Here is a 53,100-nt window from a genome sequence, read left to right on the forward strand (position 1 = left end):
GGTTAGGCGTGCGAAGGAATACCTACGGGCTCCGACCAACAGCGCTTCTCTGCTGTGAAGTATTAGGAGATCAGAACTTGAGAGGAGGTAGTAATAAAAACTTGCCGGTGCCGTTGCGCGTCGTGGAAGTAGAGCGCGCCAAAACACACGGTTGCCTGGCCGTATGTATCCGGCGTTCATAACACGTGTAGAAGTAGGCTTATATTCGTTACCTCCTGGCTGTTTATTACCGCCTAATACTTTTCAGAGCGAGACGTCCTAGAGAGCTGGTCTGTCCGTCGTAACGGGACATTTTTTCGTGCGTACATGGCTGATGAACGTAACGGGACACTTTTTCGTGCGTACATGGCTGATGAACATAACGGGACACTTTTTCGTGTGTGCATGGTCGAAGGAAGTGACATAATCCCCGAATCCCCCACCACCCACCGGTGCCCCCATATGAACCAAATACACCTACTGCTTATGTTTAGTATCGTGACAGTCCATAAAAGAATAAATTTTAATAGTATCAACTCTAAGAGTTGTAGAGTGTTGGTTCAAGGTCACAATTAAAGAGTAATTCAGTTTTAGATAAGCGCATGTACGAGTAAGGCTTTTTTTTTCTCACTTGCAGCGCCACCTGCGCAAGATGGCGACTCCTGAGCGTAAAGCGTTTTGTGTTCTGCAATTTGCTAAGAGTGAATCATTAGTTTCATTCCAACATGCGTTTTGTTTAAAGTTTAATTGTGATCCCCCGTGTGACAAAACATGCGCCGATGGAATAAACAATTCAAGACGACAGAAATCTTTTTCGCTGGCCTCCACGTTCAACTGACACAACGACATGCAATTTTTTTTTCCTTTGGGGCTTTACTAAAGATCTTGCGTGCTTTACTAAATAACGTGTCTACGTTCCGCCGCTACCCAATGATTTTCCAGAGTTTTGAGACACATAATCCAAAAGGCTACTGCTTCCATTTCTCCGGACTTGTTAACCAAAGTGTGAGAAGAATTCGACTTTACGTTGGATGTGTGCCGTATAACTAAAGGTTCACATATTGAACATTTGTAAGAAAAAAAATATGTTAGTTTACCTTCAGTTTGATATTTTATTTGTTGTAAATATCCTAAATTAAACTTTTATAATATACCATTGAAACTAGGACATTCCTGTATGGACAGTCTGTATCACCAAGTTCAGTTTTGGAACAGATGATATAAAAGTTGATGCGAAGACTAGGATGCACAGAGTGAAACAGGAATGACTTTGGGGTTGGGAACAGCAGGAAGGTGTGATCACTAATCGTCTGTCAGACCAAACAGGGCATAATGATATGACTGTTAGCGGTCCGGGTGCAGTTAAGTAAAACTTAACTGATTCAATTATTGGCAAAAAATATTTATCTTAGGCACTCAAGATTATACCTACTAAAAGATTGTCAAAAATTAAAAGCAAATTTAGTTGTTCAAGATATTGGAATTTTTTGACATTTTATTTTGTGGTATGACAGTTGGACAATGCGAGAATCTGTGTCAAAATATAAAAGCACCTTAAATTAACTAATGCTTAATATCAGCTATAGCCCGGGTTGAAGAAAAAATCTTTACTAAACCATTTTTAAAATACTACAGCTACTCAAAAATTCAAATGTAGATAGCATATTTAAAACTGTTTTCAGCAAGTCATCTCTCACAATGGTTTCCTTTTTATGTTTTTGGTGCTCAGACTTGAAATATGTATTACATACCACATAGGCTATTAACAAAAATTATAATGTCGATGAATGTCTACTAAAATTAAGTTACGAATTTTATAAAACCATACTGATTCATCAAAGCCATACATGCCAGTGGCAATATTAAGTTTAACTACATACCAAGATTCAAAGCAACCAAGCCATTGTATAAATATTGGAATTTAGCTGAGGGGTTTATATGGAGTTTAAAGATTACTTAAGCATTTTTCATGATTCGTGTTAGTCGAATACCAAACACATTTTCACAAGAAAATACCAGGCGAAATAGTATATATATATGTATATGTGTGCGCGTGTGTGTGCGTATATATATGTATATATATAGTAATGATGCTTTAAATTACACCGATGACATATTTGTTGTAGCAACAACTTAACCACCCTTCTTGTTAACAGTTATATGAAATTATGCTGGAATAAAATCGGGGTTATCATTCACAGTAATTACAAAAATAAAATAAAGCCTATAAAATAATTTATTTATTGATTTCGAGCATGGTTGAACATTTAAAACAAAAGCCTCTGATTTGCAATATATGCTCCACGTGAAATTTATTTTAAATAAAATAGATATAATAAAATCTTAATCGTGGAACATATCTCAAGTCTTCAAAAATGCAAAGCTATGTGGAATGAACTATAGGAATGTAGGTTGCGATGCTGTATGGTCCGTCCACGTCACACTGAGTTCTTCCCGCGCTGACTGCGGACGCACGCATGTGTGTTCTCCGCTCGCAGCGATGCGACGTGTGCTGCCGGAGCGCCGAGCCGTGGCCCGGGCGGGAGGCCACGCCCCCTCACTTGCCATTGGACAGCTGCGCCACCTGGGCCTGGCACTGCAGGAACCTGTTCTGGTAGTTGTAGTCGAGCGCGCCGCTGCAGCCGTAGCCGCCCAGGCGGTGGATCGCGGCGAAGTCGAAGCACGACACCGCGCCGTCGCCGTTGCAGTCCTGCCAGCATCGCAAGACACAATTTTTATTTTATTTTTTTCCTAACCTAACTAAAAACTAGGGGACCGGAAAAATTCGCGGGTTCAATGACCGCTGGGATGAACTCCACAGCTCAATGTGTACTTAGGGAAAATGTCACCCACTCATTGGCTGCTGTCGTGTGAGACGTCCCAACGTAGTAGCCTGTGATTCGTTACAGATTTGGTCACGTGTTTATTACTGGCCCAGAGTCCTGAAGATGAGTTGTGAGTAGTCAATGGTAGAAGCAGCATTGGTGTATAACTATTTCAATTTTAGGATACCGCGAATTGAATCCGCGATTTTTTTCGGGTCTCTACTAAAAACTAAGTGTGTTTGGGAGGGGTCCGGGTCAGGGAAAGACTCTAAGTGCGTCTCAGGCCGAAGCCTATAACGCTCTAATCATGCAGGGTGTTAGTCATGCAGGAGGGGTAGCATGCATCATGCAAGGGCGTCGCCAGACGATGGCCTAGGGTGGGGGGGGGGGGGCATGTTGTGGGAAAAGTATGTATTTCTTTGCATTTGGCTACACATTTTTGGATCTCTAGGGCTCTAGGGGGGGGGGGGGTAACTTCCCCCCCTACCCCCCTTCCTGGCGACGCCCTTGGCATAATGTGCTAGGAGGGGGATTGGCCAGCCATGGCAACGTTTTAGCCACGACTAACTCCCCCTCACCGACTATTCTAGACTAAAACTAGATAAGTTGGGCAACAGGTAAAACCTGCATAGACACAGGGAACACACATAACACCCCTGAAGGGACCCGTTTAGCCAGGTGTGTGTGTGACGTGACTTGCTGGTGCTTCTGGCGCGGTGTCGCCTCTAAGCGACGAAATCATTTTCTAGGTCAAACAAAAACTTTTATCTACTCCAAAATACTTGTTTAAATCTACGAATGCAAACATATATATTTAATGAAAACAAACCTTTCTCTCCATTCAGGGCATTTATAACATGCACATGCATTCACTGTCCTAGGTATAATAAGTTTGATATCGAACGTACACTTATAGTAAAGAAATAAAAGTTCTACTTACAAGTACTAATTCGATTATGTAAATTATTTTTAACTAAGTAGATTCTAACTATAGTTAGTGACAATAATACTATGTTTCTGAAGTATGATTAGTAAAAATATTGTAAATAAACGAATTGTAGAATGCTGCCAGAACTAGGAACTAAATATCTTCCTGGCGACATTGTCGCTGGTCACAAAATCAGTATTTGTAGAGAATATAATAGATATAATATAAAGATAGCAGGCTTTCGCGGCCATTGTCTGCATTTTCTTGGCATCTAGGTGTAGGCCGTGTCAGGTAATCGTCATGCGACGTTTCGGCAGTCATCGCTGCTGCCGTCATCAGGTGGACTTAAGTCTGACTGACAGTCAGACTTAGTCTCAGTCGCCCAGAAGCCAAGAAAATGAATATGTAATATGTTAAACACGGTAGCTAAAACACGTTCGTTTTCAGACCCTGGGCTGTTGCACAGGTGATCTAGAACACTGGGAATGCGACTGTACCTTAGCGAACTTGGCCATGTAGCCTCGCACGGCCGTCGCAGCGCAGAAGGGGTCGGTCACACACCGCACGTAAGCTGAAAAAGAAAAAGTTCATTAACGGTTGTGATCCTACGCTTGTAAAAGTAGTTACACATCTTATAAAAATAATGTCATGTATCAAAAAAAAAACTATTTTTTATAAATAGGCTTCTTTAAATTCACAGTTCGTTAAGTATTGTCCGACATCAGCTGATTCAGTCTTGTTTTCTGTGAATTTTTTTATCTTCATATTTTTTATATTTATTTTTTGATTTTCGGACATTTTTCCATGACAAAAGTGCAAAACTACAATGGCGAATGTCCGGAAAAAAAAAACTGCACTAAATTAAAATTCCCAATCGCATGAATCATTTTTAAAAACTCGTGTACCTACTTAATGTGCAAGCGTTAGAAGTTGTATTTACTTGGCGTAATAAAAAAATAACTAACTATAAATACACTTGAAAAAGTTTAAGGACATAATTGCAATCACTAAACTTCACAATAAATAAATAAATTCACTATAAATCACTAAAAGTATAAAATGTAAAAGCACATAATAATTTTTTTATTGTATGTGACGTTTTTTCATCATGTGGAATATTTGTTGCTGGGTGCGCGTGCATAGGTAAAATTCATTCTCGTATGTTCCCATATCGCGCCTATAGTAGTATAGGGTCTCCATAAAAGAATGTCGCAGTATCACTAGTATATTATAACAGTTTAATTTAGACTCTTTACAACAAATCATACATCAAATTCAAGGTAAGATAAGCTAGTTTTTTCTTGTTCAATGGTAACGGTGGAAGTAGACTCAATGTTTTATGAAGCCCCGAAGGAAAAAAAAATCCCATGGCGTTATGTCAGGTGAACGTGGAGGCCAGCGAAAAAAGAGTTCTGTCGTCTAGGCCATTACGACCAATCCAACTGTCAGGGCCCTTGACGTTCAACCACTCTCGTACAATGGGGAGGGGCTCCATCCTGTTGCCAAATAAGGTTTATTGGTTCAACCTCTGCTAATTGGGTAAATTACGCTCAGGAGTCGCCATTTTACGTAGGTGGCGCTGCGAGCGTGAAAACAACAAAAGCAGTACTTACTACGCGAATGCGCTTATCTGATACTGTTTTGAGTTACTCTTTGGTTGTGAACTTGAACCAAAACTATAAAAACGCATACAGTTTGTACTATATAAAAAAGGATTGTTTGTAAAGTCTGTTTATGGACGATAATTTTACTTGATAACGTCATAAGATAACACTGATGAAAAATTACATACTTTTTAATTTTCAAATATTATTTACAGTTTTTGCAAATTTAATATAAATATATTGTTTAAATATAATCACGAACAATTAGTTATAGAAATAAACTGATAATCAAATCAATGTCAATAAATTGTTAATTTGAAATGACGAAATTGGACAAATAAATCATTTTTTTTTTAAAAATACTGCTTTTAAAAAGCCCGCCTTAACCTGTTTAATATTATAATATATTTTTTCGCACGGTGGTTGGCAGGTTCTTGCACGCTTGGCTCAGGCGGAACGTGACAATGAGTCAAACCTTTTTCGTGCGTGCAGCAGGCGTTCATCGATTTATAAGACGTTATCACGTAAAAAATCCATGCACAAACTGGGACATTGTTGGACAGTCGTCGCGGACTCACCGTCGGGGCTGTCCGGGTGGTCGTTGGCCAGCACGGGCTTGCCCGAGTCGGCCCAGTAGGCCCACGTGATGCGGAACAGGCCGCACACGTCTCCCGTGCACGTGACGGTGCGGTTGCAGTTGGACACCGCCTCGCAGATGCAGCCCAGGCACAGGTCGTCCACCACAACCGGCTGCTGGCCTGCAACAATGGGAGTCGCCGCGTCTGCGTCATCGCGTCCTCACCGGCTGAAGTCTTTTTTCAGGTGAAACTTCCTTAGGCGCGATGATAGTAACATTTGAAAGCCGAATTTTAACGGTTTTTTTTCCTAACCTAATTATAACTAAGTGTATTTGGGAGGGGTCCGGGTTAGGGGAGGGACCTAGGTGGAAAAAATATTTCGTACCAACTTAGACGAGAAAAAAGTACTAGTTTAAAAAAAAAGTACTAAATTATAATTTTTATATGGTTTTAAAAATTTAGGAAGTTATTATGGCATTGCAATGCTTGAACTTAAATATCACACCACACACACACATAAATTCCATAGTTTTTAAAAGTAATTACGCTTAATAATAAAACATATTGGAGTTACTGTAATATTATTATATTAAAGAAAAAACGTACTAGATCTGAGCGTAAATGTACTAGACCACTAAAAAACTTAAAAAAGTACTAGATCTAGTACGAAAGTACTAACTGTGGACACCCTGCCTAGGTGCGTCTCAGCCTATACGCCTAGTCATGCTGGGATCAACCATGCAGGGAGAGGGTCGCATGCATCATGTGCTAGGAGGGGATTGGCCAGCCATGGCAGAAATTGGCGCCATGACTAACTCCCCTCACTCTTAAATCTAAACTATAACTAGAGATAGGCTGGGGCCCAGGTGAAATCATGCACAGACACAGGGAAAAACCCTGGGCGCTGTCATGCGGGGTGCAAATTTGCATGCATTAAGTGTAGGAGAATACAGGAGACAGAGGATGGTCTGGATGAAGAGTTGGACAGAGTAGATAAGAGTCTACCATTCCGGGGGAGGGGGGGGGGGCACTTGGACTCGTGGTCTGCTTTGCTTTTTATCCAGGACTGGATTTAGTGACCAGGGACGCGAGCGCTCCTGGTGGTGAGTGGCTACACTGACCACTCACTCCGCTGCCAGTCAGCACTTCCTAACCTAACTAAAACTAAGTGTATTTTGTTTGGGAAGGGTTTAGGTTAGGGAAGGATGACTACCAATCCTAACCTAACTGTGAAACGATTTCTGACGCTAAACTGTTGCGGACGGTGCAGAGAACTCGGCGGGCCGAGAGCTCCACGTGGCGGCGTACGGCTCAGGTTTCAACCTGCCATGCTGCAGGGATAGACGGGTCGCGCCAGTTGGAACACGCCTGCGCCTGACGCCACACCGACTTGGGCAGAGGGCAACACAGTGGGGTTTGAGGTTATTGTTGTGCACCGCGCCACACGGGCCATCTCCGCAAGAAATTGGTGTTCTTTCAAGTACGTACTACTTTAATTACTTGTGTAAATCAGTATTGTTAAACAGTGTTACATGAGCATTGTTTTAGCTGTGTAACTAAATATTTTTTCTCGTATAATGCTTTCCACGCTTTAGTTAGACAGGGTAATTATTTGAATATTTTATTTGATTAACTATATCACACACCGTGTTATAATTATGATCCCACTAGTTAAAAAAAATTTAAACAAATCCCGTGCGTAGAATATTAATTGTTTTTATTTTCACTTTGTGGAAATATGGTTACCGTGTGGAAGGTCCGAGCCGTTTAGATTTCGCGTCGCGTTACTCATTGTTCATTCATTCGACTGCAGAACATTATTAATGCCTATGAATACATTGCAGTAGGTCTATGTAGTCTAATGGCAAAATCTGTTGCACTGTAACTCAATGATGAGGTGGTATTTGCAGAACTACAAAATCAGTCTAGAAAAATGCTCGATCACGTCTAATCTATACATAATATAAAATTAAATTAAAAACTAATTTATTATAGTCAATCCTAGCTTTGATATTTAATAAAAAAATTTAAGTTTTTAGTTTTTCAACAGTGTTTGTTTGTTTGTTTGTTTATCGTCTTTATTGGTGGCGAAGTTAAGGCGGTACGGTACGCCTTCTCTTGATAAATTGATAAATAATTATAGACAGGTATCCTGACCTGTTATTTTAAAGTGAGTAATAATTTTGATAATTCATGTTTTATTTATTTATGTCTGTTTGAAACAAATTAATAATAAATACAAAATGGTGAGGATTCTTAAATACTTGAAAAAGAAACGAAAGCAAAAATTCCCGCGATGTGTATTCTTGTTATTAAATTGTGTAAATAGTTTTTCTGAGTAATACTAAGCAATAGTATAAATGTGGTTGAGAATAAAATATATTTAAATTGATTTACTTTCGAAAATGTTTTAAATTGTAGTTAGAATTGTTTTCATGCTATAGTTGGGGGTCCTAAAAATCTTAATATAACATTTTATGGTGTGATTATTTCAACAGTGAATAATATTTATTGTTAATTAATCATTACTGATTAATCAATAATTATTAATATTCTGAGCAATTTTTTTTGATGAGTAATAATTTGGTTAGTTCATGTTTATTTAGATAAATGGTCTTTCTCTCTTTTGCTCTCGCTGCCGTTTTACCCCTTACGATATAGTTTCGAGTCGAGGTTTGAATTGCCAAAGAAGTTTTACTTTCATCACATGTACTGAGTTACGCGCACTCTTTATTTTTCAAGCGAACCTTCTTTGGGTGCGATTGGAGTAAAACTTCAAGGCCAAATTTTAATGCAACGTTTTCGTGGAACATTGTTGTGAAACGTGTCTGACGTGAAAAGGGCGGAGAAACAGGTAGCGGACGGTGAAGAGAACTCGTTCCCTTGAGCGGGTTGTACGTGGCGGCGTGTGAATCAGGTAGTTTCAAATTATTTTTTTTAGCATTGTCATGTTCACCATGTTTTCAAAAATTTGGGCCGGTCGTTCCAAGCCGCAGCTCAGGCTGTACTAACAGACTGGGTAATTAGGGTAATTAGGGTTTAATGAGTTGTTTTTGCTCGTGTGTGAAGGTTACGATCCACAACATGTTAATTTTTAATTTTGTTTTTAAGGTTAGTTCAAGGTCTTGTCGAAGACAAGACGTCCTTAGAGTCGGCAAAACAGTGACACCAGCAAAGAGTAGGTACTGGAGAAAGAACACTCCCGCCATGTTCTGCAGCAAAGAAAGGTTCTAGGAAATTCTAGTAACACCAAGAAGTAAATATGGATTTATTTATTTATTTATTTATTTTATGTAATTATTTTATGCGGAGAAGTTAAAGCGTGCCTCTTTGTCTTGCACCTAACTACATAAACATTTCAAAGTAGGTACATGTAAAGTGATAACAATAAAAATATATACATAATTAAAACTTTTAAAAAAATATTTGGCCTAGTAATTGAAAAATCTTAAAAATACAATACAACGCAAAAAAATAATTAGAAAGTATAAAATATCAAACATATCCGGTACTAAACATGATTTAACGTAAAAGATATTAACCAATTTTCCAATCGAATTTAAAATTTTAATTAAACACGTTTCTCTCAAAACGTACCGATTAAAAAAAAAATGAAACCTGCAAGTTTGGTGACTGTTGTATGTTTGTTCCGTGTATGATGTCAAGAAACATGTTATATCTGATCGCCTGATTTTGTTTGTCGCGTGGGTGAGAACATGCTCACAACACGATATTTTTCTGTCGCATCGCGTGCTTCGCGTCGCGCTATTGTGATCCCAGCATACCACAAGCAGCAGTCAATGGACGGTTTGTCATCCGTCGCGTATTAGTAGAACTGTGGAGTCTATCCTGGCGGTGAAATATACCGCGAGATGAAAAGATCAAATGCAAAAACCAAAACTAATTTTATACTGACTATGTAGGTAGATTTTGCATGGAGAAAAGTCAAAAATATATTGACAAGATTATCATTTTACACAGACGGTGTAAGAGTAAGATTTGGTGTTAAAACACCAAATCAGAAGCTAATTTTACAATGTCAGAGTTGGTGCTATACAAAGAATGTGATTAATATCAAAACGAAAGCTTATTTTACACAGACAATGTATGTGTAATTTTACATTAAGAAAATTTACAAAAAAAAACATTAAAGCTGAATTTGCAACAACAGGATTCCTGTAAATTTACACTACGACAGTGCTGTTTTACAACGGTTGTGGTAAAAAACGCATACACATGTGGATTCGGGGTGGGGGGGGGGGGGAAATCAGGAAATTCCTGCTGACACCAACAGTCGTGTAAAATTATACAATTTTTTTACAGTATATAAGTAATGGCCAGTTGCACCATTCTACTTCTAGATCTGCAATCCAATGTCGTAGCTCAAGAAAGATCTTGAGATCATTCCTCTAAATGTTACGCTAACACATACTAATCTACCCTCATGTAAATCTACGCGACCGGTGGCAGTATTATCGAAGAAATGTTATGTGCATATCTATTGTTAGGCTGAAACGATATGAAGTCGCTACAATCGATTGTGACGCGGTTAGCAAATGGTTGATGCGGTCGCCACAAGATAGCAGCTCGTGCGACGTTACGTCATGTCTGTTGCTTTTTATAACGATTGAAAACACATGCTGGTATTAGAAAGTTATTAAAAAACGAAGCAGTTTAAAATATGAGTATTTTCTTTGATAAATAAATAAAACATTATTTTAGCACTGAACTAAAGTATTGAGTGAATCAAAACTAGAAAAAACAGCGTTTTTCATAAAGGTGTCTATCCTCTACTCCCGAGCGTTTTGTTCAATAAAATGTGCAGAAAAGTTTAGATGGCTGAGACTCAGATTTTGAAAAAAAAATTTATAATGATGTAATATTTTGTCAATCCTATATATATCGTTTGAAATTTTGTAAATAATGCTCTAATATTTGTGTGTGATTACAATACCCTCATAGAGTTCGTAAAAATTCCGTACATGTCTGTTCGCGCAGTGTTGATTTGAGATCAGCGCTGAAAACAGGTGCAGCAGAAATCACTCGTAGTTTCCGCGCCAACCGCTAGAATTCGCTGCCGGAGCAGCTACGACCACTATCGAATCATTCCAATTACAACCGATATTTTAAAGTATAGACAATGAAAAGGCTTCGATAAAAACGAATTTTACTTGGGAAAAATACTAAACCATGGCTTTTAAACTGATTTTCGACGAGAAATTTTTTATTAAAATACTGCCCATCTTGTTCAAACCAAGGCCAATTTCTAAATTTCTTCTTCTTTTTTGACGTGATAACGTCTTATAAATCGATGAACGCCGGATGCACGCACGAAACATTGTCACGTTCCGCTTGAGCAGAGCGTGCAAGAACCGGCCAACCACCGTGCGAGAAAAATCTTCTATAAAATCAAACAGGTTAAGGCGGGCTTTTTAAAAGCAGCAATTTAAAAAATTGTCCTATTTCGTCATTTCAAATTAACAATTTATTGACATTGATTTGATCATCAGTTTATTCTATAACTAATTGTTCGTGATTATATTTAAACAAATTATTTAAATTAAATTTGCATAAACTGTAAATAATATTTGAAAATTAAAAAGTATGCAATTTTTCATCAATGTTTTCTTATGACGTTATCACGTAAAATTATCGTCCGTAAACCGACTTCACAGACAACCACCCCCCCCTTTTTTTTTTGCAATTGCGTTTGAATTGTAACCCCCCCGCCTCCGCAAAATTTTCCGGGAGCCGCCATTTTGTTGTTGCTGCGCAAGTCGCTCGGGCAGTCTACATCCGTAAAGGCTGCACGGCTGACTCACGAGGGCTGCACATCCTGTTGGCGGGCCTGGCCGGGCGACCTTGGGGGCGCCGCGGTGCCGACAACCAGGGCAGGGCAAAGGTCGAGGGGTCGCGTCTCGGCTTTATCCCCCCCCCCCCTACTTAACAAGGCACTGCACCAGTGTCGCCAACTGGGCGGGTTCTCCGGTCTCCGCACACTATCCTCCGGAGGATACGTAGGTGCGACGCTCGCTGGTGCTTCTAGCGGGGGAAGCCTTCTTTTCACAGACGAGAGAGCCAAAACCCGAAGTTCCCCGAAGTTCATGCTTTTTTCCCCGTATCTTTTATGAAGCTATCCTAACCAAATCAACCGTCCACGATGTTTTAAAGTATTTATAATGTAGCTAACCTAACCTAATTGACCATTAGTATCATTTTATCAATACCGCCATATTTATTTACAATGAACAAAAAAAAAAACCGAAGATGCAGGCGTTTGGCTCTCTCGTCTGTGAAAAGAAGGATTCCCATGCGGTAACGCCTATGAGCCGGCGCTAGGTCTTCGCGTCGTGCGTAAGGAAACTTGTGACCAATAACGTTATATGGCGGAGAAATGAAGAATACGCATCGACTTTTTTTTTTTTTTTTCATTTTTTAACGGGTGTGAGGATGTTTCGCACGTAACATCGTCGACCTGCCATTATTATTATTATTTTTATTATAAAATATATTAATCGGATCAAATCCTACTTAGAGGAAAACTACAACACTTTATTTGTCTATTTATTTATCTGAGCGCAATCGAGCGTCAACACTTATAATGAAATAATAAATGAAATATTTTGACATATTTAAATGTATGAATTAAATATTAAAGTATGATGAAGAATTATTCAATATTAATGTTTGTTAAATGTGTTTTGTTTTTTCGGTAATGTATTAACACCTGATCGCTTCTATAATAACTGAAGAAAATGAGATTAGCAGGTATAATATAGTTCATTAGGTAAAGAAGAATTCTTAAATTGTATAGAGCATCCTGGTAATAAAAAAGTCTTGAGGGGATTATTATTAATATTATTTATACTCTACTATGCGGAACTGATAGTTATCTAGTGCCTCCGTTCGAGCCCAAAAAAAACATTGACAATGGATTTTTTCAATACTTTCTACCGCACTCACTTTCCATCACGTTACTTCATTTGCAGATTCATAGATGGTTGTGTAGTCGGCGATTGTATGCGGGGTACAGAAAAACAATAAGTTTCCAGTCTTTCAGATACATGGTCGTTGCTTGCAGCCACATATGCACTGTGCATCTTAAATGTGCATTTTGGAGAAGAAAAAATTACATTGATGTTAAAGATTAACGTATGAAATTATTTTCTCGAAACTTCAGTTGTTTCGAACCCGTAATTTTGTCGTGTAGAAATAATACACAAAAAAAATTGGTTGTCTGTAAAGTCGGTTTACGGACGATAGTTTAACGTGACAACTTCATAACAAAACATTGATGAAATGATTGCATACTTTTATGAATAAAAATGAATCATTTCTATTTTAATAATAAAAGAATAAATACTTGAAATTATACTAGTAATCAGATTTTTAAAATGCAAGAATAATTAACCTTTATTGCCGAAATTGTTGTTGTAATAAGCAATGAAAACCACATTAATGTTTCGTTTAAATATAATTATGAACAAGTTTTCATATAAATAAACTGTAATCAAATATCTAACATAACCTATTATTACTGCACTCGCCGACAGATGCTACTTTTTTTATTAATAAAAGAATAAATACAGCGTAACGGGACACAGCGTAACGGGACAATGTGCGTAACGGGACACTTTTTCGTGCGTCCAGCCGGCGTTCATCGATTTATTAGAAGTCACGTCAGAAAAATATATCCTGAGTGCTTGGAAGTTACTGACACCGCGGCGCGGCGGCTCAGTCCAATGTCACGTAACTAGTGGTTTGCGCATGCGCGGAGTTCGTCCTCGTCGATGACGAGTGTCGCCAGAGGAGCGTCGCAGTCCGGAGCCCGTGGGAGGACGACTCGAAGAGCTCTCGTTCCCTCTTTGTCCGGACAGCTGACCTTGGGACACAGTAACCAGCTGGCCGCAGTGGGGGATCCAGGATTTTGGTTTGGGAGGGGCTTGACCCAGCTGAGGCTAGGCTTTATCAAGGCAAACACTAAAACAATAGTGGACCCAGATGCTTTTGGGGGGGGGGGCTTGAGCCCCTTAGCCCCCCCTCTAGATCCGCTACTGGCTGGCCGTGTCCGAGAGAGTGTTCGGTCGCATCTTTTCGAGAGAGGGCTGTCACGTACTCTCTCACCCTCAAGGTTTTTTTTTTTTTTTTTTGCACTGTTCAAAAATTTTCACCTACAATTTACAAAGAACGCTGGTTATTAAATTTCCGTCCATCTGCGTGAATTCACGGACAAGGAGTTAACTTACTATTAACATGAATAAAAAACATATACATATATATACTTGGTATATTTACAAAACATTCAAAAACTGGTGACGTCTACAGTAAGAACACCCTTGTTTAAAACGTAACACACAACTCGGAAGGCGGAATACGGCGCGGTTTCTAGAAAGATTTAGTTATTCGAAATGACGAAGAACTTGTTTTTTTCAGGTGAATTCTTCGTTGGGAAGTCCTTAAATTTATTGTAATTACTGACAGTGTGCAAACTAACAAAATATACATTTGAATTTGGTTTATAATAAGTTCGCTTGTTTTTAAAATCATCTAATATGTGGACAACTAAACAGTTTATGGCTTCCACGAGCTGTAGATCATAATTTTAAGCGTATTTTGATCAGGCACAGTGCGTAGTGGAGTACTATGTTTGAAACCTTTGGCTATGGCTGTTTGGAAATGATTGTATTGTAAATTACGTTTATATATGCAAATATAATGTTAAGTAAAAGGAGAAATGTTAAAAGTACCATTACTATTCATAAAAAAAAGATACATATTAAAGAACATAAAAAGTTGCATCGGCCGGGAATCGAACCCGGGCCGCCCGCGTGGCAGGCGAGCATTCTACCACTGAACCACCGATGCATACTGTTAATTGTGTTACATTATGGTATAAAAACGTTTGTACTGAAACAATTTAATTCTACATCATAAGTAAATTGTAAACAACTACGTTAAAGTTCAGTGCTTTAGACTAATAAGCTCCACTCAGTACATTTATTGTCCGTCAAACCTTGCCTCAAGCTGCTACTTTCACCAACACATTCTTCTATATAACGGTTTCTGACTCAAAATTGTCTAAAAAAATTATCGCAAACTATTTTTAAATGTTCAGTATTTTCCTAAAACATTACTTTTTATGCACGATATTTCTTTTCTTTCATCATGCCTAAGTAATTATAAAAAAAATGGTAAATATGTAGGGTAACGGTATATGCGAAAACAAATGCTAAAAATCCGAAAATACTTTTATTCTATGCTCTTTCACTTCCTCTTTTCAAATCAACCGGCGGAGATAAGAAATTCCAAATACTTTAGGAGATATGGAATTTTTTAATTTTGAACATGTAGAGTAGCGGTTTTTGCGAAAAAAATTCTAAAAATCTGAAATTACTTTTATTATATGCTCTTTCACTTCCTCTTTACATTAAAACCAGCGGAGATAAGAAATTCCAAATACTTTAGGAGATATCTAATTTTTAAATTTTCATCACAATACCTGTGAATTCAGGCGGCCACCATTGTTTCTTGTTTACGAGACGAGTATGATTTTTTTTTCCCGCGACGTAGGTGAACGACTACATTGTTGCTTGTTTAGGAGTATCTATTAAAATCTGAAAAATAATTTTATTATAGTTATGTTATGTTAGGTTAGCTACATTAAAACACTTTAAAACACTATGGACGGTTAGTTAGGTTAGTACAGCTACATTAAAGAAACAGAGAAATATAAATATTAATAAATAAACCCGAGGTTGGCCGCATATAAATTGTTCGGGTGTAATCGGGAATGGCAGAACTTTATGTGCATCTTGATTTACCGTTCGTGAATGCCTAATTAATTAAAATGGTCGATTAGGTCAGGTCAGTTACATTATTAATACTTTCAAACTAAGCAGGCATTAAAAATAATATAAATTAATTTTAACGGTTGTTTAGTTTTAAAGTATTTATAATGTAGCTGACCTGACCTAACAAACCGGGACAAAGGATGAACGGTAGGAACTCACGTAATTTTTTTTTTTTACTTATTACTTGCGCAACAAATAAAACATTAAAATTTTAAACGTTAAAAACTCACCTACGTTAGAGGCGGGTACAATTCCTTTGCCATTAGTAGAAAATGATGTAGTCGTTCTACCTACGTCGCGAAAATAAAAAAAAATCATAAACGTAAACAAGCAACAATGGTCGGTATTGTGATGGAAAATAAAAATTCGATATCTCCTAAAGTATTTGGAATTTCTTATCTCCGCCGGGTTTATTGAAAATAGGAAGTGAAAGAGCATAGAATAAAAGTATTTTCGGATTTTTGGCATTTTTTTTCGCATACACCGCGACTCTACATATTTACTAAAAAAAATTAGTACTGTTGCAATTGTACGACTCGACAAATATGTGGCATTTGCCTATTTTTTTTTTTATACAGCCAAAGTTTAGTAGTCAAACAATATAAACGAGTTGTTTCGAAAGAATGAAACGACCAAAATTTGTGTATATATATATATATATATATATATATATAAAAAGCAAGAATTTACTGTTGTCAGCAAGACGATAGCACACAACCATTCTGAAGGGATCGTATGTACATGGCTTACAATAAAGAACGACCCTAACATTTGACTGTTTTTGACTGAAGTTATTTCAAGAAATCTCGGAATACATATATCTTAGAGGTCTCATTGGTTTGCCCGGGGGAGGGGCCTCAAGGAAATAATTACGCCCACAGTTTTACAGTTTCAAGTATACGGATTTTAGACGCATTGCTGCTAGCGTACTACGTTTACTGCCGTAGTTTCCCTGCGTTTGTTGCGTGTCGCGTCCTTACGTCTTGTAGAGTTTACAGAACCAGCCCTACCGCTGAGGAAAACTCGCTCTACGTCAGGAATGTCCCTCACGAACCACATGACGTCCTTTATGCAAATTATTTCTAGGAGCATAGTGCGTTCAAACAAAGTACGTCCTTGCACGGGCCAGCCATTGTTACCAGCTGGCGCGTGGGTAAGCTTCCTGGGTTGGTTTCCGCGTTAAGAAAGTCATATTATTTAGTCCTCTTTCAGTCCATCTGTAGCAGGCTTTTAAGTTCAAGTACAGAAATACATATGACGTTAAATGAATTATTCATTGCGTAAATTCAAAATTTAAAATTTTTGTTAACATGTTAGAAGATTTTTGTATGTTTTTTTTTAAAGGCTCAGGGTCAACGCTCTTTTGAATATGCTTCTCTGCACTAATACCCGTGCCTTGTTAACAGAAGTGTAAACAAATATACACATAAAACAAACGAAACACAAATCTGTTTAAAGAAAGTCAGTGTCTATGTGAATATCAACAAATTCAGTATAGTTCATTAAATAAAATCTCCACTGACAAACAAGATTTTAAATAATAGGTAAATTAATTCATTACTAATTAAACTGTATGTCATGACAAACATCAGTCCTGTTTGTGCCTTAAGATCTCTTTTCCGAAACGTCGCAACTGTTCTCTTGGGAATCATATACTGTGTTAGTCTGCGCTATCATCATTGTGGTTTTCAAAATATCTGTTTTTTCGCTCAACTGTTGCTTACGGTATTTGTCTGTGCTGTCATCACTGTTTATTCACATCGCTGGGTTCACCTGTGCGTTTCGGTATAGCCGTTGTTTTTTTTAATTTTTATCTGTTAAGTTTCATCATTGAGTTATTCTGTTTGCCGTTGTGCACAGCAATTTTTTTTTTTTGTAAATGGAACAGAAATATTCATGTAAACTTACATATTTGTTAATTTGTACATTTACATGAAAATAACTGTATAAATACACAATAGTGTTACCATTTATGTTTCGTGTTGCCCCAGTACTTCCCATATTTAGTTATTTGCTAACAGTTATTTAAATAGCTTTCCAGTATTAGCTGCGCATATTAAGAACGGTAAAACAAAACAAAAAAGTTAAAAGTGAAATAACAAGGTTAACGATTCTGCGGCTTTAAAACCAAATAAATAAAATGTTTATACAATAACTTCATGCTTGTAAGCACACACATATTCTAACTAAACACACTCTATCTAACATTTATTTCAAAATAACTTTACCATCGAGAGTGCAAGCTCTTACTTATTTTTTTTTTCTAGTCTATATTTCTATATAAATATTGTTCAACGGGGCTGTAAGTGTGTTTGCAGGAAAACAACTAAAAAATTGCCAGACTAGTTACACAAATTATATTTCACTGTTATGAAATTACATAATTCATACTGAACGAACAACATAGAACACATAAATTTGTTCGTTACCGAGGTTACAGTAAACTCGTGGAATAACATCATGTCAGTGTTAAGAAGACTGCAAGTATCCGCTCTACCACTCTGGTTCTGGGGTAGAGCGCCTGCCTTGTGACTTGTAGGACCCGGGTTCGCGCCCCGGCTCCTCCAAGGCGGATTGCCCAGAGAGAATGGCGGCATTTTCTCTGGTAGGAATACAATCCCTTGACAAGTCAGGCTACCAAAGAAACGGTGGGTGGAACAGAAAAAAACCTACCAGGTGGCTTCCAAATGGGGAGCCCGTTTCTTTTCTTGGGCTCCCCATGCGGTGGCCATTCCGGGGGTTTCTCCGGGGGAACGGAGTTTTGCAAAAATATTTTATTTTTTGTTTTTTTAGCGTTTTAGTTTTTAGTAACTGTAGCATTATCATTCCAACATGTTATAAATAAAGCTGAAACAAACATTTAAAACATTAATTTTTTTTTTTTTGCTTTTGTACAAAAATATTTTAATTAAGTGTGCATCAGTCAGTGGTTGTGTGTTTAAACATTTTTCGGTATATATTTTCTTGAAGTATTATTGACGGTTAAATTCTAGTCAGAAACCTTTGTTTCGTAGTATTTTAGCACTTTTTGACGAAAAAATATTTATTATTAAAAATAATATTTCTGTAAAACCACATAGTTTTCAATCAGGAATATCGTCTTTAACACACAAACACACACATGTGTGTGTGTACCAGTATAAATCCAGATGTAAATAAAATATTCTTTTTATTTCGACATGAGAAAAGCCTTTGATACTTTCCAACATAACTTTATGATTAAAAATTTGTCAATTTTAGGCCTCGTCAAGCAATGCGTGGTACAAATGTTTTAAATATCTTACAAATAGACGCTTTGCAGTCAAATTTCCAAATACAATTTAATGGTATTACGTGTTCCGCAAAGTAGTAGTTTATCTCAACTAATCTTTAATATTTAATAAATTATATTTCAACTGTATTCAGAATTGATCAAGAAAAGATGCTGATGAAAAAAAATATATAATTGGGAAATATGTTTGTGAAACTATTCAGCAAGATATTTCAGCTGCCCGGATCTGATTTTCAAGTTAACAAACGTCTCTGAATTACGATAGCATTTACTGCATAACCTTTAGTCAAAAGATTCTAATTTAATTAATCAGAATTATCACATAGTAAGTAATGACATTAAACGTGGTGTCCTCTTTTAAGACCTTCGAGTTATATTGGATGCCAAGCTTTTTTTCACCAACTTGTAGAATACTATTAGCAACACATGAAGATATTTAGGTCTTATTACATTTAAAACTTTCTCTGCATCAAAATATTTTAATTAGAAAAGAATGGAAAGTATGCAGAACAATTTCTAAAATTAATATTTAAAAATTTCAGGCATTTAAATTATTTTGAATGTACTACTTTCTTATATAACCTATTTGCATTTTCTATTTATTAGACGTTCGATCAGTGATGCACTTTTAATTATAAACATTTTATTGCCGTTTTTCTTGGTTCAGACATAATGACTTGGTTTGGATTAAGAATTCCAACTTGCAATTACAGAAGTAGTGACACTTTTAAAACCATTAGTAACTATAAAATGTGTAAACAATTCTAACTCCTTTTGTATAATATACAAATATTCATTGGTAAAACTTTTGTAATGTACATAATTATTTTGTATACACCATTTTAGTTTCGGTTTAAGATTTTTGTGAAAACCAAAGTAACCAATTGGTTAACTGAACATTATCAATCTTTATCTATCTGTGTGTTGTTTCGTGTTTTGTCGCATTGATGTGTATCAGAGTATATCTTGTGTTTTTGTTGTTATTTTATGTCATAATTCATTTATAGGTGCTGTAAGGCACAAAAACTGAATTTCAGTTAGATCTGACAGTTTTAATGAAGCAGGATAATATGCTACGCATATTAGTTTTTTTTAATTTTATAATATAAAAAATACTTAAATTTCAACAGAGTTTATTTTTCAAAGACTGCAGGTCTGTGCAAAGCCCATCAACATTCGAAATATATGAGCCTATGTCTCCCCTAGAGCGCCTGTGCTGCTTGCCCTGTGCCAACAAACTACACTACACAAAAATATTTCCCTCGCATTTCAGCATCTTAAAAACACATTTTGTAGACTTTAAATTATTTATTATAGACATTCAAAACCTTAACATCTGAGTTTTTTGTGTTCAGTCACAGAAAACATTACATTAAAAAATCCTTGAATATTTGCGTTGGATTTGCACTCATTAAATAATGATCTACAATAATTTCAATTATTCCATTGTGCAAAAATGTAAATTCTATGAAGCGAGTAAGGCTGTTTTCCTCATTCCGTAGAACGTATAAGAAATTTTGGCAAATGGAATACTAGGTACCACATGTATTTTTTAATAGTCGTAATAAGAATACAGTGCTACCTATATAACATTTTTGGAAACATTTCTTTCTTCTCGTCCGCGATCTGGATATGATTTGTTATTGCAACTATCATCGTCTGAAGCGCTATACGTACGCTTTAAAGTTAACCTGAGAAACAGCTAGAGGGTTGACAGCGCTACCTACCAAATATGCTATACACTACTTCGAGGACAATGCTGCTGTACTCATTCCATGGAGGGTGTAAGAAAATATTTCAGAATTCCGTCTCGTCCTTTGGACTTATGGCAGATTTCCGTTATGGTACTTTTCCGCCTTTTTCGAAGAGGCCAGGCGGAATACTGCCATTATGGTAGTCTTCCGATATGGTAGTCTTCCGTCGCCCCTGCTTATCCTGTTTGCAGCTAAGAAGTCGGAAAACGGCGTAGTTTTTATGAAGATTCAACTATCTGCATATTACTAAGAACTCTTCGTTTATTTCATGTAATTTCTTCGTTAAAAAAGTCCGCACAAATACTGTATTTTCAAACAGTGTACCAGATATTTATTAAGCGTTATTCTCGTGCTTTAAAAGGCCACTGGTTGACACAGGCATGGCTTATTACCGTTACTAGTAAACTAGGAGGTTGTAAGGCGCTTATACCTGTACTAAGGCACCCGTTGAAAAATGAATACAACAAACACTTTAATTTAATATAAAATATATATTTATTAAAAATTCAATTTCTTTTAATATTGTGCAAATAATGAAAATTATGTACATTAAAAAATTGGACACATACATATATTTAGTAATTATAAGCATAGTTATCGTAAGGCGCATAATGCTCCCATTGAAAAATGATGAATATAACAAACACTTTAAATTAAGACGTGTTTCACTTATGTAGCTGTATTTCAAAAGTTACTTACTCCATTGACGAAGTTCCATTTTCTATTTCATACGCATCTCTATGGCATCTCATGATACGCTTGTATTGTTCAAGGTGTATATATATATCTTTGACGTTACAGAGTCAGTATTGAGCTTAACTGTAAATAGGACGCCTGGTGAGGGAATTGGAGAAGCATAAAAAAAAAAAGAAAAGAAAAAGGCGAGAGCGCTATCGTGATGAATTCACGAGGGGGAAAGTCCTCAAGTAATCGTAATTGAAAACACAAACGGATGTTGCCAACTCGACTGTGGAGACGTGGCCTTGACCACGCAAAGGCTTCGCTCACGCGGGCGTTTCTGGCGGCCGACACACGTCGCCAGGAGGAGGAGTTTCCCGAGAAGCACTCTGCGTCGCTAATGACGGTTGGCGAAGGTCAGGAAGCGAGGCCTCGCTTTGTTCTGGCATACGGACCACGAGGCCCGCAACTGCTATGATGACAATACAGTTTGCGGCACACTGTGTCGCAGTGTTGTCTGATAAGCAAACAGTCTGAGCAGCACCAGTTCACTAGATCGCGTCTCTCTCCCAACACTGACTGCCCGTCTACATACATGCTCTTCGCAAGCCGAGCCACATCAGTTTTTTTTTTACGTGACAACGTCTAATAAATCGATGAACGCCGGCTGCACGCACGAAAAAAAATTTTGTTGTCTGCAAAGTCGGTTTACGGACGATAGTTTAACGTGACAACGTCATAACAAAACATTGATGAAATGATTGCATACTTTTATGAATAAAATTGAGTCATTTTCATTGAATTATCACTATTTTGTATGGATACAAAGAAGGAGTGAAATGAAATCTACAATTTAATTGATAAATTTACTTTTATATGCACTCATTAATTCAAATATATTTATTACTTTAACGAAGAGATTATTTTAACTATAACTTTTATACATGTTTGCTATTTAACTTCTTCCAATCTGTGTTATTCTGTGAAGGATAGGACGGTGATAGGAAAAGTAGGAAACAAATGGGAGTGTTTCAAGTTTAATGTGCCTCGAAAAAGTCAAATCGATGGTTGTTCCAATCGAGTGGAAGATAGATAGATGTGGCGCAAGCGTACTTTACAGACAACCAATTTTTTTTTTTCCGTTTCACAAATTAAAAACAAAACCGGCCAAGAACGTGTTGGAATGGAGCATACAAAGGGCCCGTAACTTGTATTTTTTTTTTATTTAGACGTATTATCATTAATTTTGTTTGTTAAAATATGCAGTTCTTACGTTCTGAACAGCCATAAAATTAGTATTTCCAGCAATCGCTTTTTTTTTACAGTTAGAGACATAGTTAAAAATGGTTAAATATATAGGCGCAAAATGACTAAGTATATTTCTTTAAACTTGAGTCTTAATCATTGACGGACCGCATGCATAGAAATCAAGATTTTTGAACTTGGATTGAAACTGGAGCCCAAGTAATAAATAAACTGTAAAAAATTTTACTTTGCATCTTATCCTGTTCATGAGCTCTTTTACTCTGTTACAGGTGGGAACACTGTTGGAAATCACAGCTAATTTACGGACTTCTTCAAGGAAGGTCGCATCGCAAATAAACGAATGGCTGTTTTTGTTCCAGACAAATGGTTCTTCGTATAAACCAAGCCGAATTTCGATTTTAAAGTCCTAGGTTCAGTTGTGAACATGTATGCGGGCGGAAGACTGTTTTTGGTGTAGAGGTCACAAGTGTCTTTGAAGGTTTTTTTTTAACACTTCAATATTATTCATGTGCGTTAATCTTCAGTAAGCATATACTATATCCATTTATTCGAAAAGACCCCTTGACAATTTGTAAACGGCATTCTTCCTAAATTCAAGGGTAAAATTTTTTTTATTGGTGCAGAAAGAGACCCCAACAATAGGGTCTCTTGTTTACGGGTATAATTCCTATTTGTAATAATATGTGTGCATATAATTAGTTTCTTCCATAGAATTCAGTTGCAACCCAGACCAGACGCGTAACTTGTTGTCTGATAACTTCGTAACCCAAATTCTGGCATCACACGTGCTTATGTGGGTATGAGGACCCATATGAGGCAGCAACTGGTTTGGAGCCCGTTTATATCTTGGACGTACAGTATCATCTAATTTTTTTTTTTAATTTTGGCTATGCGTGAATGAAATACAGCGGAAGAACGTGTAGACATGGCGTCGATGTTGGAACTCCGTGACTCAAACATTGCGCTGCGTCAAATAATTCAACTTCATGATGCAAACGCAGAAGGTGACTGCCTCGTCGATGAATCAGACTCGTTTTTTTTTACGTCCTCGGAACAGCTGTGGCAGCTAACCATTCACTTGTCCAGGCGGGCTGGCCCCCTATCTCGTTTATCCGGGTGAAGAATTAGCGGCTTGCAAAAGACCTTTCTCGAAACGTGACGGTGAATTCGCCAGTCGCTACACCGTTAGAAATTACAGTAAATTTAAAGACTTTTCAAAGTAAACTGCGCCTGAAATAAACGAACAGCTCTCCGTAATTCAATATAACTGGATTTTCTTAGAATCTACGCCGTACTTCAACTTTCGAAATTCTGCCTTTCTGTACAAATACGTTAATCGCACACGTGGAAGAAATAAGTGTGTTTTTGCATAAGTCTTAGTCATTTATTTTATTTATATATATATATAAAGAATATAATGGTGGATTCATATTCAAATAAAGTAAACTTTGCACCAGTAAGATATAACGACAAATTTACTAACACCCTTGGATAATTTGTAATCAGCGGAAATTTAAGCTGAAAAATTTGCAACAGTGTAGGAGACCTTCACTTTCCTTGTTCGAACACTGGGCCGGGCCGGACTCTGACAGCTGTAAGGGCGAAGCAGCGACTAGACGGCAATTACGATCTCGCTCTTCCAGGGAATGTTCCAGCACACTCGGCCAAGACGGGGCAGGGTTGTCTCACGTCTTTCTATCATCCAGAGGACCTTTTCCTGTAAATTTTTTCCCGATAATGCTCTTGCACGTTATGTTTCGTCTCGGATTTTCTCAACGGATGTTTACTTAAAATTATTAAACATCAGGTAAAATGTCACATAAGCGTTCATAATTAAGGTTACTTACGTGACCTATCACAGCACACAAATATCTGGTGAGCAAATTTGTAACCGAACAACAAATTCAATTGAAACAAATTTCCAGGACTATATTTTATTAAAAGTAATGTCAAGGACATGAACTAACCAACCTAAGAGAAATTATTCCCAGCTATCTTGGTTTTTTTTTTTATTTGGTGTTATTTCGATTTTGCGTCATATATCCCAATTCTCGGCCTGACAGGGCATAAATAATATCTTCCCAAGCTTTGATGCCTCATTACAGTCTGACAGCCCGCAGCAGCCTGAAGGGGATCACTTATTACTAGAGACCTGCCAAATTTGCGGTTTCGATGGCCTTCAGGATAGACTGCACATACCCCTGTACCTACACTCGGGCAAATAACGCAAGTTCATTGGCTGCCGAATTGCGAGTCGTCTCAGCTGGTTTGTATGTGATTCGATCCTTCTTTGGTTGAGGGTTTATAACTGGTTGAGATTCGTCCAGATGAACAGTAAGCCAATAGCAAAATTATCTAAGAGGTATATGTGTTTGAATTCTAGCCTATCACCGAATGAATCCGCGAATTTTTCAGGTCTCTACTTATTACTGTATTTCACCACGAGCGACATAATCAACAAACACCGACTTCAACAAGTGCCCAAAGCTGGAGAACAATGAAATTCCAAACGGGAGCGGTCCTACAATCCAAGATGGCGTGGCCTTTTTAGCACTCAGTTGCGGCATCTGAAGTCGCAAGGCGCTAGCGACCACATTACCGGGCGGTTTGGTGACGTAGATTTTAACCTTTCTTGAAACTTAGCACTGCAAATGGAACAGAAAATGTACAATTACAGATATTTGTAAATTTGTACATTTACATGAAATAACTATATTACTTAAAAATTGTGCTCGCAGTAATACTGGGTTCGGATTCATACCCGGGCATTTATGTGTATGCTTTGTGTTGTCCCAGTACCTCCAATAATTAAAGTTATTAGTAAACTGATCCCGGAATTGCTTTACAGTATTTCCTCTGCACATAATAAGCATGATACAGCATAAAGTCCAGTTGTATAGCATTCGATTAGCTTTTCTAAGGTTTTAAAAAAAATTCGTTCTTGAATAAAACATCAATAAATCTAATTTTCGTAAGCAATACTCAGTATTATCTCGAAAAAATGTATTTCATGTAAGAAAAAATAACCATGGTCATGTGTTGCACAAATTTATGGTATATTTCTTGTAGTACTACAAACTATTTCTTGGCAACTGATTTCCAAATAAATCTTTTGTAAAAATACAGATTTTTTTTCTTCTGTGCGCAACCAACCTCTTACAACGAACACAATGATTTTTTGAGCAACGAAATTGCAACTATTTAATAAAAGGATACATTACCCTAGGCATATACCACCGCTAGCTGCTGCATCGTGCAAACGCGGCGGATTATATCTGTCTTACTCGGATACATGTGGCAGGTTCGAGGTCTGAGTCCCAGATGATACCTGGGGTTTCTAATTTGTGTTTGAAAATATGACCTAAATTTACGCCAACATTCGCATGATATAACTCCCCAAAAATTAAGGTAGTTGTTTCGAGACACAATACGAACTTGAAAAAAAAACATAATTAAAAATAACGACAAAGCTTGCCTGTTAAGTGGGTGGTGCGTGGCGAATTTCCGGACGACATACTTTTCCTGCTTTTTTTTTAAACAAAGAAAGTAGTTCCTTGTACGGACACAAAAAGGTTATTTCACGCCACATGTTACGGACTTAAGCTGGTTATTTTCCACATAGAGCGCCGCTAATGCATGCATGCATTTCATACATGCATGCATGCATGCGCGCATAACGTTTTGGAGCGGAACCATCGAAACAGACTCGTCACGGGTTTTTTGTTTAGAGTCACAATATTCCAGTTGATGCCTGTTGGTTCTGTTTTTCGAATTATTAGTTTAGTTTAGTGGCTAATGTGCATTTGACTGGTCAACTTCTTAAATTAGGCATGGACGTCACATCGTGTCTAATACAGTTTATCATTTACTAAACTTGTGTATAATAATAAACGTGTTATAAACTTGTTTAATTTTTTTATAACAGTTAAAACAACCCGATACGTATGTTAAAAGAATTATCACTATTAAACAGTCACTACAAAATATTTTAGGAGGAAAATAGTTTTATTTGACACTTTTTTCCCTTTTTCTTTTAACTAAAAACATAGCAAACAGTTATTCATCATGCCTGTAATGTCTGCTACTCGAAAAATAAATAGTGGATTAGATAAAATTTGACGTCTCAAATTAAGACTTAAAATAGCATACTCACAAATGCAAAAATACACCTAAGGCTACAAAATTATTAGCCGATTGTAACTCCCAGTAAATACGAGAAGATGGATATGAATAGACATGTTATAAGGGTTGATAGATGTTTTGATTACAAATATACTTCTGTAGACAAATTTCAACTAAAATCTGCTAATAATGCAGATGTACGCAGAGAAAAGTAGCTGTAGCGCCAAATGATAGCCAAACAAACGATTTAACAGGAAACTTTATTTCGATGTCCAAATTCTCAACAATTTACAGAATTTTGACACCTCGGCTAACTAAAAAAGAAGAAAATGAAGAAACCCGTTGTATAGCCTTTAAACCTGAAAATTTTTAGTCCTGCAATAAATTGAGATATTTTTACGAGTTGGTACAACAAATGTATGAAATGTGACCATGATAGCTAATCATACAAAGGTTATTTCTTAAATCATGAAAAATACGTCAGTTAAAAGATAAACAAACAAACATCGTTCAGCGCAAATGTAAAACGATTAATTGTTACGTGCCAAATACAAAGGTGTATGTAGCTAATTATACAAAGGTAATTTTTTTAAATCATGAAAAATACGTCAGTTAAAAGATAAACAAACAGCGTTTAACGCAAATGTAAAACGATGTATTGTTACGTGCCAAATACTCACAAAGGTGTAATTATTATACAAAGGTTATTTTTTTAAAAAATGAAAAATACGTCAGTTAAAAGATAAACAAACAAAGAAACAGCGTTTAACGCAAATGTAAAACGATGAATTGTTACGTGCCTAAAGGTGCGGACGTGAACATCACTCACCTTGCGAGTAGCCGAGCACGCACGCTGCAACGGCTGCCAGGAGCCACATCGCCTTCCCCGCCGGAGACATCGTGTGTATCATCCACCGGTACTGCGCCGCCGTCGTCCCGCCTCGCACTAAGCCAGCCACGCCGCGGCGTCTGCAGTTTATATGGGTGGACGCGCCAGCCTTGAGCTCGCCTCCCAGCCGTTCGTCGGAGTCTCCAGGCCGCCGTGCCCACGTACTTGGCGTCCACACCTCGCCCACACTTAGCTGCGCCGTGACGTCGACCGCCCGCGGCCGGTCTACACCCCGTACCGCCTTAACTGCGCTGTGTGTTCACAAGTCTCCAGCCACCGTGTCCACACCCCGCCACGCATTAGCTGCGCCGTGACGTCGACCGTCCGCGGCCGGTCTACACCCTGTACCTCCTTAACTGCGCTGTGTGTTCACACGTCTCCAGCCACCGTGTCCACACCCCGCCACGCCTTAGCTGCACCGTGACGTCGATAGTCCGCGTCCGCTGGGCTCACGCACGAGTTGTCTACACCCCGTACCTCCTTAACTGTGCTGTGTGCTCACACGTCTCCAGTCAGCGTGTCCACACCCCGCCCTGCCTTAGCTGCGCCGTGACGTCGACCGCCCGCGGCCGGTCTACACCCCGTACCGCCTTAACTGCGCTGTGTGCTCACAAGTCTCCAGGCACCGAGTCCACACCCCGCCACGCCTTAGCTGCGCGGTGACGTCGACCGTCCGCGGCCGGTCTACACCCCGTACCGCCATAACTGCGCTGTGTGTTCACACGTCTCCAACCGCCATGTCCACACCCCGCCACGCCTTAGCTGCGCCGTGACGTCGACCGTCCGCGGCCGCTGGGCTCACACGCGAGTTGTCTACACCCCGTATCTCCTTAACTGCGCTGTGTGTTCACATGTCTCCAGTCACCGTATCCACACCCCGCCCTGCCTTAGCTGCGCCGTGACGTCAACAGTCCGCGGCCGCTTTGCTCACGCGCGAGTTGTCTACACCCCGTATCGCCTTAACTGCGCTGTGTGTTCACATGTCTCCAGCCACCGTGTCCACACCCCGCCCTGCCTTAGCTGCGCCGTGACGTCGACCGTCCGCGGCCGGTCTACACCCCGTACCGCCTTAACTGCGCTGTGTGTTCACAAGTCTCCAGCCACCGAGTCCACACCCCGCCACGCCTTAGCTGCGCCGTGACGTCGACCGTCCGCGGCTGGTCTACACCCCGTACCGCCTTAACTGCGCTGTGTGTTCACAAGTCTCCAGCCACCGTGTCCACACCCCGCCACGCCTTAGCTGCGCCGTGACGTCGACCGTCCGCGGCCGCTGGGCTCTACGCCCTGTATCGCCTTAACTGCGCTGTGTGTTAACAAGTCTCCAGCCACCGTGTCCACACCCCGCAACGCCTTAGCTGCGTCTTGACGTAGACAGTCCGCGGCCGCTGGGCTCACGCGCGAGTTGCCTACACCCCGTACCTCCTTAACTGCGCTGTGTGTTCACAAGTTTCCAGGCAACGTGTCCACACCCCGCCACGCCTTAGCTGCCCCGTGACGTCGACCGTCCGCGGCCACTTTACTCACGCGCGAGTTGCCTACACCCCGTACCTCCTTAACTGCGCTGTGAGTTCACAAGTCTACAGCCACCGTGTCCACACCTCGCCACGCCTAGCTGCGCCGTGACATAGACCGTCCGCGGCCGCTTTGCTCACGCGCGAGTTGCCTACACCCCGTATCGCCTTAACTGCGCTGTGAGTTCACAAGTCTCCAGCCACCGTATCCACACCTCGCCACGCCTTAGCTGCGCCGTGACATAGACATTTTGTGGCTGCTGTCTCGCGTACGTGTTCACTACTCGCCGTAACACCTTAACTTCGCTGTGATTGGTGTTCTACAGTTGCTTGTCTATACACCGTCCCGCCTTAGCTTAGTTTTGACATCATCAAATTTTCTTGGCAGGGCGCACATGCGTTCTGTCAGCATCAGTCTTTAGCCGTCATACAATGATAGAACTAAACAGCCTTTAAACAATTATAAATTATAAATAAAAAATGAAGCAGTCTTCGGAAGTTTCCAATAGTTTCTCTCGCCCATACTTTATTACTTAGACAGAGCTTTTTCCTTACTTTAGCCGTATGGCCACATACCCAGTTGTGTGCAATTTACAATCTTAAAACTGCGATCGTGTGAAATTTATGCTAATTACTAGCAACAAGCTAAACGTTTCAAGTGAAATGTTTTACTTTAATAACTAATACAAATTTTAAAACAATTTTTTTAATTCTATGCACTCACTTAAATTTATGTTTTTTTTTTCCTTTGTTCGAATACTGAAAACAAACTTGCTCTTAACGAGTTTTCAGGATCCAGTCTTATAGTTGCACATATTGTCGATCGGAATGCCCTCTTTGCTCAGACCAGTTGCCTATACGGACAACACCAAGGCAGGATGTGCTGCAAACTATACTTCATCAAGCATTTGAGGACATTGTGGTCCGACTGGCAGATCCGGGCATCGAACCACGGACCGGCACAGAGTTCTAAGGCGACGAATTGCATTTAAAAAATTGGTTGTCTGTAAAGTCGGTTTACGGACGATAGGTTAACGTGACAACGTCATAACAAAACATTGATGAAATGATTGCATACTTTTATGAATAAAATCGAATCATTTGTATTGAATTATCACTATTTTTTATGGATACAAAGGAGTGAAATGAAATCTACAATTTAATTGATAAATTTACTTTTATTTGCACTCATTAATTCAAATATGTTTATTACTTTAACGAACAGATTATTTTAACTATAACTTTTATACATGTTTGCTATTTAACTTCTTCCAATCTGTGTTATTCTGTTAAGGATAGGACGATGATAGGAAAAGTAGGAAACGAATGGGAGTGTTTCAAGTTTAATGTGCCTCGAAAAAGTCAAATCGATGGTTGTTCCAATCGAGTGGAAGAGAGATAGATGCGGCGCAAGCGTACAATGAGCGTAACGGGACACAGCGTAACGGGACAATGTGCGTAACGGGACACTTTTTCGTGCGTGCAGCCGGCGTTCATCCATTTATTAGACGTTGTCACGTCAAAAACACATGGAGTTTATGAGGTGTTTTAATTGATTTAGCGAGGTAGCTCTCGGGGCTCGTACAAGCTCTATGCGTGTTGCCAATATATTACTGTAAATAGTCGAAAGAGGGGCAGACGATAAATGACTCAGATATGGGAGTGTGGGTTCGAATCCCTGTGCAAGCAGTTTCAGCTGCGCTGTTTGTTCGTCGTGCCTTTTGCTAGTGTTTGCCGAAACATTTGGCTACTCGTTGGTAATGCAGTGTGGACATGAACTTACACTCTTTTTAGTGTGTTAGTGCATGTGGTTGGTGACGTGATTTTAACATAAAAGTGCGGGTGAATCTCCTATATGTAATACAACAGAGCACTCTCTGTGTCATCCTACTTCTGCGGCGTCTGTTGTGAAACTGCCGTCAGTTTGTGTCGAAACCGTTCACGCAATCAGTTAGACCTCTACGAAAAGCCCGTGACGTTTAGGTGTGTGTGTTTTTTTTTTTCCTTCTGGAAGAAGTAGCCCGCTATGTTGAAATAACTCTTGCCTCTTTGGAGTCTTCTGGTTCGTGATCGAGCGTCTAGGTCAGTCGTAGAAACCGTGATGCAACTTCCGAGGCAGTGGACAGAGGAAGGCTCGAAGACAACAGCGCTTTATGGGTCTTAGTTAATTAGGATGGTGTCACGATACGCGGTTGAACCGAAGCGGTGGCCAGTTGTTACTCGGCGATTTTTTCTGGATCATGTTTGCATGTTAGATTTTGATGAATTTACTTGGTGAATTCTTGAAATACCTGCATTGTTCACTCCAAGAAAAGCGGTCGAAAGAATATGAGGCCAAAATAGCTGCGGAGTTTTAGCTGCATCGGCAGCATCACATAAACTGACGCCCGCCTTACGCGTATTTCTTAGTTTTCCAAGCGGCAAAGAGAACACAAAAACTTCGGAGCGGTCGGCATCTCAACTTCTTGCATGAAGAACCGGGAATTGTACTGTTTTGCCTTCCTCGCCATCCTTTGCCGCTGTTGGGGCTCAGCTCCAGTGGTGCCAGGGCTTTTAAACAGTCGCATGTAAGATTATTATATAGTCTGTGCCATGTAACTTATCTCAAATATGGGATCCTCACATACCTTACTAACACACAACTTAGAACAGTCTTATTCTCGAAATAATCCACATAACTTAGAACTGTCATAAGTTAGAACGATCATAACTTAGAAACACACAACTTAGAACTGCCATAACTTAGAAACACACAACTTAGAAATGTCATAGCTTGAAAAAAAATTAACTTAGAAACTCACAACGCTGAACCAAACGACTTAGAATTATCATAACTTAGAAACAAACAACTTAGAACTGTCATAACTTAGAAACACACAACTTAGAACTGTCGTAACTTATAAACACACAATGCCGAACCACACAACTTAGAAACTCACAGGTTATTAACAGAAAAATAATTGCAGCGTGGGTGAAGATTCCCGCAGTGTGACGTCACGAGCTGAGCTGCAGAACTCCGAACTGGCGGTCCTTGTGCAACACCGACGATTCTGTCCGCCTGCTGACGTCACCAGGAGGCCCCCGAACACTCGCGGTGTGACGTCAGGGGCGTAACTGGGCTAGTTTCCACCCGGGGCAGGAGCTCATCTTGGCGTCCCCCAATATCACAACAACTCATTTCATGTTTCTTGGCTGTCAAAATCGTAACAAATTTGAGAATTTTGAAATTCCAGGTAAAATTAATTAATATTCTCTGAATGAAATTCAAACTATTTCTTGAATTAGCCGGCGGCATTGCAGTTAAACATAAAAAAAAAATTCAGTTCTGCAATAAATTAAATTCTCCTTATTTGTACAACCCAAAAAACGTTAAAAAATGTAACTTTGGCAGCTAATTATGCGAAAAGTATGCGCTGTATATATTTTCCATTTCGTGAAAGTTAAGCTAATTGAAAATGTCCACAAGTTTATCTGTAATTACTAGGGCCATGCATATTTCGCGAAAAGATTTCCAGTCTAGTTATAAGTTAAAACACTGTAACATCGTCTTTGTTTTGCGACTGGGTGTAAATCTTTCAGGCACATGTATAATTTCAGCGCACCAATCACAGTGATCCAGCGCGGAAGCAAACGCGTTCCGAGTGGCTCGGTCAAACAAGGCTTCTCTCTCAAACGGCCGCCAATCACAAGGAAGAAACAGCTGGTGCGGGTATACCTTGTTGCAGTCTAATAGGCGTTCAGATTTATTCGCGGAAAAATGCCTGCCACTAGTAATTTCTGTAATTATAAAATCTTGACCTGAAATGGGAGGCACCCCTCTTAAACATGTATATTTATTTCAGGGGTGGGACTAAAGATGGCGCGGGCATTCAGTCCATTCGTGGTCGCGTCGCCTCACACGCTCTTGTCACGCGCGGCCCGTCCAAGGCCATCAACCCCGGCCGTGAACCCGGGGCCTGTTCGGAGTGGCGCCCCTTCATCGTGCATTCCGGTCGCGTGCCTTTCTCTCTCTCTCTCTCTCTCTATCCCTCTCTCTCTCTCTCTCTCACACCCTCGTCCGCTCGCGAGCTGGAGGAGTGAACACGCAGGTCCCGGGGATCGCCGTGCGCGCTCACGTGTGTCCGCACAAGTCCGCGTCGCCTGTCGGTCGACCCAGGCTCAGACCACACCACAACGCCGAAATACTACTACGCCGAAATACACTAACGCCGAAAAATGTCATTACAGGACTGCCGCACAAAGGTTAGGTTAGACTAGGTTATGTTAGGTTAGTTTAGGTTAGGTTAGGTAAGGTTAGGTTTGATTGTAGTATTTCGGCGTTAAGGTACATTTAAGAAACACACACAAATTCATTCAGTTGTTATTTCGGCGTTGTGGTACACAGCAGTTTTCTAGCTGTCGGCGTTGTGGTCAATTTTGGACATTCGGCGTAGTGGTAATTCGGCGTTGTGGTACAGTCAGCGTTGTGTTATAGTCGGCGTTGTGGTCAATTTTGACATTCGGCGTTATGGTATTTCGGCGTTGTGGTAACGACCCACCAGTTGCTAATGCGGACAGCACAGTCAGCGACCTGTGCGTCGCTGAACTGACGACACCGTCATCACTGCCAGGTCCGCACGCTTGTCTGTGCCTGTCTGTGTCTGTCTGTGGCATCGATCCAGGGGGGCTCTCAAGAGAGTCCCAGATCGCGTGTTGCAGGCCCATCACCTCTTGTTTTGTGTCTGTGTGTACGTTTTTTTTTATGTGTTTGGGTGTATATGATTCTGGAGTCCGTGGTAGGGGGTGGCTGTGGTGGAATGCTGGTGTCTGGTTGCGTGGGATGAGTGTCGAGGAGTTGAGGGGGGGGGGGGGGAGGGGATGCTCTCACGAGGTCCGCCAGGGTGTTACAGGCTGGGCTCATATTTTTTAAAATAAAAAAATTTGGTTGTCTGTAAAGTCGGTTTACGGACAAGAGTTTAACGTGACAACGTCATAACAAAACATTGATGAAATGATGGCATTCTTTTATGAATAAAATTTAATCATTTTTATTGAATTATCACTATTTTGTATGGATACAAAGAAGGAGTGATAAATTTACTTTTATTTGCACTCATTAATTCAAATATGTTTATTACTTTAACGAAGAGATTATTTTAACTATAACTTTTATACATGTTTGCTATTTAACTTCTTCCAATCTGTGTTATTCTGTTAAGGATAGGACGATGATAGGAAAAGTAGGAAACGAATGGGAGTGTTTCAAGTTTAATGTGCCTCGAAAAAGTCAAATCGATGGTTGTTCCAATCGAGTGTAAGAGAGATAGATGTGGCGCAAGCGTACAATGAGCGTAATGGGACAATGTGCGTAACGGGACACTTTTTCGAGTGTGCAGCCGGCGTTCATCGATTTATTAGACGTTGTCACATAAATAATAATAATAATAATAATAATAAGCGAGTGCACAGCACACGACCTGTGCGAAAACGGTTCGCATTTGAAATCTTACTGTTGATTTCAGCCAGTGAAATACATTTCGCGATGCATCCGACATCTGTTGGCAGTGTTATTAACTATATTAACTACGTAATGATTGTCCCGTGACGTAATACCAGCGGTTTGTAAACACAATTTCCTAAAATATAAATAAATAATGGTTATATTTTTGATAGTGTCTTATAGTAGAGACCCTGAAATTTTCGCGGATTTTTCAGGCCTCAAGATAGAATAATTCGAAATTCATATCATAGGTGTGCTCAACCAATGTTATTTTCCAATTGGTTGAATTATTAGGCGAGAAAATGTTTATCCCCGTTAATTGTCACTACCTGATTCGCCTACTTCTCTCCTAGCTGGGCCTCGTTGGCTCACAGTCGTAGAAGGGCGTGTTCCAATCATGAACACAGTGCGAGAGTTTGAAGGTTAGCGACTTAATGAATGCGCGAAATTCCCGTATCTATACTTATAAGTAATAGCATTAATACATTTTTAAAAGCAGGAATTACTCCTGAACATTGTGATATCACGAGAATTTCTTGCCAAAATATGATTGATAAGTATAAACAGTTCTCTAGTCCCGCCAAAATGGCTTCCTACTCCACTCTCATTGGTTGTTGCGCCATGCGTCCGTAACCAGAAATAAAATATATTCATTTCTCTCCCATGCACACGACCGATTATGGGCTATTGTGAACCAGCAGGTTTGGAAAACATGGCGGTCAAATCTTGTGCGCACGACATACCGTTACCGTTACCGTTATTTTTATTTTTTATTTTTTTTCAAATTTGCATCCGTCGAGAACTTGCCCTGGACAACCAGGGGAAGAAGCGAGTGCGAAATCAAACACTTCGGATTGGTCGGAACACTATTAACAATATTGGAGTGTAATTCTCATCCTAGCAGGTTCAAACCAAGAATTTAGAAAAATCTCTAAACTGAACCGAGGTGCATTTTTAAACAGTCGCATGTAAAACTGTTACATGGTCGGTGTCAAGAGCGGATACCAGAATGCAGGTCAGGGGATGGACAAATTAAAATTTTTTATAATACAAATTTTAGTAAATTTAGAATGGAAATATTTTAGTACGTTTTATTTGTGGTTCAAGATTGTTGTGTTATCGATAGCACTACAGTAAAATAATACTTTAGTAGGTTTGGGAAATAATAATTTGGAATCAGGAGAAAATCTTAAAAATGATTCAGCTATGACCCACCAGTGGTCTGTGCCATGTAAACTTGTCTCAAATCTCTAATTCACACGTAGCTTAGAAACACACAGGTTATAACGGTCATGACTTAGAATTCTCGAGAGAAAAAAAATCCACACAACTTGAAAACTATCATGACTTAGAAACACACAACGTATAACTGCCATAACTTAAAAACACGCAACACCGAACTACTTAACTTAGAAACAGGCCGGTGTGTTGTCTAAGTTGATCCCCCCTCCCCCCCCCCCCACGTTTTCCCCACACTGAGTCAGGGCCGGATTTACTGCCTGTGGGCCCCTAGGCTGAGTCTGCGGTGCGGGCCCTCTCTAAGGTTAAGGGGGGGGGGGGGTATATTGAGTATTCCCTTCCAGTGAAACAGTGGGTGCCTCTTGCCTGGGTCTGGGTGGGTAGTTTATTTTAACTGACGTACAAAACTCATATTTTTGATCAATTTTCTATTTAGATAGAATTAGTTTATTATTAAACTAGACAATTTAACCAAACAGTATTTAGAGGTTAAGGAATTAAGTGACACCAAAACCGATGAAAATAATCGAAAATTAGTTATGCAGAAGAGTTTAGTTCGGCGCAATTGATCCACACAAAACAACTGGACACTATGTCGACGAGTATTTAAGAATATAAGAAGATCCACATCGCAGCATAATTTTTTTTTTTCGTGTCGTGTGGTACGGGCCCATAGGCTACAGCCAGGGCCGGCGCGTCCATACAGGCGAACTAGGCAACCGCCCAGGGCGCCAAGTAGCTGGGGGCGGCGCAGCACGACACATAACAGCTCATATAATATGTTTAACGATTATTGAAAATAGATGAAAATGGATTTTTGTAAAACAGTTCGGAATGTTTATATTGATATAAGTAATTATTTAAAGTCCACGGCGACCTGTTTATGATTTATAATTAGTAAAAAAGTAGAAGAAAAAGCCTGCTGACATTAATTTGATTGTTGACAAAATCTTAGGCTTACGTGATGTATTTTAAGGCAAGGATAAATTTTTTTTTGGGGTTTCCGGGGGGGGGGGAGGGGGTTAAGGTTTATCGCCTAAGGCGCCAATTTACCTTGCACCGGCCCTGGCTACAGCCTAGATAGCCTGCGCGTAAATACGCCCCTGCACTGAGGTGGATCCGGGACTGGCGCGGCCGGGAAGCGAACCCGGATCGACGCGTCACAGATGTCACCTTGGCGACCGGCATTACGCAACAGCGCGTGAAGTCGCCGCTTCCTGTCGGCCCGGGGGGGGGGGGGGAGAGAGAGAGAGAGAGAGAGAGAGAGAATTATGCCTGCCCGACCCCTCCTTCCTTCCAGGATTTAAAAGAACAAGAAAAACAAAAGTCAGAATGAGAACATTATAGCAACTAACTTAGCTCTTAAGGTTTACAGAGGGGTTTATCTCAGAAGGATGGTTACAATACTTAGTGGGCTACAACAATGTATTTCCTCCCCATTTTTTTTTTTTTATCACGGACATGCCTCGTACACAGAAGCGACAGGAATTTTGTTTCGGAGTAGTCTATATTTTATGCCGGTTTTGCACACGTGTTTCTGTAAGAATATGTCTGTGCATAGTTTTTGCATTGTAATTATCTGGTAAAGTTGAACTCTTAAAATTTTTGTGCAGTATCGATAAGGATAACTAAATGAAATAAATAAGTGAAAATTTTTTGGGTTTAAAGGCAATGCCAGTGGCTACTGTGTGGATTGTTTTACACCCCATTCAAAATTTTTTAAGTGTTTTTATTTGGCCTTCTAAGGTCAAACAATTCTGAGAATTTAAAAAGGAAAGGTAAATATATATATTTTTAAAAGAAATTAAACCATATCACATAGTAGCCAGTAAAATTGAATTTAAACCTAAAAAGAGTTTTCGTTTTATATTCTATTTCATATTCTCCTTAGTCATAATGCACAACAACGCTAAAAACACAACTTTTCCAGTTACTTATGCAAAAAGTATGCGATATATTACGTCTTGAGAAAGTTCTGCCACTCAAAAAGTCAAAAGTTTAACAGAGTGGGACGTAGATATAAAATAATGACATGTAGCGGGACATACACGCTTCTCCATTCCGCTTGTTGGATGACGGCGGTTGCGTGCCCAGAGGCTATTGTTGGAAAGACAATAACCGCCCGAACTTTATAACTAGGACGATGTATTTATTCGCGAAAAGATTTCCAGACCAGATGTGTGTTGAAACTTTGTGGCATTTGTCCGTGTTTCGTGGTTGGCTGGGTTTGTCCTCAGGTGCATGTCTACTGCCAGCACAACCAATCACATGCCATTTATCCAGCGCGGAAGCAACCTGCTTCCTGAATGGCCCCGTTTATCTTCGTAAATTAACGGGGGAAATGATTTTTCATTTTCATTGAGCACGAATCCACAAGAACAATCTCGGCATACCACAAAAAAAAAAAACATCCGAAAACTTGTTAAAGTCAACAGAATGAACACTTGCCTGTTTTCCCTGTTCACAGCGGGTCACGAAACTAGGACAGTTCGAGTAAGGCGTGGTTTTTAGGAAGATTCAGCTATCTGAAATTACGAAGAACTCTTTCGATTGTCTCATGTAACTTCTTCGTTAAAAAATAACCCGGTGAGTTTACTGGTATTTTGTAACGTGCACCCCCCCCCCCCCCTGTGAGGTGAGCAGGACGCTGGACCTCAGAGGACTGCAGCCGACCTGAGCCTGGAATTCTCCAGCGCCGTTCCTGGAAAACTGGTCGGGGCCAGGTTCGCGTCTCCGCCGTTACGCGGTCGCGCGGGGTAGTTACTGCGCGTAACCTTTGAATATACATATACTGTATAGAAGTCGCGAGTGGATAGGATTTACTCTACGTTTTTCAGAAGCGTATGATGAGCAGCTTGGGAACTTCACCGCTGCAGTGCGCTGCCGTAACGCCCTGTATCGTCTTAGTTGTTATTTACACGTTAGAGCGCAGCGCTGTCGCCCGCTGTCATTCCCCGCTCCCCTCAACCATCATTCACTGCAGCTCAACGTCGTTCTAGGGGAGGGGGAAAGGGTGTTTGAAGAGTTCCACACTTGTCCGCTAGGGACCACCACGAGTCGATGCCCTAGAGATGGTGGCGATTGCAGCGGTGAATTAACCAACTACCTCAAAACCGTATTAGAAATTTTAACCTGGGCTGGCGACTTCTATACAGTATATATATTCAAAGGCGTAACTAAGAAACACACATACTTAGAACTATCGTAACTTAGACTTTCCCGGGAAAATTCCTAACAACACAGAACCGTCATTAAGTTAGAACGACCATGACTTATAACTAGGGACACCTGTATTTCGCGAATACATTTCGTGTCCAAGGTATTTCACAAAATACTACATCTTTTCTCCTGTTGTTATTGGCTGAGGTGTCGTCCCGCTCTTTGACGGGGCCAATGAGAATGTGGTCACCGTACTGCTGCACCCTCGCAATTTGCCGTGACTCTTAGAAAAAGCTACAGTGTTTTGTGAAATACCTTGTCATGAAATGAAATCGCGAAATACAGGTGTCCCTACTTATAACCATGTAAAAACTCAGAAACTCATAACTCCGAACCACACAACGTGGAAACGTCACGTTTTATAAACGTATCGCTTAGAACAGTCATATCCTAGTATTTCTTGGGAAAAAAAATCCACATAACTTAGAACTTTCGTAAGTTAGAACGATCATAACTTAGAAACACTTAACGCTGAACTACACAACGCAGAAATATCTCAACTTAGAAACACACAACTTAGAACATACATAACTTAGAAAATTCTATGTCGTGTTTTTCTAAGTTATGACAGCACCCTGAGTCACGCTTTCATCGTCTCGTCTGGAGCTACCACCCTCCTTCCACCCTTCCACGAGCTGTTTTTCAATAACTGCACAGACCTGCACAAGTCGCGCTATTACATAGAGAGATACTGGAATGCATACCAGTACCTACACACTTGAACTGCGTATTCGGTGAACAATCGGGATAGAGCATCCACACTCTCAGTCTGCAGTAAAGAGTAAATGGCGAACACTGTTGCCGGATTGATTGGTGGCCGTCTGCGAGAGAAGTCGTTGCCTTATTTGACCGGGCCACTCAGGATGCGTTTACTTCCGCACTGAGTCACTGTGATTGGTGTTGTTACAATCGATATGTGCCTTAAAAGAAACTCACTCAACCACGAAACACAGACGATGCTATAGTGTTTTGACTTTCATCTAGTCTAAAAATCTTTTCGCGAAATATGCATGTCCCTACGTAATAACAGAAGCAGCAGCACTAAGGCACTCTTGGCCAATAAGTAGAAACCTGAAAAATTCGCGAATTCATTTCGTGTTATGCTAAAATTCAAATAATTATACCTTAGTGGTGCTTCTGCCATTGGTTCACTGTTAATCTGGAGGACTGAGGGCCAGTTAGAGACCCTCACTCATAGAAGTGTCGAATCACAGGCCACCCAGTCGAGACGACTCACAAGTCAGCAGCCAATGAACAGTTGGCATTTGCCCGAGTGTGTAGAGAATATTGGAGTCCATCCTGAAGGTCATTGAACCCGCGAATTTTTCCGGTCCCTACCAATAAGAGTTCCTCAGCTGAGACGCCCCACGAGTCAGCAGCCAACGAACAGGCGAGTATGAAGAGGATCGTGGAGTCTTTCCTGGAGGTCGTTGAACCCTGAGGAATCTTGCCGGGCCCTAGTTACTGCGCTTCCGTGATCGAGACCGGCCTGGCGACCGCCTGATGCGCGTCACAAGATAGCGGCGTTCGCGCGGGATTCTGCCCCGGGACAAACCGACTCTTCCGCGAAGAGGAAGGTCGCTCGACGAGATGAGCAAAAGCGGGCGGGTCGCCAATGGGAACTGGCTTCTTGGTAAGACGCGAGTGTAGGTTAATTCCCGGTAAAAAAAGGCACGTTGCAGTCGGAACATTCCAGTCTTGAGCACAAACATGACGTGGCACATCGGACCGTAAATAACCACGGATGTAGCGTATCATGTTCAGAGAATTGGCGAAGAGCATAAAGTCACGCTTTATATATATATATATATATATATATATATATATATATATATATAATACGATGGTTGGGAACATGCATATTTCTCGAAAAGATTCCGAGACCAGCTGAAAGTTAAAAAAAACACTTTAGCATCGTCTGTGTTTCTTGATTGGGCGAGATTCTTGTATACTTTTCGCACACCAATCACAGTGATTCATTTCGGATTCAAACGCGTCCGTGAGTGGCTCGGTCAAATTAAGGCAACGAAGTTTCTCGCAGACGGCCGCAAACCACAAGGAAGAAAACCGTGGTTGCGGGTGGGTATACATTGTTGCAAGTCTAATGGGCGTCCAGATTTATTCGCGAAAAATGCCTGCCCCTAACGATGGAGAATAACTAGGGACCGGAAAAATTCGCGGATTCAATGACCTCTAGGATAGCCTCCATTATCCTCTGCACTTCTCAAGTAAACACGCGTGTTCATTGGTTACTAAATATTGCGAGTCGCCTCCACTGGGTAGCTTGTGATTCGACGCTTCTTTGGTCGATAGTCTCTCATTGGCCCAGAGAGCTCCAGTTAAACCGCGAGCCAATAGCAGAACCAGCAGAATTATACACGTGTTTGAATTTCAGCCTATCACGAAATGAATTCCGGTCTCTAAGAACAACGTGCTGATTGCGAGTGCACGCGACTATGGAACACGGCCCGGCCGCGAGAAGGAAGGCACCCGGTGACGACATAGACGTCACCTGCGCCTCAAGGACGGGTTTGTGGTCGCTGCGAAAACACCCGCCGTGACTCACTCGCATTCGTTGAGTCATGCATGCGTATTCGCCGCTCGAGTGCCGCCGAGGCTGGTTATGATTAGCAGCGGTTATTGTTAAGAGACCGCACCATCCAGCGGGTATGTCCCAGGTTTCAGTTAACACTTGATGCTTTTGGCTTACGGAGAAGACATCCAGGTAAAAAAATGAAATCGTAAAACGTCTGTTCTCGTTCATTTTTGACGTGACAACGTCTAATAAATCGATGAACGCCAGCTGCACGCACGAAAAAGTGTCCCGTAACGCACATTGTCCCACTAAAGATGTGTCCCGTTACACTCATTGTACGCATGCGCCGTATCTCTCTTCCACTCGATTGGAACAACAATCGATTTGACTTTTCAATCATGTTTTCGTCGTTTGAATTATTAATATTATATAATTTAACGATCGTCCACCGATTTTCAGCACAATCGGTACGGTTATTTAAAAGTAATGATGAATTTTCAAATACGTTTTTAACGAACAATGGTGTTTTACAGTTACACATAATAATTCAAATTACACCCGGGATCTTTTTTCTCCACCACATCTTCAGGAATGAAAGAAGGTCACCCATCAAGTTCCTCCCGTGAACATTTCGTGCGGCCATCTTTGAAAGCTCTTAGCCCAACTCCGTACCATTCCATCGGTAATAATGTTATTTATCTCCTCACACTTCACCGATCTGACGATGAACGTCAGCCGCTTTAAGGACCTTTAGCTCTAAGAAAACTTAATCACAGCACGTATTTCACAGTCAGTCGGCGGGATTCTCGATCGGCTGAGGCATTTTTAAAAACTCACAAACTAACGTAAACACAGGCGAATTTTTCACCGTGATGGCTTCTGTGGTTTACCAACGGATGTGGGTACACAGCGCGCATGCGCGGAATGTCGACCGTAGCGCTGCAGCGGCCGAATTTCAAAACGGTAAAATTTCTAAACGGTAATTACTTATAAAACACACCTATTGTGTGTGTGTGTGTGTATGTGTGTTTTTGTGTATATAGTTGGACAGTAGTTTTCGGGTTTACTTCTTACAAACAAACAAACAATCAAGCAAGCAATAATAGCAATATTAGATTAGATATAAATATAAAACAATAAGGCACATCTTATCAAGTCCACGCTTTTTCAGAAACCCGCTGCATTTGTTTACTTGAAACTATCAGCGGTGACGATGGAGAACAAAGCGGCTTCATCCGTTGATTACTACATAAGGATTGCATATTATTTAATGTTATTGTTTTTTCGCAACATATATATTCTAAACGATATCTGTTATTTGCAAGCAGTTAGGCAAATCATAAACAAAAATTTCTCTTAACCGAAAAAAAGATTTTTTTTCTTCTTCACAACTGGGTAAATTTAACAATGTTAGACCTACACAGAAAGAAAAATTCTCTACTTTTACAAAAAAAAATTTTGGAAACCAGTTGTCAAGAAATAGTTTGAAATGCTACAAGGAATATATCGTAAATTTGCACAACACACGGCTGTGGTTATTTTTGTATGACTACATCTGTGAAATGCGTTTCTCGGGATAATACCAAGTACGAATTACGAAAATTTGGGACGTAATTTTATTCTAATTTAGGTTTTATTGAAGCATAATTGTTTTAAACCACGAAAAAAAAAAAAAAAAACATAAATCTAATATTCAACTATTTGACTTTATTCCGTTGTGTCATGCTTATCACGTGCGCGCGTAAGAAAAACAACTGGAAAACCATTCGGGGAACGGTTTACGAATAACTTTACTATTGGAGGTAGCGGGACAACACAAAAGCATGCATGCCCGGGTAGGAAATCCGAACCCAGTATCACTCTGCCAACACCGTCTTGTAGAAAACACAGTCGTTCAGGGACGTCAGAAAAGGGGGGGCAGCAGGGGCGAGTCGCCCCCGTGTTGTTATGCATGGGGGGGCCAGAGTAGCATTTCGCCCCCTCCTTTTCCCAGAATAAATGTTTGGTCTTAGTAGTATTTTTCTCAACCAGTAGATACAAACGTTGCGTTGGTGATCACATTGATTAGAAAATCAAATTTATGATTGTCAATATACTGCAAAATGATTGCAAATTCTTAGATGGTATTTTATTTAAATTGTGCTACATCTACTGTCAGAGTTGTATTTAATACATAATACGTCATCAAAATCTTGGAATGGTATATTTAATATTTTGGTTCGGAAACTCATTAAAAAGCACAATTTTGCATTTAAAATTCCAAATTTTTTCGGGGGCCGCTCTAGGACTGAGGTAAGTGTGATACATTTTTTCGCCCCCCCCCCCCCCCCACTCATGAAAACGTTCCGACGTCCCTGCAGTCGTTTACATGTAAATGTCGATAATTTAACGTGAATATTTCTGTTCCATAAAAAGAAGACGTCAGCGTGGCAGGAAGAGTGCACAAAATGGCGGGCGACGCCCAAGCAGGTTCGGGAACGGCGCATGGCAACAAGACCGCCAGTCTGACGGGTGTACGCCCCTCTCTAGTCAAGGGTGTAACCCCGCGCAATTCGCCTCCCCGACCCTCCCCGCCCCCTTCCTCGCCACAGAGACCGCGACCTGGTTCACGAAGCGGTCCCGTCGCGACCGCCACTACAGTCTGTTCCACTCCTAGATGGCAGCACGGAGTAAATGGCGTACACTGTTGCCATAATGGGCCCCCACATTTGATTACATGCCCTGGACCCATTTTCGGGAGAGGGGGGGAATTTTACAGTCACGTGCTACATTATAATTGCTAGAGACAGGAAAAATTCGCGGATTCATTTCGCGATATGCTGAAATGCAAATAATTGTACCTTTATGCAACTTCTGCTATTGGTTCACTGTTAACCTGGAGGAACTGTGGGCCAATTATAGACCCTCAGTCAAAGCAGCATCGAATCACGAGTCTCCCAATTGAGACGCCTCACAAGCCAGCAGCCAATGGACAGGCGACGTTTGCCCGAGTATGCACAGGATCGTGGAGTCTATCCTGGAGGTCATTGAACGCACGAATTTTTCAGGTCCCTAATAATAATTGCATGGTTATTCCTTACCCACACTCTTTTTAGAATGTTATCACAACCTGAAAATACAGCGTGTAATTATGGTCACTATTTTATAAGTCCAAACTAAGTTTTATTTATAAAATTATTTTACTTTAAAATAACCACAGCGAGTATTTATATATTTATTTCACACACTGATATAATAATGAAATTTTTTTACAGAAAAATAAAATTAGGCTGGACCCGGGCCCTTGTGGGGGCCCATGGTTGCCAGATTTATACTACCCTAGTTGTTAAAATTATAATTCGGTTTTTGAATTTTTTGGGTTGGTGAGTAAAGTTTCAAGGCAGTTTTTTTTTAATGCAACCTTTTTCGTGAAACATTGCTGCGAAACGTTTCTGACGCGAAAAGGGACAGCGAATAAAAGAGCACTATAATATGCTGTATGCGCTCACGACCTCCATTTTGGAAGCAAACAAATGTTAAACGCGAGGTTGCGAAATACATTGTTCACAGTCGCCAGTGATCCCTCAACCACTTCCGCTCATGTATATTATTTTTGCAACCACTTGTATATTTTCTGTATTCCTGCTTTAAGTTCTTTTCATATATAACGTTATTAACTTTTGTTTTTTAATGTTTTTTTAGTGGTGGAAATGCCTGGAATTCAGTTCCTAAGCTATTGGTTTAGGTAAGTTTATGAAGTATAATTTCTGTGTTGTTGTTGTGTAGTACTATGGTTAAGTGTCATAGACAACATAACTACGTCATTAAATCAATGCATAAATACCTATACACGAGGGTTTTATTATCAAAGGACACTAAATCTGCTTAGAAACTTGGTTCAAATACAAAATATTTTGGCCATACTGGTAAAATTTAAAAGTGAACTTAAGAAATTAATTTTAAAATTTTAACATAGCGGTAATTTTGAATCAGTGAGCTAGGGAATTTATTAAAAAAATATGGCGCCTTCCTGCAGCAGTGTTTAAATTATTATTATTATTAAGTTTAATTTTTACGAAATTGTGGTTTGGTTGTTATTATTATTATTGATCTTGGTTTGTGTGCCGTGAGTTGACGCGTTCAGTCTGCGGGTTTCCTCAGCCGCGGACGTGTCCGTAACTTGTCTTTCAGACGTCGCGTCGGGCGGGTTGTCGGCGCTAACGAAGTCTCGTCCGAGACAGGCTCCAGGGGGGGGGGGGGGGAAGTTAAGCATCCCTATCGTGGACCACGTTGTGGAGGTCAGCAATGTCCACTTCTAGGCCCGCGGGCATTGATTTCTATGTCATTTCATTTGTTATTTTCTCTCTACACGGACGTAGTTAAGAGACGGCGGATCCGAGCTACATATTCGGACCGAGAGGGGCTGCAGAGAGAAAAGCCAAAAAGCCGCGGGGAAAATAAAGTTGTCGGACCACACACCCAATTACTTAATGTAACTTTTCAAACCCCAAAATTAAAAAAAAAAAATTAAAAATTAAAAATTGGGAGCAAGTCTGTGAGTACTCGTCAGTAATGTGTAAACATTTAACCTCGATAATGAGCAAATTCGTTTTCTCTCGTGTTGTAAATAAAGTTATAACACGAAACTCGGACACGAAGTTTCACGTATAATGCAGAGAGTGAGAATCTGTGTGTTTTTTTTTCCTTCAAAACCTTAAATTATTAAATAAGACGTGCCACTTACAAGTAGCCAAAGCTACACACACACACACACACACACACACACACACACACACACACCAATATATATTTAGCACGGAAGCTTTATTGCAAGCAGTACCAAAATATTTGAAATTGCAAGTTGGCGAGGCTTAATCCCCGTTAATGTGACGCCCGGCTGGGCGCTAAGGGCGACATTGGCTCGCGCATAACACGCCTCTTCGCCGGGGACGCACCACAACGCCGAAATGCCAAATTGACCACAACGCCGACAGCTAGAAAACTGCTCTGTACCACAACGCCGAAATACACTAACGCCGAAAAATGTCATTGCAGGACTGCCACAAATGTTAGGTTAGGTTAGACTAGGTTAGGTTAGACTAGGTTAGGTTAGACTAGGTTAGGATAGGCTAGGTTAGGTTAGACTAGGTTAGGTTAGACTAGGTTAGGATAGGCTAGGTTAAGTTAGGTTATATTACGCTAGGTTAGGTTAGGTTAGGTAAGGTTAGGTTTGATTGTGGTATTTCGGCGTTAAGGTACATTTAAGAAACACACACAAATTCATTCCGTTGTTATTTCGGCGTTGTGGTACACAGCAGTTTTCTAGCTGTCGGCGTTGTGGTCAATTTTGACATTCGGCGTTATGGTATTTCGGCGTTGTGGTTACGACCCCTCTTCGCCTCTACGCGCCGGGAAACCAACCGGCGTGCAGTCTTGGGGAACGCGTCTCCGTGGGAATTGTAGTGGTGTGACACTATTACTTTATGGTGGAACATGAAAGATACATTTTCCCTGCACATCCCAATACCGTGTTCATACCTAAAAAAAAAAGTGCGTGAAATTACCAGTTTTAGCCTTTTTCACTGACCAAAAAAAAAAAAAAAACATTAAAAACGAAACATGAGTGTATGTTGAATCTAAATACTTTTAAATTTTTGTAGGATATAATTTCGTGAGAAATAAGTTGTGACGATCCTGCGGAATTTCCCGTGAGTAAGTTAGACTGTACAGTTGGCCAGTGCTGCGACAGTTTAGGAATTGGTTTTTTAGGTTTGAAATTTGCTATTCTGGAATTCGTGCTCGTTAGCAATTTTTTAGTGTAACGAATTCCTATATCTCCAGCGTTTTCGCTCGTCGTAGTCGGCGGCAGGGGCTGTCGCAATAGCACAGTAGGTATGTCCGTAGGATAATGCCCCAATTATAAAATTTAAGCGTTTTAGCGTTGCAGTGTGTCAGTTCAAGGTCACAATTAAAAAGTAACTCGAACAGATTTAGATAAGCAAATGAGCGAGTACTGTTTTTTTTATCTCTCGCTTGCAGCGCCACCTACGCAAAATGGCGATTAGTGGAGGGCGAACCTGTAAACCTTATTTGGCAACAGGATGGAGCCCCTCCCCATTGCACGAGAGTGGTTGAACACCGAGGTTCCTGACAGTTGGATTGGTCGTAATGGTCGAGACGACAGAGCTCTTTTTCGCTGGCCTCCACGTTCACCTGAACGTAAGGCCATTCGAATTTTTTTCCCCCCCTTTGGGGCTTGATAAAAGATCGTGTCTACGTTCCGCCGCTACCTAATGATTTGCCAGAGTTGAGACACAGAATTGACGAGGCTATTGCTTCCATTACTACGGACGTGTGGGAATAATTGGACTTTAGGTTGGATGTGTGCCGTATAACTAAAAGTGCACATATTGATCATTTGTAAGAAGAAAAAACAACTAAGTTAGTTTACGTTAAATTTGATGTATGATTTGTTGTAAATAGTCTAAATTAAACTGTTACACTATACCATTGAAACTGGGACATCTTTTATGGACGTCCTGTACTTAGGCACTAAAAATAAAAGGAGGTTCAGTTTTTTTTTTTTTGGGAGGGGATGGGGTGGAGATGAAGTATTCAGTAGTGATAGCGTAATTTCATCTTCAGAAAATTATTTAAAATTTCCTTAAGACTTTTTATTTAGAAATTTACAGTCACGTGACCCGCCAATGCTTTCCCCCCCTCCCCCCCTCTCATTCAGAGGTCTCAGTCGAGACTGCTTCTTAGGTCGTGGGTTTGAAACCCTGCCCGGGTATGGAAGTATTTTCATGATAGGTAAGTTCCCAAAGCTAAGTAAGCCCTCCATAATAAGTCGCGGGTGTTTATAACGTAGGCTATTATAAATGTTCGTTTTCGTGCAGGAATGTGAACTGCAAAAAAAATAAGTATGTACTCTTATTAAACAATAACATTCGAAGGTTTCGTGCATAAACTCAAATAAATACAAACCAAGTTGAACAAAATGATTTATTTTGTTAGTCTTTGCAATACCTGTTTTGAATTACCGTGCAATGTGCTCTAGCTGGGAAATGAACCGGAAACACATAATTGGACTACTGTTGGAGAATGGCTAATTTGCTTTTGAAAATTGACGGTATTTTTTTTTAATTTTAAACTCTTGAAAATCGTTAAAGTATTTAATTTACGTGTATGACTTAACGAGTTGTTCTTAAATGTAAATTACGCTTAATTTATGGAATACTGGAATCCTTAAAAATAATACCTCGTTATTTTCGTGTAATAACAAACAAAATGAATTGTTACGTGTAATGTAAAATTAATCATTGCGGAGAGGGGGCACCCGGGTTTGAACCGGGGACCTCTCGATCTGCAGTCGAATGCTCTACCACTGAGCTATACCCCCTTCCTGTGGATGCCGGCATAATTCATGATATATCAATCGAAATAATAAAAAATTTTCTTTAAAGAGGATTTATGTTCCGTCATCTTGGATTTTTCCATATATTTACTACAATTATAATTTTTTTAACTGTTCACAATTTTAGGCACATCGAGGTATAAATCATAGCTCCCAAACCTTTAGTACATTGTTGCAACCACATATTTACCATGTAACGGGCTAAGCGCCACAAGGAAATAATTTATTATTTAACGCAGGCGACTACAACTATCACGATAATCACGTCAGATCACAAAGGGGTATCATAATAATTGAAATTGAAAGATGGCTAGTCCTAATCCCCCTATGTATGAAATTATTTGCAACTGAATACAATCCAACCCACTATTTTACGGATGAACGATTACGCTCGGGAGATGACTTAGTTACATTTAAAATTAAAAAAATATATATGTCTTATTAGTTTAATTAATATGAAAATAGCATTCAAAAAAATTATTATTATTAGTAAGGAAAAACTTTAAAGGTACCTACACTGGAATTTATTCGCTATTATGCCTGTTCTACAATGACAAGGAAAAACGGAGATGGGTACGTATCACGTATACGGAGGCGGATCTCACGGAACATAGTATGTAATATGTATATACAATGGTATGCACGTGGATACGGACCCGTACGGGTTAGGTAGGCAATGTTCAGCTCTTCCGTTTACGTTATTCCGTGCGGCTAAAAGAAACCCAGTATATGGCCGCGGTGGAACCATGTTTGTTTATGTTTTAATTACGTAAAAAATTGTTTCTAGTACTGTGCGGAATTTAAGGCACAGAGACATCCGAAAAAAATTTTCATTTTAATTTTTATAATTTTACTAAGAGTGTTTTATTTTTCGGTTAGATTTGGTATAAAAAACATTTCTAGCAGCTACAATTGTTTTGTTTATGCGCGTTTTCAGACTATGATGAGGAAGTTTGTTGACAATATACGCATTTTTTAAATGAACTGTTTATTATAAAATAAATAATTATCTATAATTTTTATTTTAAATCTGTGACTGTTTGGACTGAAAATTGTTAATAATATAAGCATATTTGTGACCCTGTTAATAAAGTGTTTTGTGACGTCATTGGCGTTAGGACAACTAAGTTGAGTTTTGAACGCAGCGACAAGGCAGAACTCCTTCCAAGGGCGTCCATTTTGTTTATGTTACTGAGATGCTCGGAAATATCCGACTATAGTGATAAACTAGCTAGGCATTCGTTCATTTAAAACGGTCTAGGAATTGCCGGAAGGAACATTGAATATATAGAGGGATAGGTATCGTCAGATACCTACGTCAGGAGTGCATTTAATTACAAAGAAAAAAATAGGCCATATAGGTAAGACGGTAAGTCGTAGATTATCCTGTTAACGGCAGTTACTCACTGATTCCACGTAAACTGCAGAATAATTAGTAAGTCTCTGGACTAAAATTTACTAATTGCCTGAACTTGAAGGTTTCTTCTACTAAAAGACTATATCATTTGAACTCTCGGTGTGAAAATAAATATTTTAAACATTAGTGCAAAAATCAGTCCATCGCGGTTTGTTGAATCTTTGGTCTTAAAAAAGATATTGTGCATGTAACTACCCTGAGATACTAGTAGTGAGCAAAATCAAACAAATTGAATACTTGGTGGCCTAAATTACATATCTAGATATTCCGACAGTTAAAAAATTTTTTGTGTGAAAACATTTAAATTTCATTCGTTGTGCCCATCCTGTGTTTTCCCCATATCCAAAGCGATACTGAAATAAATACGTGTCAGGGTTATGATAAATATATATATTACCTTAGCACTATCGAGCCAATAAATCAGAGCTACCAGTATTTGATTTAAATAAAATTACTATAGTGTTCAATCTTGTTTCCATTGTGTTAGCCTACTTGTGCTCGTGCGTTTTACTGATAAGGATTTTGTGTTTTATTGTTTATTGTCATGTGAATGGTGGTTTATCATTACGAAATATTCAATTAATTAAAACGTTTGCACACTGAACGTTAAGAATAATGTAGAGTTCTATCATTATTTTGTATTTTATTTTTTACGTACATGTAAATCCTAACCTGTTTTGCTCTCGGATCACAACATTTATTTTCAATCTCGTTGGTTGCTTTTGTTATTTTTCCGTGTGTTGTACGACGGCAGACGGATGGTGAAATGTAAATATTATCACGTGGGTCTGCATCCGTTTCCGCGTCGTTGCAAATTTAATTGGCAAATGGTAGTAGGCTTTAAAACAAAGCTAAGATGTAGTGAAAAGTCCTCCCTTTGAAAGGAAAAGGGGGGAAAAAATGACTACGAGAAGTAGTTCGCTCAGAGATACTCGTTATTTCACGGAAGCTTGTTCGTAAAAATATTTGCAAGAAGACCATTGCTCAATTGTGTTTTTTGAAGTTATAGTCCTTTAGGAACGTTATGAAAAAATAATAACAGTAATTTTTTTCGATGCGCGCGTAACATGCAACGAAATTTTCACAGGATGAATAAAAGGCTACATACAAATAAAAATTATATATGTTCTTTTTGAATATTATACTTTCGTGATCTTGAATTCTGGTCTATATCATTAAAAACATTTATTTATTTTGAATATTAGTGGTAGAAATTGTTTTTACAAACTTTTTCAAGTGTATTTATATGTGTGAGGTTATGTTCCCGTACATAACCATTGAATATAGGTATATTCAATGGTATAACCAACGACATATATATATCTATACGTCGTTGGGTATAACGATGTCAGGGTGCTTGTAAGCTTCCATTGTCTTTGGCATGGAGTATCTATGGAAGTTTTAGTAGTCTCGGTCGTTTTAATGGGAGTGTTTGTGAGGTTATGTTCGCGTACGGTATGTAGGCCTATAATTTATTTGCATTATAAATTATAACATTATTTTATAAATAATTAAATTTTATCTCGATTATTTTACTAAATCAACGTGTTTACATTAATATTAAATAGTACCTACTGATTATTAATTTAATTTTTTTTAAATTTGATTGAATTTATACCTTAAAATCGTATTTGCAATATCACTCCAGCCCTTTTATTACTTTATTTATATTAATTATTTGCATGCAAAATTATAGTTAGCTTCTTATTATGCCAAGTAAGAACAACTTCGAAGCGCGTACATAAGTACACGCACTCATTTTTTTTTCTTTCTTTAGAGCATCTTATTGCAACTGGCTTTTAAAAAGCATCGCACTGTACCGAGTACCGTACAATAGTTTTATTTGGTATTCCCGTTAAAACTACATTGACGTTCGATAATCCCACAAATTCGCTTGTCATGCATGGCTGTGGTCTCGAACGTGGAAGATTAAAGAAATTTCATTGTATTTCATACTTTTAGCGCTGACCAACTTGACCTTGAAGGTGTTAACGTGCAATTTACAAACCGCTCGAGATTTATTAAAAGTGTCTGATTACGAATATCATTTAATAGACATTGCGTGATTCTATAAAAGTTTCGTTTTATAGTTTTGTCTACAACGTGTATTTATTGGACGGGAGTTTCCACGGACATTATTAGGTATGAAAATTTCAGCACAGGGTATTGTAAGTGGTATACGGCCGTTCAGGGAGCGTTTATCTTTAATATTACATCATAAAATGTTAGGATCACTGCTACTTCTCACAGAGGTGGGTTAACGACGAGAAGATCGCACGCCAATTCGGTGCCTGGTATGTAGAGGCTGTGAGACGTGCGATGCGCGAGCCAATGTCGCCCTTAGCGCCTCCGCACTCTCAGTGTGCCTGAACAGGCGGCCACCTTAAACACGGGTGTTGATTCCGATGTGTAAGTGTGTGTTTGTATTTGTTTGTGAGGGGGGTGGGGGATGGGAATTTCTGAAATACAAAACATTTTGTGCACGTGGAGTCCATCTTACTGCTTATTAGATATAAATAGAGATAAATATTTTTTTTTTTAACTTAACAAAGATAATA

General features: G+C 39.6%; 1 protein-coding gene and 2 non-coding genes across 3 annotated transcripts; all 3 read right to left on the reverse strand.

Moving 5' to 3' along the window:
* Positions 1–829: 829 nt before the first annotated feature.
* On the reverse strand, positions 830–28,448 carry LOC134543241 (uncharacterized). Its single transcript, XM_063388146.1, has 5 exons — positions 28,358–28,448; positions 27,686–27,970; positions 5,915–6,094; positions 4,230–4,303; positions 830–2,689 (listed from the first exon to the last, which is right to left on the reverse strand). Exons 1-5 carry the CDS (start codon positions 28,446–28,448, stop codon positions 2,537–2,539), a joined length of 783 nt encoding a protein of 260 aa, XP_063244216.1. The 3' UTR covers positions 830–2,536.
* Trnag-gcc (transfer RNA glycine (anticodon GCC)) lies at positions 14,709–14,779 on the reverse strand. The gene has a single exon. It is a non-coding gene; the product is annotated as a tRNA-Gly (tRNA).
* Positions 28,449–49,038: 20,590 nt separating the features above from the next.
* Positions 49,039–49,110, reverse strand: Trnac-gca (transfer RNA cysteine (anticodon GCA)). Its single transcript has one exon. It is a non-coding gene; the product is annotated as a tRNA-Cys (tRNA).
* Positions 49,111–53,100: the final 3,990 nt, after the last annotated feature.

Source organism: Bacillus rossius, assembly GCF_032445375.1.
Source record: "Bacillus rossius redtenbacheri isolate Brsri chromosome 9 unlocalized genomic scaffold, Brsri_v3 Brsri_v3_scf9_2, whole genome shotgun sequence".
Taxonomy (NCBI): Eukaryota; Metazoa; Arthropoda; class Insecta; order Phasmatodea; family Bacillidae; genus Bacillus; species Bacillus rossius.

Coding starts and splice junctions, on each gene's coding strand:
- LOC134543241 (XM_063388146.1), bottom strand. CDS start 28,448: ATGGCGGTACGGGGTGTAGACCGGCCGCGGACGGTCGACGTCACCGCG. Junction 4,304..5,914: donor CCACCCGGACAGCCCCGACG/GTGAGTCCGCGA, acceptor TTTCTTTTTCAG/CTTACGTGCGGTGTGTGACC. Junction 2,690..4,229: donor ACATGGCCAAGTTCGCTAAG/GTACAGTCGCAT, acceptor CGATGCTGGCAG/GACTGCAACGGCGACGGCGC.